Genomic DNA, 72,089 nt, shown 5'->3' with positions numbered 1-72,089 from the left:
GCAAAAACCTGTGGGAAGAGTCTTTGTGGCAGGAACTATTCTCAGCTGCTAAGGATAGAAACTCAAAACGTCTTTGGTCCCTGATGGCAAAAAATTGACAAAATGAGACAGTAGACCTGATTGCCACATTCTCCCTGAAAATTGGATGGTTATTTTACTGAGTTGTATAGCCATGAGCCTGTTTCCCCTATTGCTAATCATAGAAGATTGTTTTCTTTTTTTTTTCCCTCCAGGCAGTTGTGTACCTTTCTCTCTTAAGGAAACTGAGACAGCCATTAAGGCCCCAAAACCAGAAAAGGCACCTGGGCTGGATGGCATACACTTCGATCTGTTCAAATCGATTATTGGGGTCCCTATGTCAACAGGGTGTCAAATGCTGTTTTGGTAAGTGGTATTTACCCCCAGTCTTGGAAGGAAGCAATCATCGTTCCCAGTCATAAAAAAGGGGATAGGGGAATTAGAGGCCAATTATTCTCCAGGATAAACCCCCAAAAATATTTTGTTTCCAGGTCTTAAGTAGGGTAGAAGAATGGATAGAAGAAGGCCAAGCCCTTAGCCTTTTTCAGGTGGGCTTCAGGCATAGAATAAGTACAGTTGACCAGGTCTTTTGGTTCCTTCTGATCAAATGGAAGACAGTGGACCTAGATGCAGGGAAACTCTTTGTTGCTTTTGTAGATCTCAAGTCCACTTTCGATTTAGTCCCGTGTTGGAAATTGTGGGAGGTTATGGACAGAGCCGGAGTCCGGGGACCCCTATTAAACTTAATTAAAGATTTGTACTCCGAGAATTATGCTAAAACTCATTGGGGGACAAAAGGAGAACTAACGAGAGGGATCCCAATACGTAGAGGGGTGAGGCAAGGCTGTGTGTTGGCTCCCACACTTATCCTATTGTTTATTAAGGTCTGCATCCATTACTTATTGGACTGCGCTAATGACACGCCCAAACTAGGCGGTGTGAAGACCCTGCTGTTTGCCGATGATACTTTGTTATTGTTGCAAACTGCTTTTGGACTTGCTAACCTATTTGAGAGCTTCTTTAAGGACTATGGTTTGGAGTTGAATACGTCCAAAACCAAAAACATAAAATGAGGGAACAGATATTGCTGGATGGGGAAGCTCTAGATAGAGTGCCACCTGCATATGGCAGGGTCCAAACTGGAATGGCATGGTGAGCAAAAAAACTGATGGATTAAACCCAGATCTGTGACTGGGGGTGAATGTTTGATTTGGTCCACATTCCGTCCATTAACTGTTCTTTTTGTAATTCTCGCCCGAAGTGGGAAGGGTATGCCGAGACGTGGGTCCCGTGCTCACTATGCCACCAGATTCAACCTAGCCTGGCTGAAGAGGGGTGATACCCCCAAACCCGTCCCAGGATGCTTGTTTCTGGTCCAGGGAGGACTTGGCCTTGGAGTTCGGGCTGGACTGTTTCCATGGGGAACAGGGTCAGGACTGATTTGCATATGGCTGGGTCCAAACTGAAACGGCCTGGTGAGCAAATAAACTGATGGATTAAACCCAGATCTGTGACTGGGGGTGAATGTTTGATTTGGTCTACATTCCGTCCATCAACTGTTCTTTTTTAAAATGTCTGAGATGCGGCACGCTCGAGGTTGATTTACTTCACATGTTTTGGACCTGTCCACATGTGCGGGAGTTCTGGGAGTTGGTTACTGACTCATTAGCTGAGGTGATAGACAGGGAAGTCCCTGATGATCCTAGACTCTGCGTTTTGGGGGGTGTACTGATGCAGGGCCCAGTACTGGCTAAAAGAGAAATAGCAATGACTTGGAAAGCTACACATGGACTCAGGCAAACACATGGAGACAGGAAGTTTCAAAATGGGCAAGGGCTGAGGAGAAGAGACACTGGAAAGCCAGACGGGGACAGGAGCTACTGAAAGGAGCAGAATCATGGGGGACATTGGTGTGTTATTGGGAACAGCTGGGAGAGGCACCTTAGAGGGATCCGCCTTCACCCTGACATACAGGGAACGACAAACATAATCGGGATTGTGTGCCGGACTCCTCCATACCCCACAGACACATTGAATAGGCGGTTGAGGAGGGGGAGCACACAGACCAATAGAGGAGCACATACCACAGCAATACAAGTTAAGAGCAGGACGACACCTTAAATCGGCTAGGCACACGCGGAAAGGAATCAGAGGGGGATAGACAATTGGTCACCCAAATGGGGTTCAACTTCTGAACTGCAATAAATCATTGTCATAACAAGTTAAGAAAGTGCAGGAGGTCCGCGAAGCGTAGACAACAAACCTATCCAAGACGTTGTTGATCTGCTACATATATAATCTATATATTCTGGCCAAAGACTGAGGTAATAGATAATAAACATGAGAAAACAATGTTTGAGATAACTGCAAAGTTGGCAGGGGAGGAGCTCTAATCGGGGTTATGGTTACATTATGTACAAAGATGATTATGTGTGGATGATAGTACGTGTATGCTGCATACGCTATGGAGGGTGATACGTTGGACATGCATGCTGGAAAAGAAAGTATACGTGTCCTGTCATGGATGGAAGTGTGCGTATACTGTTTGTAGTCCTATCATATTTCAGCATAATGTATCTATATGACTGTGCCTTTCTTACTGTGTCTCCCATCCAGGTCAGCACCCTTCAGAAAAAAATCCTTGTGGAAACCATCGCCAAGGAAGTGCAGTCCCTGGGGGTACATAGCTGGGAGAGCACCTACTGCAGGGAGAGGTGGGAGGACCTGGGACTCTGGGCCCAGAAGATCAGGAATCATAATCAATAATGTAACCACCATCACGACCACATGCAGCACACCCACCTTCCTTGCAGACACCATCCCAATATACGTTCAGGTGACCTATTTGTTCTTTTCCACCCACTCTTCCCCCTCCTCCCAAAACACATAAACGTTCCCACTCAGACCCTCAACATTCCTCTACCTAACACATCTATACCTTGCAGACACCTGCATCCATATCCAGCACACCTACACATCCTACAATTACTACCTCTACCTCCACTCCCAGCCCTGCATCCCATCCCATCCCCAGTGTTCCTAAGAAGCTTTTCCTTGATCTGTTCCCTGCTCCTGTCCCACCCCGTGTTGCCCCTCGGCATCATGGTTCCCTACCCACACCTAATCCCTCCATCTCCAAGTCCTCCCATGACTCCCCTTTTGTTTCCCATGCCCCTCCCCCTACCAAAAAGCCTCTCCCTGTAACTGTGGCAAAATCCAACCAGCTTCCTCCTTAGTCCAAATCAAAATTTGCCCGTGCACCCCATCTCAAAACAAGGGCAAAAGACCCCCCTACCAAAGCAAAGGCCAACAACCCCCCTTCCAAAACAACGGGCAAGGACCCCCCTCACAACCAAAGCCAAAGGACCCCCTTCCAAACCTAAACCTCTGCCACCACCCCCTTCCACTGACCCCTGAGGTGTCTGCCTGCCCCATTGATATCCCTAGCCTATGGAGGCCATGAGGCTATCAGGAGTCAAGTTGGGCCCATTTCCTAGCCCTGTGTGCCTGTGGCACCTTGGACAGTTTGGACTGGCCTATGGCTCCAATTTGTATGTAGTTCGACCTGTGTCCTTTAACTATTACAGCTGCCCAACAGACTAAATTGGTGTCAAATTGAAACATTTGTTGAGCCTTTCTCAGTACATGGTTAATGTACAAATGTATTTAGATGCTGTTTACTTACCATATCTATGCATTGTGTCTGAATGCCTATATTGGCTGGATCCAATTACTTGGGCAGTGTAAGTATTGTTATGGATATGTAGTTGGGATGCTTCTGTATGCTTGGTTATGATATTTGTGTGGTTGAGTATTATGATGTATGTGTGGAAGTATGAGTGTGTTGTGTGTCCAGGATGTGCATATGTTCTCTTTGCATAGATGTCTGAATGTTCAGAATTGATTGTGTTGAATGTTTCCTATTCCATGCAGGTTGTGTTGACATTTTGTTTTGCGTGCTGGCCCTATCTGTTACAGATTTAGGGTGCATGTGTTACTTTTGTGGCCTATTGAGTGGGATTGCTGTGGGTGGGTGTTTGTGAGGTTCCTTTATGATGTTTTTTGCCTGGGTGTGTGTGCGACGTGTGTGTTGGGTGCAGTGTGTGTGTGTATGTTGGTTTTGCGTGTATGTTGTCTGTGCGTGTATGTCTGTAAATATGTGTGTGTATCAGTATGGGTGTTGTATCGCATGTGTGGCCATTTGAGTTCATGCCATGTGTGTGTGTGGCGTATACATGGGTGACTCTCCCCTTCCCTCCAGTGTGTGGTAGGTGGGTGTACTTATCAATGTCATCTTCATCAGCGTTGTTGGTCCTAGAGGAGGATGTCCAAGAAAAGCACTGGGAAGACTTATAGTGCACATTCTGTGGCGTCCACTGGCTCGTCTGTATCCCTGAAGGTGAGTCTCCTTCTTTCAGTTCATTTCCACCAGCTTTTTGTGATGTTCGTAGCACCCCGAAAATCATGGCGGACTGCTGACTCGTTTTAGGGTGGGTGCTACTGTGCCTTCCGCCGGCCTGCTGATGGCTACCGCCATCGGCGGCGTCATATCGCACTGACAGTACTGGCATAGAATTAGCTGTGCTGTGGTGGTATAGCTGCCAGAGTCATTATTTGACGGTCTGCCCCTCCAACCTGGCGATGGTACGACCGCCGTTGTGGCAGCCCCGTGGCCGCCAAAGTCATCATGAGAGCTTATTTCTTCATAAGGATCTCTGGTTCTCTGGGTGTGTGATGCATTTACCCCATTCTGGATCCCAGCACATTTGACAGCAGTATTTGTGATCAGAATCACCTGTTAGCAGACTTTCCAGGGTAGACAGGACTTTCTCACATGTTTTTTAATCAAGACCCTGCCCCCAGGACCGAGGTCCTGGCACTGCTCCTGGTTCAGATTTCCAGTAGCAGCTTCAACCTGTTGAGAGACAGAATGCACCACATCAGCCAATCCCTTACAGTAATCGAGTATCATGTTATCTGTAACAGTCACAATTGCATTTGCTGGAATTATAGGCATTCTCATTGTTTTCCATTTTAGGATCTGATGGGGTAACAAACCTGTTTTCCTGTCGGGTGTGCTTCACAGATTCATCAATACTAAAGGTAAAGGATCATGCCATTTCAGAGAAGTGGAAGCATACCTTTGCCAATCTTGATTTGATAGTGCCATTTAATCGTTCCACTATTCCAGAAGCCTCTGGACGATAACTTCAGTGGAGCTTTGTGTTTCACTTATAATGCTGCACATAATATTTTTACTTTCTCACTGCTGAAGTGAGCACCTTGATCAGATGCCAGAGAGACAGGCATTCAACAGCTAAGAAAAAGGTCCCTCTATTGTGAGAATATCATTTCTAATGGTTGGTTAACCCTTAAGCCACTTTTAGAAAATACAGAAAATTAACAAAACATATTTTAACCTGTTGGAAAAAGGAATTTCAATAACATTCCTTTCCATATGGTTAAAAAGGCCTTCTGGATCTCCGTACATGACTCAGTGTAACCTGTGTGCATTTGACTGCATTATTGTGTTGATATGTCACACATCGATGGAACAATTCTTCTGCTTGTGCTCTGAATTTGGGATTAAACCAGAACGTCTTAAAGGTATGCATCAAAGCGTCTCTTCCTAAATGAGTCTGGCCATGGGAATGTCTGTTCATTGACAGTAACAGACTATCTGGCAATAATGTTCTTCCATCCACTGAAACCCAAACTTAATTTTCATCCATTCCACATCCTACTCTAATGAAGCTCTGCTTTTCTGATTCTGGAGCATTTTCTTGTGTACCTCTCTATTCATCCCAATTATCAGTCATTCTCAACTTCATGGAAAAAAAACATTTACACTTTATTTTTCAGTTGTGAATGCATTGTCGAATGTGCAGGACACAATTGCACAATAGTGGGCCACTTCAACAACATACCCTCTGCAGACTGTGCCATAACTATTGGCACTCCTGTGTGCTGCACACTTGACAGCACCAGTTTCAGTTGGGAGTTGCAAAGCCTCCAAAAGACTTTTCCCTGTGCTTACCATTTTGAATGGATGATCCAGATGAGGTCATGAAACCCTCTGGGACCATAATTGCTCAAAGTCATGAAGAACATCAAATCCATACTGGATATCCGTGCATATAGTCACTCTCATTTGTGCTGTCAAAATGCAAACTCTGGTAAGGGCAATTAATTCTGCAACTTTGGAGGAAACTCCATGAAGCCATGAAGCTTCAATCACTTCTTCAATTGTCAAGACTGCGTGGGCTGCTCTGAAGAAACCCTCATATGTACTTATGCATGAGCCATCCACAAATAGAGAATAATCCGGACCAATTAAAGGAGTCTGGTCTGGGTTTAGTCCATAAGTCCATAACATCCAGGCAATCGTGTTTGAAATTCGTCTTCCTCTGCAATGGGCAACAGTGTGCTAGGATTCAATACCTGACATCCTTTCAGCATAATGACTCCCTTCAGCATTTGCTACTCAGAACAAGTTAATGTAGTGCTACGTTTTAGTCCTAGTAAGCAATACCTCTACAGAGTGAGGGACCATTATTGTTAAAGGTTATTCCATCACAATGTTCAAATTTTTCATGACTCGCATGTACTGCACCTACTAATTTAAGACAGCCATGAAAAGCATCTGCTACAGGAACAAGAGTCACAGAGAAGTAGCCCACAGGGCTTTTGGTGTCACTATGAATCTGAGTTCGAACTGAGAGAGCATAGTCTTACCTCTCAACACAACAATGTGTGAAATCTTTGGTGTAATACTGCATTCCTAGTGCCGGGGCTTGACAGAAATTAGCTCTAGAAATGTTTTTCTGCATTTGTTGTCCATTAGAATCACGTATGGTACATGCTTGTTTGTCAGTTTCAACAAAGGTTTTGTCACCAGGGAAAAGTTAGTCCTTCACTGTCTACAGTAGTTATCCATCCTAAAAAACATCCTAACCTCTTTGTGTTTTAGGCAGACTAATTTTCAAGATTGAGTCTCTCTTTTGATAGTTTTCTAGTTCCTTTGTCAATTAAATGTCCCAAATACTGGACCTGGCAATGTTTCAATTTATTCAGTGACACTTTTATCCATTCTCTGCCACATGATTCAGCAATGCAATGGTGTAAACTTTGCAAGATTCTTTTGTTCTTGATGCAACCAAAAGATCCTCATTGTATTAGATCAAAACTGGACCTCAGGGTAGATTCATTGATTCCAAATTATTTTTCAAAATGTAGTTAAAAATTGAGGGGCTATACCCTTTTGGGACACAAATCCATGATAATACTTTCTCTTGGAACACAGATACTGACTATCTTCGTGCAATGGAATTGAGAAGAAAGCTTGGCCAAGATCAATCACCAAAAACCATTAAGCTGTACATGGAATCTGATAAAATGTGGTGGCTGGAATCAGTACTACAGGGCAACATGGGATTATAATGTGATTCATCTTTCTTAAATCTTGCTCTATTCAAAATTTGCCATTAGGTTTCTGCAACTCCATAACTGGTGAGTTTCCTAGACTCCCAATTATTTCTCTCAAGGTGCCTTTTCTAACATATCATTGAATAAGGGTGTTATTCCTTCTATCACTTCTGGTATTATGTGATAAGGCAGTATTCTGGTTAAAACTGCATCTGGTCTTATATTTAATTTTACAGGTTCGGCTCCTTTTAATAAACCAATATTGTTTCCAGTGAAATCCCATACTTTTGGGTTCACTTTTTCAATCAGATCTGCAAGCAGTTGTTGTTGTTAACAATAGGTAGATCTCTACGTTTCTTGTTGAGCAGTTTTGAAATCTGCATCTTCATCATGGGTCTGAAATCCAACTCTGTACGGACTGCAATTGATTGGGTAATTTAACTTGCATAAAAAATCTCTTCTTGGGGTGATTGTCAGGACTTAAATCGCACACCACAAACTGATGATTGTCTTCAAAAGAATCAATTTTTACAGTATCTTCTTTTGAAATCAGGTTTGTCACCTGTTAATTTGTGACTCCTACAACTTGGATCTCTTTTCTAGAGAGATGTAGCTATGGTACTTCCACTTTTTTCATAGTAGAACTGTTAGCTCCTGTGTCAATAAGAAATGACTCTTGGTGGCCATTTACCTCACCATCTGCAAATGGTCCACTCTGGTCTACATCTAAGACTGCATCAAGCACATAAACTGCCTCCTCTCTCTGGCATCATCATTGTGGTGTGCCCGAATGGGACATTTGGAGACCACCAAATGTTAGGAACTGTTGAATGGTATTCTAATTTTGGAACTGCATTACAGTTTGATTCATATTAGGCAAGTGAGTTTGATTCAATCTAGCACTGTTTACATTTGGTTGAACCATTGGTGCTTGTGGCACAGGTAGATGAGCTTGATTTTGCATCAGCATCTCGACTGTCTGAAAGCTCCCTGCTTGCACTCCATTCATCTTTTGTACTGGACCATAGTTGCCAACAAACAACGTGTTTGAAAACCTAAGTTGTGCAAACGTTTATTTTTAAAGCAGGAGTACAGAAAAAGAAAAATGTGAAATACAGTTCATAGTTACATAAGAAAAATAAACATACAACATAAACAGTTGACCAAACCTTTAGTTAATTTTATCAGTAGCAAAACTATATCTAGGGCTCAAGTTACATCAATGACAATGCAACAAGGATGTCAAATTTAAATCACTACTCCTCCCAAATGTTGTTGAATTTCCCAACAGCTCCCACTCGCAAAATGTACAGTTCTTCTCTTACTTTCACTTGCTGCATCTTACACACCCAGCTCTCAAAAGTAGGAACCTTTTCTATTTTTGAAGAATTAAGGCTTTTGTCACCAGAGATGCTAGAAAGAAGAGCTGCGTTTGATGCAAGGATGTGTTTAGTGAATTGCATATCCCAAAAAGTGCACCCAAGAGGTCGGGTGAAATTATGCCCTGGAGATTGACGCCAATCTAGTGAAAAATCATATTTCAGACGTTTAGCAAAGCAGGGTGTGGTATTCTAATCCTCTGCATTCCAGGGTGATGTCAACCCTGACGTGGCTGTGGAATGCAGAGGACGGAGAGCAGAGAGCAGCAAGAGCAGTAGTTGGTGGCGGTGCTCCTCTTCTTTCCTCTGTGGTATGGCTGAGCTTTATTTCATTGTTACTTAGTAACAATAAATAAGTCATCTGTGTTTCCTGTGCCTCGGACTCTCTTTCCTTCACTGGCGACAAGGATGGGATTAGAGTAGAAGCTCAACATAACCGTGGAAGGAGCGCTTTTCAAAAGTTTGGATTCAGCCAGATGACTGCATTTTTCAAAACCTGCTTGTTGATGGTATGTTTGATTCAGCGCTCTGGGAGGCTTAATTTTCCCTTCACGCTTCACTGAATATATTGATTCAGGCCTCATTATCTCTTCACGGTTGACTGGCTGGCTGTTTGTTTACATTCAACCCAGTCTCGTGGAGTGTCTCCATGGTAACCAAACCACTCGACTCTCTCACAGCTGACTCCTGATGAATATTTTTTACGATTGAATGTCATTCAGATTTAACCCTGGTAAGGAGACCACCCTTTGCTGGACTTTCTCCCTGTCAATTATAGGTGAATATTTTTTTTTTCTCTTTTTCCTTTTTCTTCTCTAAAATTCGACATTATGAGAGAACGAAAATAAACAGTGGGAAACTGTACTGTGAAATAAATGCTGAGAGACTTCAATGAGAAATATTCTCATATGTTGATGAAACTTCCATGCCACTGCCCAATTTTCTACGTTGCCAGAGTACTGTTTTTTTTTTTTTTGTCCCACTGGATTGTACAAAGAACTCTACTTGCTCTTTCTTCTTGATGTCCTATGGTGCTTCAATACTCATCTCATTTTTTCTATACAAAGGATTCTACCTGAGTGCGCAAGTCCTAACTTGCTTCGTCATGGATCGTCACCATCTCTGTTTTTAAGGACTTCACTGATGTGCACAGTTTAAGTTTTTTTTTTCCAAAGTGCACAACATTCTAGCATGTGACTGCTGCACTTGAACTATTAACTTCAACTGGCGTCTGTTATGTACATTGTGAACCTTTGTTATCTGTTTAGTTGTTAGTACCTCCTGCAACTCGTACATATTTTCCTCATTATGCAGAACGTACCAGCACCTCCATTTTTTCCTCTCATCTCCTGGGGAGCCACCCATTAAATGGGCTAAGTGGAAAAAAGTTTTTGAACGGTATGCAAAAGTTTGTGGAACCTCCTTGAGTGCTGAAAGGAGAACGCCCCTGTTGCTTCACTGTCTAGGCTCAGAGGGGCAAGAGGTGTTTGACCATTTGCCTGACATTCCTGGCAGTGAGGCAATAGATCTTAATGAATATGAAACTTGTATAAGCAAGTTGGATATCCATTATCTTCCCAAGGTCAGCACAATTTTAGAGCGTTACTACTTTGGGAAGCGTTTGTAAAGAGAAGGTGAATGCATTGAAAATTATGTTACTGATCTTCGTCGTCTTGCTTCTTCCTGTAAGTTTGGAGCTTTTACAGACGATAGAATAAGGGATCAATTTATGTTGGGGTGTCACATTCAAAAAATACGGGAGGAGCTATGGATCAGAGATGATCCTCCTCTTGAAGAAGTGCTGTTTATTGCTAAAAAAAATTGAACTTCACTTGAAATGTGTGGATGCAATCAAGAGTGATGTTTCCAATCAGGTGTCTGTGGTTACGAAAAACACTGGTACCTCTTTGGGTGTTAAACAGAGGTATAACAAAGGACCTACTAAAGATAAGAGATGCCTCAGGTGTGACGGGTTGGGCCACTTTGCAAATGATAAGAGTTGTCCTGCTATTAATGTGACATGTACTTTTTGGAAGAAATGGGGTCACTTCTTCTCAGTTTGCAAGCTAAGAAAGTCTAAGCAATCGGTATTTGAAATTAACACCCAAGATGGTGGAGAAGTGTCCCCTATGGATTTTGACTGTGGACAAATTATCTTGCAAATAGAAACAGGCAAATACGTTGGTCCCCGGGATTTCATTCAGGTTGAGAGCAAAAGAACCAAGGTTTTATTGATTCTGGTGCCAAAATCACAATTATTTCTAATTATTTTTTCCACCTTCACCTACAAGACACAGTTGTGTTAATAAAGCCTGATATTAAACCACGCGCCTATGGAGGTGAGCTTATACCATTACATGGTTACTTCATAGGCTTAATTGAATATAAGGATCGCCACATCTCCAGTAAGATTTATGTGTCAAAGAAGGGCGATAGCATTATTAGTTGATGGCACCAAAGGGATTTGGAAATTATGTTAGATCCCACTCTGGATAATCCCATTGTGTTGAAAGAATGAACCCCTGTCAACGCAGTCACACAGCAAACAGATTTGGACTTACAACAAGCCCTACCTTCTGAATTCCCCAAGGTTTTCAAATGTGAACTGGGTTGCTTAAAGTGTTATAAACACAAAATTAAAAAATTTCCAGGTTCTCTACCGGTTTGTAGCAAGGTAAGGAGTATTCCAGTGAACTTACGAGAGGAGGTTCAGACAGAACTACACAAACTCAGAGATCTGGGTATCATTGAGGAAGTGGAAAGTAATGATTGGTTGGCCCCTGTGTATACTGCTAGAAAACTCAATGGATCTCTTAGATTATGCATTGACCTTAGACAGCTCAATAAGTGCTTAGTGGTTGAAAAGTACCCTCTACCCAATATTTCTCAACTGCTCATGATGTTGGGGGATGCCAAGGCATTCAGCACCATTGACATGGCATCTGCCTATTATCAGATTCAACTTGATGAAGAGTCTATGGATCTCACTGCCTGCATCACCCCTTTTGGCACATTCAGATACACTCGCCTCCCTTTTGGCCTAATTTCAGCTGCCTCGGTTTTTCAAAGTGTCATTGAAAAAGTGTTGGCAACCCTAGAAGGGGTTTGTGTTTACCAAGATGACATTTTGGTACATGGCAGTAACAAGAATTAACACGATGCAAGAGTTTGGCAGGTTTTGAGGAGGTTTTGTGACCACGATTTAACTGTTAAATTTGAGAAGTGCAAATGTGGCATGGAAACCATTGACTACCTTGGCCACACAATAACGGGTGAAGGGGTCATACCCAAAGCAGATTTGGTTGACACTATTCAAAACATGGTTTCCCCCACCTCCAAAGAATAACTTATGCGTATTCTGGGGATGGTGGAATACTATCATAAATTTGTTAAGAACTTCGCTGAGGTCACTTATAATATGAGGGTTTGTTGCGAAAGGGGACAAACTTTCTATGGAGTGAGGAGTGTGAGAAGGAATTTAAAGTGATCAAGAACAAGTTAGCCTTGGCCCCTAAATTTAAGAATTCTGTTCCAAAGAAGAAATCCATAATTACTAGGGATGCCAGCTCAAAGGGCCTGGGTGCGGCCTTACAGCAAGATAGGTGTGGTCAAGACAACACCATTATGTTTCTGTCTAGAAGTTTTAAACGTGCTGAATCTAGATATTCAGTGATTGAAAGAGAAGCCATCGCAGTACTTTGGGCTGTTAAGAAACTCAAAACATTTCTATGGGGCACAAAATTCATAATTAAGACTGATCACAAACCTTTGTGTGAGGTTTTCAATAAGAGAGGCATTGATTCCATATCTTCTAGGATATCCAGATGGGTGATTGACTTACAAGAGTATAACTTTGAAGTGAGGTACATTCCTGGTGTGGAAAATGTGATTGCTGATACCTTGCCCAGGTTAGTGGATGAGAGCAAGAGCAATGACACTATTGAAAACCAGTTTGATATGTGTGAACTTGACCAGTTTGATGTGTGTGAACTTAGTACTGAAACTATTTCATAGGATAGATGGCTCAAAGAGGTCCAAGGTGATGCCACTATACAAAGGTCATTGATCTAATAAGTCACGGATGGTCGCACAAGGGTCAGGGAGGAGATCTGTACAAGGATTATTGGATAGTTAAAGATCAACTGACCTCTAGGGAGGGTCTTCTCCTTCGTGGTACGAGGCTGATTTCCCTGGTTAAGCTAAGATTAGACTTACTCAATATGGCAAATGAGGGTCATTTGGGTATCTCTAAGACAAAGGAGAGACTACGGGCTAGCTATTGGTGGCCAGGTATGGATGCCCAAATTGAACACCTGGTAAGAGAATGTATGCAGTGTGCCATGCCATGTCAACCAATGGTGATAAGAGATCGCCCGGACAAACCATGGAAAGATATTGCTTTGGACGTTTTAGGGCCCATACATAATGGCGGGCAAGAAATCTACGTCATTGTTGTAGTTGACATGTTTTCACGTTGGCCAGAAATCTGTTTCTCTAGAGGAATTGAAACTGGACAAGTTGTAAAGTTTTTGAAAGATCTGTTCATGAGGGAGGGCATTCCTGTGACATTACTTACTAATAATGGTGTGCAGCTAATCTCTAAAGAAATGGAGTCGTTTCTTGCTGAGTGTGACATACAACACAAGAAGTGCCCCCTATATCATCCAGAATCCAATGGAATGATTGAGATGTTCAATAGAGTGCTGAAGGAGACAATTTCCTTGGTGAAGTGTAGTGGTAGGGGTTGGCAAGATGAGGTTATCAAAAGAGTAGGCATATACAGATTCATACCCCATACTACTACAGGTTTTTCACAGTTTGAGTTGTTTAGGGGCAGATGCCCCAATAGTATACTTGAGCCATCGTGGGTTAACGTGTTCTTGGGAAATGAAAATTTAACTGTTGATGATAATATCAGAAAGGCAAGAGAAAATGTCAAAGTGAATAATCGCAAGATTTATTTTGATCATAAACATTGTGGTAAAGTGGCCAAGGTAAATGTGGGGGTTTGGGTCATGATTAAGCGTCCAGGTTTTCAGTCTGGTGGCAACAAGTCATCAAAACCAATGAAAGTCATTAAAATCTTCAACAATGCCATCGGAACGGACGACCACCGTGTATGGAATCTTAACCGTGTTGTTCTATGTAGAGGAAAGGAGATGCGTGATGCAGAAGATACAGATGAGAATGACAACTCAAGTTTGGGAAAAGAAAACGGCTCCACTGATGACTTCTTAAGGAGATCTGATCGGAAAATGCGAAGACCTGCTTATCTAAAGGACTACTGTTTTATTATTTACTTTGTACCCTCATTTGTCATCATCCTTATGTATATAACTTGTGTAGTATATAAAGGGGGGATGTGGTATTCTAATCCTCTGCATTCCAGGGTGATTTCAACCCTTACGTGGCTGTGGAATGCAGAGGATGGAGAGCAGAGAGCAGCGAGAGCAGTAGTTGGTGGCGGCGCTCCTCTTCTTTCCTCTGTGGTATGGCTGAGCTCTATTTCATTGTTACTTAGTAACAATAAATAAGTAATCTGTGTTTCCTGTGCCTCGGACTTTCTTTCCTTCACAGGGAAAGTAAAAAATACATGGAGCCAGTCTCCTTTCCTGAGCTCACATCTAAAACATAAATTGGATATGGAAGGAAGCAGTTTTTGAAGCTGAGATGGGGTATAATAGTGCATCTAATTGGTCAAGTAGACCATTCTTTTATAAATGGCTCCTCTGATGGCTGTACAGGACCATTGATTATACTGAATCCAGGAAGAAGAGTCAATCCTACACCAAAATGAAAGTTCAATCTTTTCTAAGATGTCCGGAACAAATTCCATACAAAGTTGTTGTATTAAAATTTGGTACCTCTTGCCTACTTCTGTTAGTGTGATACCATAGTAGGCATGGCTAAAAGAAGAAGCTAGTGAATCCCTCTGAGGCTGAGTTTTTAAGATAAAACATTTAAACTGAAGATATATAAAAATAATATGTCTGGAATTTCCAGATTATTCAATTGTGTCTGACTCCAAGACTTCAAGGTTCCGGCTATAAACAAATCATTAAAAGAGAATATCCTAATTTTCACCTGGTTGTGAATAATGTCTTTTTCTACCTGAAGATATAGCAGATGACAATCCTTTAGCAAAATATTTTGATGAAACCAGGTGAAACAAAATTCTTCTTTTAATTGGGTATGCCTACAAAGCACAACGAAAGGGAATTCATATCTGGCACGCTTCAGGAGCTTGCTAATTTTAAGGAACGGGGAGAGCCTCATTCCAATTTAGATAAGCATTTGTTCAAGATGAAAAATATTACTCTGAGTCTAAGGGGTTGCTGCCCTGATCCACCAATCTAGAAAGGCTCTGCCTGGTAATACTTTCAAATTGGGGGAGCAATAAGCCACTATCCTCTACATTTAGGCACAGGGCTTTCAACCTGGTTCGAGGCTTCTTACCAAGCCAGTTAAAATGCCCCAGAATCTGCACTAGCTCGGTGAAGAATCTCTGTGGCACCTCAATCATTAAGTTACAAAACATGAATAGAAAAAGCGGAGGAATCATCATCTTAACCAATGTTGTACGTCCAATATTAGTACGAAAATATGACTACAATTGCTGCAATAATTTCTGGGCTCTGGTCTACCTCTAGCAATCTGCTTTCTCTCTCAGGCATGATCACTGCGACCTGCCTGAATTTGACATTGTCAGACCACCAAACATAGGGAGCTGTTGAATGGTATTCTGATTTTGTACCTGCATTACATTTTGATTAATTTTAGGCAACTTAGTTTAATACAATTTAGCATTGTTTACATTTGGTTGAACCAGTGGTGCTTGTGGCACAGGTAACATCTGATCTTGAATTTGCATTGGCATCTGTACTTGTCTCATTGCTGCATTTGGCATTTGCATTGGATTCATTCCCTGCTTTTGATTATTGACAATTCTATATGAACTCAATCTAAAGTTGGGTATCCAATTTCCCACCTTATTGCACACAAGGTGTCATCTTCTTCAGCATTGCAACATAAACACCTATATTAGGATTAATTGGTGCACCTCTTCCTCTACCCTGAGTTATCCTCTTTGTACACCCTGCATTGATGTCTGAAAGCTACCTGCTTGCATTTCATTCATCTCTTGTACTGCACCATCATTTCCAATAAACATTGGATTTGAAAACCTAAGTTGTGCAAACTTAGTCTCTGCCAGCATAAACTACTCCTTACGCTTTCTCAGTTTCATTTATTCGCATCACTGCAATACTGTGTGCATTTCAAAATCTCATCCAAAGAATTGGTCTGCCAGGAAATCACACAAGTTTCAGGTATCAAATACAAACTGTGTAATGAAAAAAACAATATCTATTGGATCAAGAAATTTTTGCCCTTTATGTTGCTGAAACACCTTTCTCAACCTTTCATAATACTCTTGCACTGTCTCCTTCAATTCCTGCAGCATTCGATTCAACTTCAAATAATTCAGACCCATAGGTGAAATTCTGCCTTTCAGGAATGCAATTGCCTCATTATATTTATTCATTAGCACAGGCAATGGTATATTAGTAACAAGATCTCTCATTCACTCTACATTTGGCCATTGAACAGCAATTGAACATTCTGCCCACCAGTCACTTGGAACCACACTATCAAAGAATGTATTGAAATCTTCCCATAATACCTTTGAAATTTTAACAAGTCTCTCCACTTGTGCATACCACTGCACTGGGTTTTCTCTCAATTTAGAAATATAATTTGTAAATGCTGCAAGATCTCCACTACTCCACGGGACATGTACATACCCTCTAACTGGTATTTCCCCTAAATGGTAAGCTGCTGTTATCACTTTGTCTTCTAACTGAGCTGCTTGTTTCTTTTTGTCTTCAGCCTCTTTAGCCTGTTTTTCTTTCTTTTCATATTTTTATAACCACTTGATTTAAAATCTGTCCTACTTACTCTGTGCACACATTTTATTGTTCTACATGATTTATTCACATTCCTGAAGGACACATGTTTTTGATTGACACATCATTTAATTGCATTCTAATATTTCTTTGTAGTGGTATGCGTTTTGATATGTCAACTTCATATTCATTTGCCATTCAGTTAATCTGTCATGAACTGTTGTACCATTCCTTGTAATTTATTTAGATAGGTAGACCAATTATCTTTCTTGGTACTGTGATCTAGATCTAAACATGCTTTAATTATTTCTTCCAACTTGTAGCACTTTTAAAGATTTCTCCTTTACAGGAACTGGATTAGCTTATGCCCTTGAACTAGTACTTGGTCTTTCTGCATCTTTGACTTTAACACAATTCCTGGCAGCCTCTTCAAAACAAGGAGTTAATATACCCCCTTTCCAATTACATTCACCTGGTACTGTTTGAGTTGTGAAAACAAATCACCTTCACCCTCCTAATGCTTGAACAGCCTGGGGCTGTGTCCATACCACAATTTGTGAATTCTGTTACATCAGGATAAATACACTTACTGGAGTACTCCCAGTTGTTTACTACACTACTGCAGTCTGAATAATCTGTGCAAGTACTGCTTACAGTGTAACCAATCCAGTAACCTGTCCCACTGTAACCACATAAACTGGAGCATTTGCTGGATGTATCATTTGAAATGTATTTGCTTGTGCTGTAGCAACGGTAATTACTGGCTGTGATGTAGACTGTCTAATAGGCTGTGCAACAATCAGTTGAGTTATTACTAGCTGTGGTAAATTGGGCTGAGTCAATATAGATTGTACATTTACCAATTTTATTGCTTGCATCTGATTAGTGATTTGTGTAACACCAGTATCAATTGGAGAGTTTACTATGGTCTCATTATTTACCAACTGAACTCCATTATTTGTTACAGGGCCCACATATGGTGGCAGACAAGTAGCCAATAATTCTTCTAATAAATCATCACCCGAATCAGAATCTGAATTGTTTTTAGCTACAGCCTTTGTCTTAGTATCTCCTTTATGTTTTTACTTTACAGGTCTTTCTGAATCTTTACCTTTTTAATTGCACTTTTTTGTAAGTACAGGATATAGGGGGTCATTCCAACATTGGCGGTAAAAGCCGCTTACCGCCGTGCAGAAGACCGCCAGCACACCGCCACGGCCGCGGAATACCGCCACTGCTGTTATGACCCACAGCTCGGAATCCGCCAAAATCTAGACACCCACACAAGTCCGCCATACCAAAGGTCAGTGATAAACTGGCGATAACAAAACCTCCACCGTCACGCCAACAGGAATACACCCACACTATCATGACCCACGAATCCATGCAGCAGTATTTCAACTGCGGTATTACATTGGCGGTACACACTGCCGCGCTCAAAATACACATTCACTTACAAAACACAACCACATTGGACAATTCGAAATACACACACCTTATACACATACGCACACCACTCCCACACACTCAATACAATATAAAACACACACCCATATCACCCACAAACCCTTACTACAACAATTGCGACAGAAGACACCACCAGAAAGAGCAATAGCATCCACAGGCACTCAACACTATCACTCACACAACATCCACGCACCTCACACAGCACACCTCTAAATATCACCCCACACATCACAACACACACCACCCCACACTTCACCCACACCACCCCATGGCACCGCAAAGACACCCCAGGTTTTCTGAGGAGGAGCTCAGGGTCATGGTGGAGGAAATCATCTGGGTAGAGCCACAGCTATTCGGATCACAGGTGCAGCATACCACCATAGCTACGAAGATGGAGCTATGGCGAAGAATCATGGACAGGGTCTACGCAGTGGGACAGCACCCAAGAACTAGGGATGACATCAGGAAGAGGTGGAACGACCTACGGGGGAAGGTGCGTTCCGTGGTCTAAAGACACCAGATTGCGGTTCAGAGGACTGGCGCCCGACCCCCACCTCCTCCCCGAGAACTCACTACATGGGAGGAGCAGGTCTTGGCTATACTGCATCCTGAGGGCCTCGCAGGAGTAGCTGAAGGAATGGACTCTGGTAAGTCAAACCTTCAACTACTTCATCCCCCACCCACCTGCATGCTATCACACACCCCAACCCTGCCCTCATCCCCATCACTCCAGCTGCAGGTGCATTGTCCCAGAGCATAGAAGTCACCTTTCACTGTAGGCAAATCCTCCACCTGAGGGTAAACGATGTAGCTGCACATGTGTTTCAGGAGGGCAGACAACACTCTGGACAATACGTTGGAGAACATAGGCTGGGACATCCCTGATGCTATGGCCACTGTCGTTTGAGAAGACCCCCTTGCCAGGAAATGGAGTACTGACAGCACCTGCACTAGAGGGGGGATTCCTGTGGGATGGCGGATAGCTGACATCAGGTCTGGCTCCAACTGGGCACACAGTTCCGGGATTGTGGTACGATCAAGTCTGTAGGTGATAATTACATGTCGCTCCTCCATTGTTGATAGGTCCACCAGCGGTCTGTACACCGGAGGATGCCGACATCATCTCACCTGCCCCAGCGGACATCCTCTATGGAGGAGAACAGCGAGCAGTGAGTCAACCAACACTGAGGTACGTAAACACAACTTAATCGGAAAGTGTTTTAAAATCAACATATGGCTGTATTAGTGTTTAAACAAGGCCTAGATATGTGTGATGCAGTCAAAAATAATGCCATGTGGCCCCCTGAAATGGCGGCTGCTGACCTGTAATGTGGGACAAGGGGATAAGAGGTAACTGCGCTGGCGTTGTACACAGTCGCGGTAGGCGGTCGAAGACCGCAACGCAATCCTGCATTGGTTAACATTGGACCCTATGGATCCCAGGAGCCAATGACGATGTACGCCAGCGGTGACGGTACGCACTGCTGCGGACGTCACCGCCATTTTCTGTCTGTTCAATCAGTTGATACCTGATCTTCGACAGGAGAGGACCTATACTGCAAGTGCTGCTGTGACCTCAATCTGGAACAGACAATGGCTAGTGTGTCTGAGGAAAGGGCCCCTGCCTTCAGCATTGAGGAGTTGGACAAACTAGTGGATGGGGTCCTCCCCCAGTACACGCTACTGTACGGTCCTCCAGACAAACAGGTGAGTACACTGGGAGCATGCTGTTTGGGCAATGCCTGTTTGGAGTGGTGTGGATGAAAGATAGGGGTGGGGAAGAGGCGTGCATGAAACGACAGTGAGTGCATGTGTGTCATGGCAAGGGTAGGGATGCGGGCCAATGACTGTGACAGTGCAGACGGTTATACCTTCTCCTTTTCCCCTGTACTATTCCTGTAGGTCAGCGCCCACCAGAAGAAGGATATTTGGCGTGCCATCTCCAAGGAAGTCCAGACCCTTGGGGTCTACCACAGAAGGAGCACCCACTGCCGGAAAAGATGGGAGGACATTCACCGCTGGAGCAAGAAGACAGCGGAGGCCCAGCTGGGGATGGCCTCCGAACTTGGGAGGAGTGCCCGTCGCACCATGACCCCCCTGATGTTCCGGATCCTGGCGCCGGCATACCCGGAGTTGGATGGGCACTTGAGGGCATCACATTCCTATGATTCAGCACACATTGTAGGTGTCTGGGAGGGGGAGGTGGGCTGTGGGTTCCCCTAGGCCAGTGCGAGTTTAGTAGGCAAAGTCCCTTCTTAAGGCAGGCCTTGTGGTACCCCACCCCATCTGTGTACAGAGCCAACTACACCTAGTCAGGCTCCTGTGACTTCCATGTGTGCAGCAATCGGGCATAGCCTTGTAACCCATGTCCCTGTGATTGATTAGGGAACTCCAAGTGCAAGGCGTAGTGCAGGGGGCTTCTGTGTCTGTAGTGTCCGCCAACTGTAGCGGTATTAGATGCACTCAACATGTCTTTCTTCTGTTCCCCCCCCCCCCTTTTTTGTGGTCTCCCTGTGCTTGTGTGCATTAGCATCATCAGGCAGAGAAGCAGTGGCATCGGAGCAGGAGGGAGCTGCATCCCACATGGCCCTGGAGGGTGGCACAACGGAGTCAGAATTCACCAGTGGGACGGAAGGCAAGGGGAGCTCCATGGCAGGGACAGGAGCGGAGACCAGCGACACAGACTCCTCCTCTGATGGGAACTCCCCTGCGGTGGCGGGCCCCTCTGTGCCCCCGCATCTACAGGTACAGCCGCCAAGCCCCTACCAGCACCGCCCTCCCAGCAGCCCCTCAGCGTTTGCCCCTTGGCTGCTCACCCAGGAGGGTGGGCATCTCCTTCGCCCCAGGCACCTCAGGCCCTGTCCCAGTCAGCCCTGCTGCCCTCAGTGAGGAGGCCATTGACCTCCTCAGGTCCCTCACTGTTGGGCAGTTTACCATTTTGAATGCCATCCGGGGTGTAGAGAGGCAGTTGCAACAGACCAATGCATACCTGGAAGGCATTCATTCTGGTCAGGCAGCCCATCAGCGAGCTTTTCAGGCTCTGGCCTCCGCACTGATGGCAGCCATTGTCCCTGTCTCTAGCCTCCCCCCTCCAACTTCTTCCACCCAGACCCGAACCCCTGTACCTCAGCCTATCGCAAGCACACCATCAGACCAGCATCAGCGGGAACAGTGGTGCCAGTAGTAACCGGTTTCTGGAGTGCGCCAGGCAGCAGGGCAGCCAGTGCGCCAAGGAGCCAGAGCACGGACAGTCCCCCACCTCAAAAGCACAAAAAGTTGGCCAGTGCCCAGTGTGAAAGAGGAAAGAAATCTTCCACCAAAGCCTCTCCCAGGGGTACAGTTGGGAGTGTGGAGACAGCTGCGCCACCATCCAAGGTAGGGAATGGGCACAGTAAAACAGGCAAGTCTGGGAAAACCTGCACGGCGGACGAGACCGCCACAAGCACCGCTGCCAAGGACACTGCCGCCACAAGCACCGCTGCCAAGGACACTGCCACCACAAGCACCGCTGAACAGGACACCGCCGCCACCAGCACCGCTGAACAGGACACCGCTGCAACAAGCACCGCTGAACAGGACACCGCCGCAACAAGCACCGCTGAACAGGACACCGCCGCAACAAGCACCGCAGGCCAGTGAGCGCCAAAGATTCCGACGCTACTGAGGTTGCCATGAGCAGGTTGAAGCACTCTGGGAACAAAGCCCCCTCCAGAACCAGTGGAGATTCACATCTACCACCTCAGTCCTTGGCAGGATGACGCACTCTGGGCACTAAACCCCCTCCAGAACCAGTGGAGATTCACATCCACTACCTCAGTCCTTGGCAGAATGAAGCACTCTGGGCACAAATCCCCCTCCAGAACCAGTGGAGAAAGGCATCCACTACCTCAGTCCTTGGCAGGATAAAGCACTCTGGGCACAAAGCCCCCTCCAGAACCAGTGGAGATTCACATCCACTACCTCAGTCCTTGTCAGGATGAAGCTCTCTGGGCACAAAGCCCCCTCCAGAACCAGTGGAGAAAGGCATCCACTACCTCAGTCCTTGGCAGGATGAAGCACTCTGGGCACAAAGCCCCCTCCAGAACCAGTGGAGAAAGGCATCCACTACCTCAGTCCTTGGCAGGATGAAGCACTCTGGGCACAAAGCCCCCTCCAGAACCAGTGGAAATTCACATCCACTACCTCAGTCCTTGGCAGGATGACGCACTCTGGGCACAAAACCCCCTCCAGAACCAGTGGAGATTCACATCCACTACCTCAGTCCTTGGCAGGATGAAGCACTCTGGGCACAAATCCCCCTCCAGAACCAGTGGAGAAAGGCATCCACTACCTCAGTCCTTGGCAGGATAAAGCACTCTGGGCACAAAGCCCCCTCCAGAACCAGTGGAGATTCACATCCACTACCTCAGTCCTTGTCAGGATGAAGCTCTCTGGGCACAAAGCCCCCTCCAGAACCAGTGGAGAAAGGCATCCACTACCTCAGTCCTTTGCAGGATGAAGCACTCTGGGCACAAAGCCCCCTCCAGAACCAGTGGAGATTCACATCCACTACCTCATTCCTTGGCAGGATGAAACACTCTGGGCACAAAGCCCCCTCCAGAACCAGTTGAGAAAGGCATCCACTACCTCAGTCCTTGGCAGGATGAAGCACTCTGGGCACAAAGCCCCCTCCAGAACCAGTGGAGATTCACATCCACTACCTCAGTCCTTGGCAGGATGAAGCACTCTGGGCACAAAGCCCCCTCCAGAACCATTGGAGAAAGGCATCCACTACCTCAGTCCTTGGCAGGAGGAAGCACTCTGGGCACAAAGCCCCCTCCAGAACCAGTAGAGATTCGCATCCACTACCTCAGTCCTTGGCAGGATGAAGCACTCTGGGCACAAAGCCCCCTCCACAACCAGTGGAGAAAGGCATCCACTACCTCAGTCCTTGGCAGGATGAAGCACTCTGGGCACAAAGCCCCTTCCAGAACCAGTGGAGAAAGGCATCCACTTGAGAGACTGTGGCTTTGCACTCCCCAGGATGCAGCAGTGGGCAAACCACCCACTTGACAGACTTGAGAGACTGTGGCTTTTCACTCCCCAGGATGCAGCAGTGGGCAAACCACCCACTTGAGAGACTTGAGAGACTGTGGCTTTGCACTCCCCAGGATGAAGCAGTGGGCAAACCACACACTTGAGAGACTTGAGAGACTGTGGCTTTGCACTCCCCAGGATGCAGCAGTGGGCAAACCACCCACTTGAGGGACTTGAGAGACTGTGGCTTTGCACTCACCAGGATGCAGCAGTGGGCAAACCACCCGCTTGAGAGACTTGAGAGACTGTGGCTTTGCACTCCACAGGATGCAGCAGTGGGCAAACCACCCACTTGAGAGACTTGAGAGACTGTGGCTTTGCACTCCCCAGGAGACATCAATGGGCATGGAGCCCTCTCATGGATCTGGCGTTGTGCACTCATCCGGCTGAGGTGCCCCCCCTTCCCTTCCCCCTGAGGTGCCTCTTGTATTTCTATCTGATGCCCCAGCAATGTTCTCTCCATTTTGATCGGGTATTGAGTGTGGGCCTCGACCATGCATTTTGGACCCAGTGGTCCACAGACAATGATGGTGGAATACCTTGGACTTGTATTCTTGGTGTATATATTTGTTTCTAGTGTGAATATATGTATATGAATGTATATATTTTTGATTACTGTTTTTGAATAGATTACAAACGTTCGACTCATTTCCTTTTGTCCTTGCATTCTTCCAGGGGAAGTTGGGGGTTGTTAATGTAATGTATCAACATGTACTTGTGTGTGTGTTGTAGTGGGTGAGGGTGGGGGTGGGAGTGTTGCGTGTTGTGTGTGTGTGTCACTCTTTTTTCCCTCCCCCGTCTCCTGTGTTGTAGGTGCAGTACTCACCATGGTCTTTGCCGCCATCTTTGTTGTTCCTGGTAGAGAAGCAGGAAGATAAAGGCTGGCAGTATCTGGAGCTCGGGTTCCATGGCGTCCTGATTCCTCGTGGGGTGTGTAGAGGTGAGCTTTTTCCTTTCCAAGTCCTGTTTCCGCCGTGTTTTTGTTCGGGGTGAATCCGCCCCGGAAAAGGTGGCAGATTGGGCTGTTGTAATACAGTGGGCGGAACCTTGACTTCCGCCTGTCTGTTGGCGATTACCGCTGCGTTGTTTGTTTGTACCGCCGTGCCGGTCGGAGTGTTAAAGTGGCTGTCTATGTTGGCGATTTCCGCCACAGTCGTGATTCCATTTTTTGTACCACTGGCCTGTTGGCGGTTTTATCGCCGCTCTAACATCGACCGCCAGGGTTGTAATGACCACCATAATCTTGTACCTTCCGCTATGCCCTTTGTTATGGTCTTTATCCCATATGGAATATGAATAATATCTGATTGCACTTTTTGTTTAAATTTGAAATCATTCTCTCTCTTTCTTTTGTGCTATGTTTTTCCATGCACTAAGTACCTCAAATTGTATAGGTCTAGGAGATGGCATCATTTCTTGGAATACTTCCTGTAATTTTTCTATTATCTCTAAAGTAATTTGTCCACATCTAGGAAAACTCAAGGACCCTTATTTTTCAGGGATCTTGCACCACTGACGAAGATAAACCCATTTGTTCAACCCTTTTTCAACCATCATTTGATGAACAGGCTTATCCTGAGGAGGTCCTTCTTAACCTTCTCTAGCTAGGACTAATATATGACCCCTTATTTGACTCCATATTACTTTGAAAAACATCATTATTTCAAATCCAAATTACAAAAACTCCCAAATTTCAAATCACAATATTGTTATGTCTTGCATCTGTTCCTTATACATCGGGGCACAGAATCCCTTTGTCAAATCACAATGCAGTTTAAAAGAATCAACCTCTCTGGCTGAATTTCAACAAATCACAGTGCAATGTCACACTAACTGACCAATACCAGCAAGGCACAATATGACGTCACAACTTGCTACTTGCAGTGATTCATCCTCCTTTCCAATTTTCTCTTCACAACGATAAACCAGGACAATTCCAGTACCTGATATGGCACAAAAGACATTGATTTTTGTCAAAATTACAGAACATTGCTTAAAGTAAATCCAGAAATCGATCCCTAATCTAATATTATAAATCAACAAAAATAATATTTCTTAGCAGTCTGGTAATGTTAGTTATCAGTACTGATGAAGAATACTGCAACAGAAATAGTCTAGACAGAAACCAATTGAATGTATCAAGAGCTTAATTCATCTGAATCTGAGAGAGAGAGAGAAAAAATGAATGGCCCCATTGCGAGTCTGGCGGTCAGTAGACCACCAGACTCATGGATGGCGGTCAGACCGACACCAGTGCAGTGGTCCGAGTGCCATATTTTGACCATGGTGGTCGTGCCGCAGTAGGACTGCCAGCACTGCAGGATCAAAGATCCCAGTGCCCTGGCAGTTGTGGCAGTCCTAATCTGCCAGGGCAGCGCTGCCCTGGGTATTACGACTTTGTTCTCTGCCTGCTATTTCATGATGGTAGCACAACCATGAAAAGGGTGCAGGGGCAACTCAGGGGAGACCCTGCACTGCCACTGCACTTGGCATGAGTAGCACAGGGGTCCCCCTGGCCAGCACCCTGCTTTGCAGACAGTGAAGATTGCAAGGGTGCTGGTGTACCCTGCCTCCTACAGCATTGCCACTGGCTCTGTTATGAGCAGGTGACAATGCTGCTGGGTCCTGTTTTATGCATCAGATTGAATATTTACAAACTTGCAACAATTATCTCAAACATTAGCTCATAGCCAATCAGCTGTTCAGTATGCTTGTCTGCATGTGTTATGTTCTGCTTGAGATAGCAGATGAACAATAGCTTCATACCCAGGTTTTACAATTTGGCTTCTTCTCAAGTCTGCTAAGGATACATCATACAATTTTGTCACTCCTTAGTATCTCAAGAAAATAAGACACTTGTATGAATTGGTAATGCATTCCAAGTTCAACCCTTTCCTTCCTATGCGTTTCCACATCACACTATAGCTTTATTTAAAAGAAGAAAGTTTTGTTAATTTAGCAAAGTTCAACAAATCAATAGCAAACTAGTTTGATAGAAAAGAAGTAAACAATGTAGCTTTCATTGTTTTCGCAGGAAATACACATCATGCACAGGCTATGCTAAGATTATGATAGAAACATTTCTCTTCACTTGAAGCATGCTGGAATATGTTAATGTAAGCTTTTTAAGCAAGGTAGGCCATACACAGGTCTTGCAAAGTTTAGAAAAAAAAAATTCTTTTACAATGCAGCTTCTGGTTATGCCTTGTTTTCACTCATTTTAGGTTATTTGTCAATTGAATCTGACTTTAATAATTCAATCTATCAGTTCCTTGTGGTACTCAAAGGAGTTGCCTTCTTCTTACTTATATAAATTGAAGTTCAGAGTAAGGATATGCAAGCTAACTTATTTCTTCTCCCCAAAATGATGAGAAATGTCAGGTAAATTAATAAATAGCACACTTTGGATATCATTAGTAAAAACTAAACACAATGGAACACGTCACATGGGTAAATCATCTAGGATACCAGCAATGGGATGGGTTTTTGAAGATATCTCTCACAATACATTTTTTGCTCCCACAAGATATTTTCTTCTCATGAAAATCCTCTGCACCAAGCAAATGCAACAATGTATGCAATAATTCATAGAACATGCTTTTGTGCTGTTTGTTCCACAATCATTATTTGATATTCGTCCACAGTCTGAACACATCATGTGTACCAGATGAGATGTATTTGACATAGACTTGCTATGGTGGGAAACACTAGAGGTACAGCAATCAATACTTAACAAAGGAGAAGTCTAAATTTACACAATCTACTTTGGACTTCCATTTCAGGTTATATAGCTGCTAACATAGTTTTTCCTGTTTACATTACTAGTTGCCTACGAATACTTGGTCTTGCTGTGAACTTACTACATGCAAGGGTAAAACCGAGCTTTTAAAGCTACTTCTGAAACATAATAATACCCCACATAGAAACGTTTACCTATACCAGTGCACAATCATGGGGAAATATTGTAGCCTGAATTATAAGGATTGACCTTAATCAATAGGTTTGTTTGTTATTCCATGTCTGTTAATATTTAGGTCCTGATTTAAACCTTGGTGATCTAGTCACAGCTTTGTTTTTCCATTGGATAACCCGTCCGCCAACTAGGCGGTCGGCCCACTTTACTTAGAGGCTGGTGGGCCAATAAAGGAAACTTCATTGGCGAACCGTCATCACTGCCAGAGTTTAACAACCCAATCAACAATGCCATAGGCAAAAGCGTCTGGTGGTGGGACCACAGCCAGTTTTACCAATGAGCGAATCACGATGTGCCTTCCCGCTGAAGTATCTGTGGCAGCTAAACCTCTACACCTGAGTTTGTGGATTCAAAGGCATGTAAGGTCGAAACGTACCCTTTTTCTACTTTTCCCTTCCCTTGCACCATCAACCCAAATGTACAAGTCCTTCCTTTGCTGTTGCTACTTGACCACAAGGCAAATCAACCCCGTCATCATCAGAACTTAAAGTAAGCGACTTGTTTTTAACTGTTCCTATTGGAATTGTCTGTTTACTTTATCTCTGTATGCGCATTTTTTGTTAAATGCTCAAAAGCAATATTATAATAACATACAACACATATGTTTTTAATATGGTGCTTTAAGAAATTTAAAGAAACATACCTGTATATTTTATTTACGTTGACCGGTGTGGTCCAAGCTACCTTCATGCTAATTGACACCTGCACAAAAAGTCATAATAATCCCAAATGCAAAATGCGCCCAAACAGATGTGTTTATTCATTTTCCCTAAACACTCTTATCAGATACATATGCATCAAATATTATTTGAACAGCTAATAAAATATAGCAATTACATTACACAATGTAACAATTGGGTTTACGAGAATTGTTCATTCAATGTCACTTCTAAACTCAAAACATTTCAGATATCTATTTCCCCTTGTCTAGTGCATTTTATATTTTGTATGTGTAATGTACATATATTAGTTATTAACACTTATCATTCTTAAATAAACAAATCTGTATTAGCGAGTTAAAATTGTTTAAACATTTTTGATTTGTGATATGTGTCCATTATCATGATGAATGCTTGCATCAAAATTACCATTTCCATTACAAATGTCCATAACTAATGTATGCACTATTCAAATATGTACAAAATAAAACCTGTTTTGCCCACTGTCATAATAAGATCAAGTTCATGTTACTCCCATTTCCATAAATAACTCTGTCATCAATCAGCTACTTTTAGTAAGAAAATAATGTCAGGACAAAGATTGCGAAAATCTATATATTTTTTTAAAATGTGATCTGTCTCTCAAAAACCTATAGAATATATCAAATATAAATGCCCAAAAACACAGGATGCCCTACATCAATGTTAGGGTTTTTGCCTAAGAACTTGCCTCCTACTTACACTGCCAAGGGACAACCTCCTCAGGAAGGGGCATCTAATGGGCACAGAGCAGGCAACTCAAGGATCCTTCTTGGGAGATGGGTGGGTTTGGGTTTCACTGGGGTCAGGGACAGGTAAAGAGTGAAATCAGGTAGGGGAGAAGGGTTAGAAAGGGTTGGAGAGGACTGGGTTTGAGAGGTAGAGGGAGTTGGTGTGGGTGATGTGTGTGCATCTGTCTGTTTTGCAGGATCATGTGGGACTGGTATATGTGGTGTATGTTTGGGTGTGTGTTTCTTGGAAGGTGTTCAGTGTACAGATGAGTGCGTGCATTGGTGTTTGGTTGGTGTTGGGTGTATGCTTCTGTATGAGTGTGTCTGTTTAGATGAATGTGCTGTTATTTTGGTTGGTGTAGTTGTACTGAGTGTGTCTGTATGTTTTGCAGATGCATATGTGTCAAGTGTATGTTTAGGTGTGTGTTTATTGAAAGGTATTTGGTGTTTGGGTGAGTGTATGTGCGTTTAGGTGTGGTGGGTGTTGTTTTGCATTTATGTGTGCATTTGTATGAGTCTGTTTGGATGAGTATGCTGCTGAGCTGCATATTGTGGTTGTAGTGCATGTGGGTGTTTTGGTGGTTGTTGGTGTGCTGGTCATTGTGGTGAATGTGGGTGTCCTAGGAGTTATGTGTGTGGTACTGGTTGTGGTGATGGTGCTTGTGTCAGTGGTGGTGGGCATTGTGGTTGTGGTAGTGGTGTCTGTAGTTGTGGTGGTGGATGTGGTACCTGTGGGTATAAGTAGTGTGTGTACGTTGGATGGGTGTATGTTTATTTTTCTTTGTTTGTTTGCATTTATGTGTGGGTTGTGTCTATTGAGTGGGTACACGGAAAGAAGTGAGTGTGCTTGGGATTGGGGTAATGAGTTGGGATTTCAAATAAGGAAGTGACCGGAATGATGCACAAGGTTGGGCAAGTTGGGGTGCTGAAGACAGTTGAGAGGCTATTTTCACAATGGATCTCTCCATGCCAGACATTGAACTATCAATGGCATCCAGAAATGTAACCATTTGTTGCATTTGGCAACTAAGGCCCTGGATGCCATTCACTTTCGCTGTCTGGCATACAGAGATTCTGCGTTACAGGCCAATAGTCTCTTCACTGAGAACAGTTGGGGGACAGGAGAAGGAGGGGGTGCCTGTGGCAAAGGAGACACCAGATATTTTAAGGGGATGGGTTAGGCCAACTAGGTTGGAACAAGAAGGAGGGTGGTGATGGGAATATAGGTGAAGGACAAGGCAGCATATGGTAAAGACCCTATAGGGCCTGACACCATTAGGGGCTGGTCGCTTGATAGGCCTTCAAAGAAGATGACAAACTGGTGACCTTCATTCCAGTCCTCTCACCCTCTATTCCACTATGTGAATTGGTGTCTGAGGTCTCACCACCAAACATGCAGTGGCCAGCTGCTTCCCAGCCCTTGTGGCCAATGTCCCCTTCGCCTGCTGCTGAAGTTGTTGAACAGGCAGATACAAAATTTTTAGTAGATCTGTGCAATGAAAAATGATTGTAAGGAGTTTTAAACAAAACATATCCTACTTTTCATATTTCATCTGCTTCAAAGCTTTCAAACTTGGGCATACTTTATCATTACCCCATGCATGTAGGGAACATTTAAAGATCCATTTGTGCACAGTCTTGTAACGTACCACCATTACTCTCATTTTATTTTTGATAATTTCTCCTGGAATTGTTTAACATCTTTGAATAGTTCAGATTGGTTGTTCTGAATAGTGAGCTCAAGTCACGAAAATAAATCTGAAGCAAGAAATCTTTGTACCATGTACATTGTTTCTCTGCAAAAGAACCTTTCAATAACTATTTTCTTCAATTTTATTTTATCATATGGACATATAAAAAGACATGAAAATGCTGTTTTGGGTATGTGTCATTCTGTCACCAATGTGGACAGATTCCTGTCTGTTTCATTTAATAATGTTTGCCTACCAAATTCATGTTTGTAAAAATAGAGTGACTTACATTCACAATTATGGAAAAGAAATCATGTGAATCTGCAACTGACTTAAATTTTGAAGTAAAAACATATCTGTATATGTTTTTTCTAAAAAAGTGGCCATTGTGCCCATGTTCATACTCATTTTGGATCACATGCTCACTATTGTTTGTTTTTTATAGCAACCCACCAATGTGAAATTTGGAACCTACACTGCATCATAAGTGCATTATATGCTTTGCCACCAGTGACAGGGCCAGCATAGCCTCCTTACTATTGTGATGGATCATCTTACCTGACACAATCATGAACTGTGGCCTGTTTGGTAAAACTGTTCCTGATAACTGAGACGAAATCCAGGAGCATCTTTTTTCATAGGCAAAAAAGTGTCTGCTCAAAACCGTCTTTTGGTAGTAATCAGAAATCTAGTGGTAACATTTTCCACAAAACACATCATCATATACCTTGTATAAAACTTACACCTTACAGAACTCTTCCTGTGCGGTGGACGAGTGTCAACCTTTATGTTGATGTCATAGTTTGCTGCTGGAACCCCAAAAAGTTGTCTAACAGTGAGTACTCAAAATAAAACATACCCCTTTGATGATGGTACTGGGCTCTCAACTGCCATTCAAGCTCGGAATAGGCCACAGCAAGAATAGGGACTATTGGGGGGGCAGGGTGTGATGCACATGCCGCCCACATTGGGAAGGTTAGCACAACTGGACTTCCGATGACTTCTTTGTCCAGTGTCATAGGTCCTCCCACCTCTTTCTGCAATGAATGTTGCACTGCTTGTAGATCCCCAGGGTTTGCACCTTCTTTGCCTTGGACTTCCATGTGTCTTTCTCTGATGGACTTTGACCTGTATGGATATGAAAAAAGAAAGAAAAAAAATGTTTTGTGAAGTTTTATTTATTTGTATTGATGTAACACAATTTTGATGCCTCCAGCACAGGCATTTCTAGTAAGCTAGTACAGCATATTTTCTAAAAAATATTGTTTTACTTGAAACTGCAAATTTGTAGTGACCTGTTTCAGGTACTTATTTTACAAATCCAGGCCACTAACATAATCTAGTCCAGTGGTCTGACACACGTTCTGTAGTGAGAGCTACTTCTGATCAGTGCAAATCATTGTAAACCAATGAAGGCTAAACAACTTGTGCATTGTTATCTCATATCCCCACGCCTAGGTGCATTGGCCTAATGCCTAATGTCCATGGAGATAGATACTGTAGTTAGAAACATATACTTTGACTAAGGGCACAATGAAAATGCTGTCAGATGTGTCAATAAGGGCACAGTCTTTGGTGATTTATGAATCTGTGTGTAGGAATGGGATATATTTGAATGGGTGACTGAGAGCTTGTGTTGTATGTACTTACAGCACAGGACATACCTCTCACTGGAAGTAAGGGGCATGTAGTTTGTAAATCTGTGAGTAAACTGAAATAAAGAGCTACCTCAATCTTCAAGGTAATTTTTCATTAAAATGTCAGGACATTTAAAAGCATTCAGAAACATAATCGTGTTAACAGCTCCAAAATTGAGTTGAATTTAATCTGGTCACTATACTTCATTCTGGAACTAAAAGCAACATTCTATCCTGTGTTTCAATAAACAACAAGTTAGTGAGAATTACACTTTCTTTTTTAACATGTACCTGTTCCTTTGGTGAGAAACTCACCTGCGCTTCCTGGCATCATAGTACCTAGAGTCCTGAAACAGCAGCAAAGGTAGAGGAGGTGTTGTTGGCTGCAGTGTTAGGAGGCAAGTGAGATTTATTAAATGCTGTGTATATGTACATGATGTATGTGATCGTCAACAGGATCAGACAAATCCATTGGCTGCTAAACATTGCTGTCACACACATTGGCCTATGGCTGTGCCTTTTGCATGGTTTAAACCCACTATGCAGTCGACTTCCACCAACAGCCATAGGTTTACAAATGTCCTGATAGCAAGGTCAGGCGGTCACTATTTTAGATTCAGAAACAGTGTATTTTTTAACATTAAGGGCGTCACCACTCCTCAAGATGGTGGCTAGTTTGTCCACATATACAAAATGCAAACCTATTAAAAAAAAAAAGTATTATATAGTGTATTACTTTGTTTAAATCCAATAGTTTATAGTTCAATTTACGGATTTTACAAGAAAAAAATAATGGGTAAATCTTACATTTAAATATGCATTATTTATATATTTCTTTTAATTATCAGACATGTAAAAAAAAGTTATATTATTTTCCAACATCACTAAAAAAAAATCTGTACAGACACATTAGAAAAACATATAGAATTTTACGAAGACATTAGATTTGTGTTGAATATATAAGAAATGTGTAAACATTCAAAGTGATGTATTTCTTTTTTCTTAAATGATGACATATGAACCCAGGGAGAGGTAGAAGATGACAGCCTCAAGTCTTTAGACCATTTCCAGACATTGCCACCATGGAAGAATGGGGTATTATCAAAAAATCCACATTTAAGCTATAAACTGTTCTTGATTTATGTCATCAGCTGGAGCCAGATCTTCTGCCTCACAATAGGAATCCCACATTAATTACACCAATTTTCAAAATGATGGCAGTACTCCATTTTGTGCTACAGGATCATTCCAACACACTGTGGCAGTATCTAGTGGAATGTCACAACCAACGTTCGGTGGTGGGCTACAAGAATGTCTTTCTTCAATGATGAAACACATGAACAGCTTCACCCAATTTCCACAAAATGGAGATTTTATCAATGTGAAGGGAGATTTTGATGTTTACCACATGTGGATGAAGCAATTGATGACACAAATATTACCTTAGTACCACGACACAAAAGAGAACAGGTCTACCTGATCAGAAGAACTTCCATTCAATCAATGTGCTAGTTGTCTGCTTACCTGATTTGTACTACACAATCATTTGTGTACAGGATATAAAAGTGATTCCCTTATACTACAGAACAGCATTATACCCCTGCAAATGTCACAACTTGGACCTGAGAGGGCCTAGCTTGTTGGTAAGTATAATCTGTCAATATAATTATTAGTTTAATTTATAGTTTAAGGTTCTGAAATTGAATTAGATATTTTGGCTCATTTTATTTCTTTCAATTAATATAGGAGACTCAGGTTATCCTAAATGACCATGGTTGTCAGCATCACTGAGGAATCCAACAACAGCAGGGGAAGTCTGCATCAATGAGGCCTATGGAAGAATATCGAGACCAGTGGAGTTGGCTTTTGAGCTCCTAAAGGTTAGATTTAGATAGCTGAAGAAGACTGCTGGGGCTTTCTCTACTTGCCCGATAAGGTGTTCAAGACCACCACTGACTGTTGCATGTTGCACAACATGGCCCTGCGACAGAACTTCCTGTACATTGCAAAGGATGGAGCCCGTGATGAGCTACAGGATGAGGATGATGAAATGCAAAATGAAGATAATAGTGGTGAAGAGGAAGGAATTGAAGATGTTTCAAGATGTTGTAGACACCTTTTTTCAAGTGAGTTTAAGTATATCTTTACATAATGTTAATCAGATGTAAAAAAAACTTTAAATATAATTACTATATAGGGTTGTGCTGGACAATAAGCGATTTCCATGCCAAAGATGTTTGTTGATCAAATTTTGACACATTGACTACTGTATTCATTTACATTGTTCATTGTTTATTGTTCTTGTGAAATGTGCCCTCATAATTCATCATTTGAAAGGTGCCTATTTTGTCTTATAATGTAAATATTTTTTGATCTTCTTCTGTTTTAGGCCCCGTCATCATGTCATCCTCATTTGAAAATGTCAAAGTTGTGACATTTGCGGTTATTTGCTGTTGTTGCAAAGGCCAAAGGGAACATGGGTTGATCCTGTGAAAGACGCATACAGTTTGGATGTACATATCCTGTGTAGGGACAACTTGCAAATGTATTGATGTTTTTCGGATTGCATTATACTTACTTTCTGTTTAATGTTGCTACCTGCCCAATATGTGTTGCTTACAATGCTCGAATCACATGTGTAAGTTGACCCAGTGATTATTCATCTCCCCTCATATTGGTAAAATCCTTATTTTGTGTTAAGTGTATTAAGCTGTTGATGTGTCTCATAATTGAAAAAAATTACTTTTGTAACCACTTAAAGGTGTTTGTGACATTCCACCAGATACTGCCATAGTGTATTGGAACGATCATGTTGTCACAATATGTAGTGCTGCAATGAGTCTGACTATTGGTGTCATTGATGTGGGATTCCTATTGTGAGGCAGGAGATCTGGCACTACCTGATGACATGAATTAAGAACAGTTTGTTAATGGAATCTGATCTTTTGTTTATATATTGGTTTTCTATGGTGTCAAGATCCGGAACTGTAAATATTAAAATGGCACAGAGTATTTTGGTTCTGCTTGGGTTGTAAATAGATATATTTTTAAATTTTACAAACAGATCTTTATTACAAATGAATAAAAATATGACTTTTAGATTTGCTGTGTTTGTTTTTTTACATTTTTTTAAATATGAGGAAGATTAACTATATATATTTCTTTAGGAACTTTTTTTCTTATTTGTATTTAAAAAGTAATGACAGAATGAAAAATAATTTAAAGTAGTACAAGAATACAACACCAGCATTTGAATTTGTTGGCTTAGAATTTATTTTACAGAGACAAAAAAACTGAAACAGGATAATAATCATTTTTTAAAAGTAGATCAATAGATCAGAAAGTCAGTCATGGTGACTGAAACTATTATTGCAGAGCCAAAATTGTTCAGAGTCCAAGGCACACAATACAACTAGCAGAGAAAATGTAAAAAGTTCCAGAAAAAAGTCCACAGAGTGAATGGTAGGCACATTTTGGAGAACATTAGATTCTGCATCTTTCACTGGTGGTGGGGGAGTTCTTGCCATTTTCTCATCCTGGTCTTGATGAACATCCTCTCCTGGAGGTTTGGGGGAGTACACAGTTGAAGGGGCTGAGGTGGTAGCAAGTGTGTCTTCTTGTGGAAGGGCCTCCCTTCCTGTTGCTGAGGCAGGTATAGTGGGCTCAGATGTTGTTGGGTCACAGAAAGAAGTAGATACTGCTGGGAAAGCCCGGTACATATGGTGGTAAATGTCAAACAGCACCACAGTCAGGGCCCTTAAATGAGCTTAGATTCTACATCTCTACATTGTGTTCCCTGGGCATCTGATCTCTGTAATGACCTGGGACATCATGTCTTGTCTTGTGGCTGATGTAGGAATCCAAAGACTTGCTCAATGGTGGTCTGTGTGATAGTGAACCCAGAGTCCTCACTTTACTGCCCCACAGATTTCCTACCATGAACCCTACCCCCACTACTCTGTGCCCTTGAGCCAGTGTGCCCCATCCCACTGCATCCTGGTTGAACTAGAGTTGGTGGTGGTAGTGTTAGCTCAACAGCAGCCAGGACTGGGGGATATAGGATTAGGGGGATATTCCTTTGGACACAGGAAGTGGGGGTATCCATAGGCTGATGTGTGGTAACAGCTTGGATAGGAGTTGTATGTGTGGTCTGAGTGAGACTCACTGAAGCTGTCTGCCCAGAGAGACCAGATGGACCAGGCAGCTCCTCATCATCCAGACTTGCAAGATTGAAGTCCTCAGTGAAGGCTTAATGCTGGTCTAAAGTGGGGTATCCTCGGTGGCAGATGGCTGACCACGTACCCTGTGTGGGTTACATGAAAACCAAAATGTAAAATTCTGGAGTATATATCATATGTGTTTTGAACGACATATGAAGCAACCTAAAAGTAAGAAGATAATTAATAGTATGACGTGACCTTTCAGTGGCTTTTTTGTGATTACACAAACAGTAAAAATTACTAACATGAAAACTTCAAAAAAGGAGGTGAAGACATGCCTTCAAAAGAGAAGAATTACTTGGGAACTGTACATACAATTTTCCACACATTTAAACCAACACATTAGAGAGGATACATGAAAAGTAAAGCATTCCAAGGCCTAGCAGGCTAAAACATAGACCTTTGTACAACTTAGTAGGAATTATATCTTTAGTCATATACACATTTCAAAGTACATTAATTATGATTGCAACTCATATTCAGCAAACACCATAGCATAGAGAAAATTATTTAGGTCAACATACTATGATTTGTGAAACAAATGACATCAATTCAATGGAATGTCAAGAAAGTGACAACATACTGAATAAAGGGGTGTGCGCGAGCCACCTAGAAGGGGTGTACGCGAGCCGCCTAGACCACCGGGGAGCCTGCGGTCCAATCAGCGCTCCCCGCAAGTGGCCCGGAAGGACTCGCCAGAGCACGAGCCCTGCGGCTGGGAGCCGCCGCGAGAGAAGGAGCAGGAGTCTTGCTCCATCGGAGCACAGGAGGAGCCCGGGACTGGGGAAGGTGAGAACGGCCCCCGCCTCAGGTCCCAGGTCCATGGAGGGTCCAGTCCGGATCGGCACCCCGCAGAATGTGCTGCTCGGGTGCGGAAGGCACCAGTAACAGCGCCTCCTTCCTTTGGAACGTTGCACCCTCATCTTGCACTATTCATCGCTATGCATTCTGATCCCGGACCATTACAAGCATTGTTTTTCATCACATTCATGGTCCTGTATTCCAGCGCTACTGCAGGTACAGTCATTTAGGTTTCAAAAATCACCTTAGAGGCTTTCTGGGAGCAGCCTCCCCCTCACAACTGTGTTAGCAGAAGGAAACAAACATGTTTACTTCCCCTCGGTCCCGTTCAGTGACGTATGAGCATCAGGAGGGTTCGCAGAAAAGTTAATGACGAAAGCGAGCAACTTAACGGAGGTAAACACTATCATACAATGTTTTCAAAATGTGGGGGATCGAGAGACGCATGGAGAGGAACCACATCTGGGGTCTTGGAGGATGGCCGGTGTGAGCGGATCAGGGCAGCAGCAGAGTCCCAGCACTGAGGCTTGAATCTGATACACTTTCTAATGGACTGGAGGTTGATATTTTCCATAATGCTGATTCCAGCTCAGGCGATCCATGCTGGAAGTGGACTGCAGACTGCGCACAGTGAATTGTGTGCAACAAGTAACTAGTGGTCTAGCTCGGAGAGCTGAGCAGGAGGAGAACAGCTGCTTGCAAGCGTGACCAGTGCGCAGGAGAGGGCATGCTGGTAAGATTGACTGTTTTCCGATCTGAGAGCAGAGTGCACAGCGCAGGGGGGCAAACAGAAGGATACAAAAGGATGTCTTTCTGCCACTTATGAGAGTGATGGGCGGCTGCCGCGTGTAAAGACACAGAGAAGCTTTGGGAAATCGTGGAAGTTGGCCTAGGAACGGAAGCGGAAGCTGAGTGGTAACAAGCAGGGCTTGAAGCACGGTGACGGAGGAGGGAAGAGAAGTTCTGCTGCACGGACATTGTGCAGATTTGGGCTGAACTCACTTGGGAGGGAGAGAAGAAACCATTGCTCTGTTTTGCTGGTATTTTGGGACGGTGGGAAAGGGGGAAGTTTGAACATACCTTCTAATTATATTTTTTGTTAAAGTATGTACAGGTAAAGGCTAAAAATAGCGGCTTTAGATAATTCTCCTTTCTTTGTATCGACCAGGACATTAAAATACAGGTGGTGCCAGGAGAAAACCTGTCACGTGGCAACCCTAGACATTGCTGCGAAAGTGGGAATTCTTTAAGGAGTGTACTAGAGTGTATGGTCACATTTCAGCAACAGCAGTGAAGTCTCAGGTGTATTTTTTGCTTTATTAGTTCAAGAGTGCATGTGGGGGCGAATGGGTTCAGGGAACATGGTGGCCGTCTAAAGGAGCCGGTCGCAGAGGGCTCCGTTCCATGAATGATGCGGTGAAATAATTATGCCTTACTGGGGAAACGTGAAGGTTTGATGGGTCGGCAGTGGGGGTCCGCTTTGCGTTTTTTTGGGTTTTACGGCGGTGCAAGGAAGGCAAAGGAGCTGGGGGGAGCACTGGACGCTTCGGAGCACGGGGTGGTGCCGTTTTGAGAGCCTCTCTGGAGCTCTTTCAGGTCAGGGAGGTGGCAGCACGTGTTCCCTACCGGGGGAACCAGGGCAAGGCCAGCACAGGGCCGGATCCATCAGGAACGAAGAGCGGGATTTTGAGGATTCCACAGTACATCAAGGACTTGGTGATTTCAGGTATTGATGGGGAAAAACACGATTTAAAGGGTTTGAAGGTTCTGTGCACCAGGGATGCGCTTCTTTTGGTATAAGCACTGTAGAAATTCATTCAGACCATGTGGTGCACAGGGTAAAGGGGCTTGTGGGGACCAGAAAGGAAGGGGGGAAGGGGCATCTAAAAATAGTTTTGGACAAGTAGCTATTCCCTGCGCAGCTCTAAAGAAAGTAAGAAAAGAGTGGAAGTTGAAAGTCTGGTCCCCCTTCAGGTACTCTCTACAGCGAGAAGTAAGGCGGAATACGATAATAGTTCAGTTACAAAGAGACTGGATGTGAAGAGTGTTGGAGGTTTGAACTATAGAAAAGTCCGGGTTACCCCATCAGTAAGGACTTATTTTCGAGTATTGCCAGAATCACCTAGAATGTCAACCGGCGGGGCGAGTATGCAAGAGCTGGATAAATCGGACAAGATAGAGTCTGCTGCTAGTTCAGAGGGCATTAGCCTAGACCTCAGGGTGTATGGGAGCAGAGTTTTACAGTATTCCATTTCTGTGAGATCTGTAGAGAGGCAAGAGGAGGTTAATGCAGTACAAGATTTTCAATCTGTTGGAGAAGATCAGGGGCACTCAATTGCAGATATGTTGAAAGCATTATCTGTGGAAATGACGGGGTGGCTTTGAGACTTCTAATGCCAACCAGGCATTGCCAAGAAGGGGAAGCAGGGGTAATGGCTAAAATGGAATCCCTAGAAAATAATCAGAGGATGAATAATCTGCGGTTTCTCATGGCCCGATTGATAAAGCAGGAGGTGAAGGTGGAAGAATCAGAGGAGGACATAGCTAAAGATATTCATAGGGCGCACGAGGTCCCGGCAAAATGCCTTCCAACAGGGATAGACCAAGGAAAATGTTAGTTTATTTTCAAACACACTCACTGAAGAAACATATTCTGGCTCCGGCGTTAAAAAATAAATCATTGTCAGTAAACGGATCCCCATTTGAAATTATGTCAGACCTAGCGTATGTGACTTTAAATAAACAGTGGGAGCGGGGTAAAAAAATAGACAGGTTGAAAAAAATGGGTTCAACAGCTCAGTTAAAATTCCCTGCTTCATTAAGGGTTATGGTGAATAACAAAATGTATAATTTTAGGGACTGGAAGGAGGTGAACGAGTTGATCAGGAAAATGAGAGAGGGAGCGGGAATGAGAAAGGTCTGACCTAAGCTTCTCTTGTTTTTTCCGGTAAGGATTTTTTTTTTCTTTTTGCGATGTCCCAAGTTAGGTACGGTGACCCTCCTCTGACTTTGGTCAGGTTAATGATTAGGTGGGTTCCCTGGGGAGGAGTGGGGATGGGCAAGGGCATGGGGAATGGTGTTGGGGAGTGATGGGTGGGAGGGTGGAAGAAGGTAGATGGTTTTGATGTCGGAAAATGGCAGTAAAGAATTTGAGACTCCTGTCTTGGAATGTAAATGGTCTTAGGGGAAAGAGTAGGCAGAAAAGGTTGGTGCAATAGTTGAAGGATGCTCCGTTTGATGTTTTGATCTTAAAAGAGACCCATCTTTCTAGGAAGGAATGTTTTGAAGTTTTTAAGTCATGCGGGTGGGTTTAGCAGATAGCTAGCTCAAATTGTTTGAGTGGTAGTAAAGGGGTGGCTGTTCTAATTAAGAATCCTGCCAATATTACTATTCTGGAAGGTCCCTTAGATAACTCAGGGCGGTGGGTGTTGGGGAAGCTCGTTGCTTTCGAATATGTCTTTACCTTGGTAGGATACTATGGTCCTAATAGGGATGATGCAGGTCCATTAAGGGAACTTTCAAATCTTCTTTTGCAATATTTAGATCAAATAATATGGACAGGTGATGTTAATGTTGTATTGAACTACGAATTAGAAAGATCAGCGGGTAGTAGGTCCAAAATAAACGAGAAAATGCAGGGTCAGATTCGGGCAATGATGTTCCAATGGGGGTTATATGATGTTTGGAGGAATAAGAGGGGGTCAGAGAGAGGTTATTCTTATAATAATAAGTATCGGCATCAGTCCAGAATTGATTACTTCCTTTTGAAGACTATTTTGAGGGATTTTGTTGAGTCAGTAGTACATATTGGGGCCCATTTATCAGATCACTCAGCGATCAGCTTAGATCTTAGGTTGCCAACGAAAAGGAGGGAAAAGAGGTGGACTTTAGACAGAACTCTGCTTTTGGAAGATGAGGTGTTTACGGAATTGCGGGCGGATTCAGAGGAATTTTTTAGGATAAATTTGGGTTCAGCTCCCTTAGCGATAGTTTGGGATACATTTAAGGCCTTTTTGAGGTGATGTCTGTAGGAGGCTGGACTGGCTTGTAGTGAGTACCAAGGGGTACTTGCACCTTGCACCAGGCCCAGTTATCCCTTATTAGTGTATAGGGTGTCTAGCAGCTTAGGCTGATAGATAATGGTAGCTTAGCAGAGCAGCTTAGGCTGAACTAGGAGACGTGTGAAGCTACTACAGTACCACTTAGTGTCATATGCACAATATCATAAGAAAACACAATACACAGTTATACTAAAAATAAAGGTACTTTATTTTTATGACAATATGCCAAAGTATCTTAGAGTGTACCCTCAGTGAGAGGATAGGAAATATACACAAGATATATATACACAATAGCAAAAATATGCAGTATAGTCTTAGAAAACAGTGCAAACAATGTATAGTTACAATAGGATTCAATGGGGAAACATAGGGATAGGGGCAACACAAACCATATACTCCAAAAGTGGAATGCGAACCACGAATGGACCCCAAACCTATGTGACCTTGTAGAGGGTCGCTGGGACTATTAGAAAATAGTGAGAGTTAGAAAAATAACCCTCCCCAAGACCCTGAAAAGTGAGTGCAAAGTGCACTAAAGTTCCCCTAAGGACAAAGTAGTTGTGTTAGAGGACTAATGCAGGAAAGACACAAACCAGCAATGCAACAACTGTGGATTTCCAATCTAGGGTACCTGTGGAACAAGGGGACCAAGTCCAAAAGTCACAAGCAAGTCGGAGATGGGCAGATGCCCAGGAAATGCCAGCTGCGGGTGCAAAGAAGCTTCGACTGGACAGAAGAAGCTGAGGTTTCTGCAGGAACGAAAAGGGCTAGAGACTTCCCCTTTGGTGGACGGATCCCACTCGCCTTGGAGAGTCGTGCAGAAGTGTTTTCCCGCCGGAAGGACGCCAACAAGCCTTGCTAGTCGCAAATCGTGCGTTTGGCGTTTTTGGACACTGCTGGGGCCCAGGAGGAACCAGGAGGTCGCAAATTGGACCTGAAGAGAGAGGGGACGTCGAGCAAGACAAAGAGCCCTCACTGAAGCAGGTAGCACCCAGAGAAGTGCCACAAACAGGCACTACAATGATGCGAGAAATGGTGCTCACCGAAGTTGCACAAAGGAGTCCCACGTCGCCGGAGACCAACTTAGAAAGTCGTGCAATGCAGGTTAGAGTGCCGTGGACCCAGGCTTGGCTGTACACAAAGGATTTCTGCCGGAAGTGCCCAGGGGCCGGAGTAGCTGCAAAGTCGCGGTTCCCAGCAATGCAGCCCAGCGAGGTGAGGCAAGGACTTACCTCCACCAAACTTGGGCTGAAGAGTCACTGGACTGTGGGGGTCACTTGGACAGAGTCACTGGATTCGAGGGACCTCGCTCGTCGTGCTGAGAAGAGACCCAAGGGACCGGTAATGCAGCTTTTTGGTGCCTGCGGTTGCAGGGGGAAGATTCCGTCGACCCACAGGAGATTTCTTCGGAGCTTCTGGTGCAGAGAGGAGGCAGGCTACCCCCACAGCATGCACAAGCAGGAAAACAGTCGAGAAGGCGGCAGGATCAGCGTTACAGAGTTGCAGTAGTCGTCTTTGCTACTATGTTGCAGGTTTGCAGGCTTCCAGCGCAGTCAGCAGTCGTTTCCTTATCAGAAGGTGAAGAGAGAGATGCAGAGGAACTCGGATGAACTCTTGCATTCGTTATCTAAAGTTTCCCCAGAGACAGAGACTCTAAATAGCCAGAAAAGAGGGTTTGGCTACCTAGGAGAGAGGATAGGCTACTAACACCTGAAGGAGCCTATCAGCAGGAGTCTCTGACGTCACCTGGTGGCACTGGCCACTCAGAGCAGTCCAGTGTGCCAGCAGCACCTCTGTTTCCAAGATGGCAGAGGTCTGGAGCACACTGGAGGAGCTCTGGACACCTCCCAGGGGAGGTGCAGGTCAGGGGAGTGGTCACTCCCCTTTCCTTTGTCCAGTTTCGCGCCAGAGCAGGGGCTAAGGGGTCCCTGAACCGGTGTAGACTGGCTTATGCAGAATTGGGCACATCTGTGCCCAAGAAAGCATTTCCAGAGGCTGGGGGAGGCTTCTCCTCCCCTGCCTTCACTCCATTTTCCAAAGGGAGAGGGTGTCACACCCTCTCTCAGAGGAAGTTCTTTGTTCTGCCATCCTGGGCCAGGCCTGGCTGGACCCCAGGAGGGCAGCTGCCTGTCTGAGGGGTTGGCAGCAGCAGCAGCTGCAGTGAAACCCCAGGAAGGGCAGTTTGGCAGTACCAGGGTCTGTGCTACAGACCACTGGGATCATGGGATTGTGCCAGCTATGCCAGGATGGCATAGAGGGGGCAATTCCATGATCATAGACATGTTACATGGCCATATTCGGAGTTACCATTGTGAAGCTACACATAGGTAGTGACCTATATGTAGTGCACGCGTGTAATGGTGTCCCCGCACTCACAAAGTTCAGGGAATTGGCTCTGAACAATGTGGGGGCACCTTGGCTAGTGCCAGGGTGCCCTCACACTAAGTAACTTTGCACCTAACCTTTACCAGGTAAAGGTTAGACATATAGGTGACTTATAAGTTACTTAAGTGCAGTGTAAAATGGCTGTGAAATAACGTGGACGTTATTTCACTCAGGCTGCAGTGGCAGGCCTGTGTAAGATTTGTCAGAGCTCCCTATGGGTGGCACAAGAAATGCTGCAGCCCATAGGGATCTCCTGGAACCCCAATACCCTGGGTACCTCAGTACCATATACTAGGGAATTATAAGGGTGTTCCAGTAAGTCAATGTAAATTGGTAAAATTGGTCACTAGCCTGTTAGTGACAATTTGAAAGTAATGAGAGAGCATAACCTCTGAGGTTCTGGTTAGCAGAGCCTCAGTGAGACAGTTAGGCACCACACAGGGAACATATACATGCACACCTATGAGCACTGGGGCCCTGTGTGACAGGGTCCCAGTGACACATACATATAGGCCACAAACCTATGAGCACTGGGGTCCTGACCAGCAGGATCCCAGTGACCCATAACAAACATACTGAAAACATAGTGTTTTCACCATGAGCACTGAGGCCTGGCTATCAGGATCCCAGTGAGACAGCGAAAACAGTGACAAACACCCTGACATACACTCACAAACAGGCCAAAAGTGGGGGTAACAAGGCTAGAAAGAGGCTACCTTCTCACAATGTCTGATTACGATAGCTGCACACAGGAGGAAATTATATAATGAAGAAATAAGCAGGTTGGAGAGTCAAATACAACAATTTAAGCAGGGAATGTTAAGTAAGGAGCAGGGTGAAGAATTTGACAATTTATATAAGCAATGTCAGACAGCTAGTTTGGAGTTGGCAGCTCTTTTGGACCGCAGGATTAGATTGAGATGTGAAGCTAATAGGGTGATACATTTTGAGTACAGTGAGAACAGCAGTAAATTGTTGGCTTGGAAGTGAAAATCAGATAGGGTTAAGAATCAGGTGACAGAAATTTGAGATGAAGGCACGGGTGAGATTAGAAAAGGTGGCAAGCAGGTGGAATAAGGTTTTTTCAATTTTTTTAAGGACTTATATACAGAAGATTTGAAGCCGCCTTTGAAGATATTGAAGGGGTGGCTTGGGGAATTAGATTTACCTACTCTGAATGAAGAGGAGAGAAGTGTGGTTAATGATCCGTTTCAGCAGAGCGAGGTAGAACGGGTCATTTTAGCTGGCAAATTGCAGAAGGCATCAGGACCAGATGGGTTACCCATGGAGGCTTATCGAGTTCTGGGTAGTAGTACTTCTAAAGTTCATAAGCAATTATGTGATAATATTATGGGGGGATGAGAATCTTCCTCCTTCTTGGAGGAGGCGATTATTACGTTAATTTTAAAACCCGGCAAAGACCCCAGGAAGTGTGATTTATACCGCCCAATATCACTGTTAAATTGTGATTATAAAATCTATGCTAAACTCCTGGCTGATAGACTAGGGGTGGTTATGGGGAAACCCATACACACAGACCAGAAAGGGTTTCTGAAGGGTAGGCATATGCATGAATTGCCACAGGGATTGGTAGGGTCGATTGATTTAGCCACTTCAATGCATATGCCTTTGGCGGTGGTAATGGTGGATGCAACAAAAGCATTCGACAGGGTTAATTGGAGTTATTTGATTACGGTATATGAATCATATAAAATTGGAGGCCAATTTATTAGAACATTGCAAAAAATCTATCATGACCCAAGTGCAAGAATTTTGGTTAATGGTATGCTCACTCCTCCGGTAAAAATAGAAAGAGGGACAAGACAGGGGTGCCCATTATCCCCATTATTATTTGACCTTTATATTGAACCATTAGCTTGTAGAATTAGGAGAGATAAGAGAATACTTCCTTTCCGGTGTGGAGATCTGGTCAGGAAGGTTTCTTTATATGTGGATGATTTTATGGTTTATACAGCAAATTTATGTCAGGTCAAACCAGTTCTACAAGAGTTAATGGAGGATTTTGAGGGAATTTCTGGTTATGCTGTTAATAATCAAAAGGCCGAAATTATGGTATTAAATATAGAACTAAACGATGCAGTGAATGTAAAGAAAGAAGTTAAATATTTGGGGATCACTGTAACACATGATATATGTAAAATGGCGGAAACAAATCTTGCTCGGTTTATGAGGGAGGTGGACCTTTTACTGAGAAAATGGCCTAATCTTCCACGAACTATAATAGGTCAGATTAATGTTGTAAAAATGGTGATTGTTCCCAAATTAACTTTTATTTTCAATGCATTGCCATTAATATTTAAGAAGGCTGCTTTGAAGAAATTGCAGGGGAAAATTAGCTTTATTTGGGCATTTAAAGGTGTCCGCATATCATGGAAAAAGCTTAGGAGGAAGAAAGAAAAAGGTGGTCTGGCGGCTCCTGATATGCAGTATTACGCATGGGCTTATCTGTTAAAAAATGTAAGACAGAGTTTTAATGCATTAGATCATTCAGAGCTAGGGCAGGTGTTAATTGCTATGATGGAAGGTCAAGAGGTCCAGAGAAGTTTTTTGTATAAGTTTGGGGATCCGAAGATCTTTAAAAAAAAATGATTTAAGATATTACATGATTGGGCAGTGTTGTGGTATGAGGTGAGGAAGATCACGAGGTTGTCATATTATAATGAGTATGCTCCGATTTGGGATTCTCCTGACTCCCCGGAGTGGACTAAAGATGCCCTGGCTATTCCTCTGAAAGAGGCAGGTTTTGTGCAATGGAGACATCTCTGTTATAATGGTGAACTTAGGGAGTTTGATAACCTTAATATGGAGGTAGGATGTAGGCTGTCTAAGTTTAAATGCCATCAGATGAAGACTTGGGTTGGGAATGTGACAGAGGAAGTGGGAAGTACTAACAGACTTGTGGACCAGATGCAGCTAGGTACTCCGATGAAGAAAGAAGTGGCTAGATGGTATTGGCTGATGATGGACATTGTGGTTGGTGAATTTAACCTCCCGGAAGAAATCTGGAGGGAGTGCTTGCCGAAGCCACAGCTTAAAGACCTTTGGCAAGTATCCACTACACTTCTGTATAATACTGATAAACCTGCTGCATTAAGGAGAAATCATCCATTTTCTATTCACAGAGCCTTTTGGACTCCCAAAAAATTGTCCAGGCTGAGACAGGATAACGTGGTGAGGTGTAAGAAGTGTGGTTCTGCATCAGCTGATGATCTAGATATGTTTATTGATTGCCCTCTACTCCGTAAGTTTTGGCAAGAGGTGGGTGATGCAATTAAGGAGATTCTTCCCACAAGCCAGAAGGTAAGACCTCTGATAGTGATGCTTGGCTGTTCATATGAGGCGCAGAAGATGGGTAGAGATGGAGCTAAACTGTTGTTTTATATAATGCATGTGGGAAGAAGGGAGATCTGTAGGAAATGGATCAGCCCTGTTCCCCCTACTTTTGTCGAATGGAAAAACTCTCTAATTTACCATATTTAGTTAGACTGTCATAAGGTTTGTAAGAGGATCAGATTTTGGAATCCGCTGAAGCAATGGTTGGGAAGGGGTGGGGTATGAATAGGTCGGATGCGATCCTATGATTATACTCTTTCCTCTGCTTTCTGCACTGGAGATTGGGTGGAAAGTTTGTCCCAGACAGGGGCGACGTGGTCGGAGACGGGTGGTGAGCAGTTGTGTAGGAATCTTCGCTTCTCCCCCACCCCCCCGGTCATGTGAGGGAAATTTGAAAGGTAAATGAGGATTAACAAAAAACAACATACTGAATAAAATACTGACATTTTAATACCAGCATAAAATGGAGATTTACAAATGCATAACACTTTAACATACATGCATATATGGAAGAAAAGAGACAATGGCAAAAAATGTTGTCCAGATTCAAAAACAAGGTATCAAGGTAGCTGTAGCCATTTCAATGTAACATTAACAACACTTGCAACATTGTAAATTTGACATTCCCAATACAATGTATGCAGTGAAGATCGACACACATTTCCTAAATAATTACATATGTGAATTAAATTAATATGTGAGAAAACACGTACAAGCATCATACCTTCATGGTATAGTAGGTACTGAACTTGTTCTCTGAACCACAACAAAATGCATTCAAATAAAGAGCAAATAGCAAGAAATGAGCAAGAAAGTACAACACACATATCGACCACACAAATTAGTCAGTAGTAAAATGAAAGATAATACCACAATTCTACTAACGGAATGATAACAATAGATGTGAAAAATTTAAAACTGGGTTTATATGCTTTACAAAGGTGCAAAATACATTATTAACAGCTGACTTAAGAATATATTTGACATGTATGTTTAATGAGACATTCAAAAGTGTAACTCATCAGTCTCCTGTCCACCAGAGATTCTTGTCCAGCCCCCAGGATTTAGGATCTGCAAAGTCTTAGCATCTCAGGAAAAAAGAAGATGTAAGGGGGGCTGGGAGAACCACCACCAGTCTTCTGGGACTCCAGCCGATGCTTTAATTTCAAGGACTACACTCTCCTCCACAAGTTGTCACACCCCTTCCTAATTTCCTCCTGTGTGCGCAGGTTGTTTGTTACAGCATTCACTCTGTCAACTATTCTGGTCCACATTTGCCTTTTCTGAACTATGGTTGTATATTGTACCCGGGCTCCAAACAATTGTGGGTCTATTCTAATGATTTCATCCATTATGATTCACGACTCTCCTTTTGTTAAATGGGATTTTCTCCTTCCTGCCATTATTAGTAAATAAAATTGACTATAATAGAAGACCCACAAGTTATGGAAAAATAATTAAACGACTGAAAAATTAAAAGAGGGAGAAAAAAAGTACATAACCTGACTTCTGTATGGCAGATTGAGCTGAAAAATGGTGTTGTGCAGTGGAATGACAAAGGAGCATGGTCAGAAACAGAATGTTTTTATTGGGTGCTATGCAGGTATACTCAGTTATCCAAAAGAAATCAAGTGTGTGCTGGTAGCATCCAACTAATAGCCAGAGACATAGTACAATGTTGAGCGGGTCCAGTCACAGGCTCCAGCTGTCAAGAATCTACAGCTAGAACAATGCCAGCATAACGGTAAAATCTAAATATGCTTGGTGTCCTCCTGCCACCCTGATGGCAACAGACGAATGTTAGCCAGCAGAGGAGTCTGCTGTGTCGGCAGCGGGAAACTGCTTACATGACAGATTACACTCTGTCGATGCGGACATTGGTTCGGCAGCTGTACATTTAAATACGGCAGTCAGAATTCCATCAGCTTGACAGAGCACTTGAAACTGCAGCCACGAAAGGATGAGAGAAATCGTGTCAAAATCTAAATCAAGCCCTAAGTCTCTAACATGTCTGTTTGTAGTCCATGTAAAATACTTGTAGGCGCTTTCATCCAATGTTTCTGAGAAAATCTAGAAGCACTTTATTCATACCTAAGCTTCACTTGCTCACCATAATGTATCACGTATGCATTGTTGAACTTAAGAAACTCCATTAGGTTGTAAAGTAGCACACTTCTGTTGGTCTTCGAAAGTCCGGCACTAAGGCCCTCATTACGAGTTTGGCAGGAGGCCTTAGCTGCCCACCAAACTCGTCCTGCCACCTGCCAGCCAATGCGGGCAGAAATCTGCCAGCCCTATTACAGGTTCACAGCAGGGTCGGGATTCTGGTGCTGCTTTTTTAATTGAAAAATTTAGATATCTTCAAGGTTGTTGTAGCACTTTGTTGAGTAGATTCTTTGTCCCATCTCACTTGGTTTCTATACAAAGCAGGAACCTGTTTCAGCACTCACTCATGTGCATATTTGTCCCTGAGTTCTCTAGGTACTAAGAAGGAAAATGCTTTCATTATTGTCTCCTCACCTCAAGGTCCTTCATTTACAAATCATTTGTATTGGCATCAGATAAATGAGGCCAGAATATATATTTTATTTTGCACTGCATATCACCCTCAATTTATATATTTACATCATGAACCAGGTCTGGAAGGTCTACATGTCCATCTGGTGTCTCAACCAATATGCATGCTTTAGTTGGAGTTACCACCAGATGCTCCTTGAGAATCTGGTGAACTATACCGTGCTGTACAGAAGCACTACAATCCACGTTCTGAAGTATCTGTAGTTTGTAGGATATGTTATTTTGCTAGACCTGTACTTTTCTTTACTTGAAATGAGTCTTGAGAATGAAACTTTCTCTTCCTTTTTTATACTAATTTCAATCTTATCTGCTGGTTTACTTTTTTGGTGTCCTGTCCTTTCTGCCATTTTAGATATTCCAAGAGTCCTGTAAAGGATGCTGGCAATGGCTATTATAATCCTAACACTAATCTGACTATTTTGCTTTATAACGGTCTCTTAAAATATATCCACCACAACTGGATTCCTCCCTTAAGGGACATCAAGTTATTTTTTAGTTTTACTTTCTGCTTCTTTTTAGTCTCCTATGCTGCTTTTTCTCAGCTCATTCTCTTTTTTTAATTTGCATTTTTATTGCTGATAAAGTTAAGGTACCATGCTTCAGAGAGGCATAAACTTTAGATTTTGTTTTTAATAAACGTGGACAGGAAATTGATGCCAACCATTGCCTACTGCCAGAACAGAAACTTCTCCACAAACATTACTCACAACTATAGAGCAGATGGCTTTAAAACCACCCAATAATTTTGCCCATAAATCTGTAGCAGGTGCACTTCCATGCTCTCTGTATCTTCTTTAATACCTTGGGTAGCACCACTAATGGTGGTGTGCCATGCATAGTAGTCTACATACTTGCAAATATTACTCTCCAAGTGGTACACTCTACTGTAGGAAGTACCATCCTATGTGGAAAACACATAACCAAGATTATGTACCTATTGAGTGCTGTCATGTGAGGACAGACCACTTATAACTGATTAGTTTTACAAGCAATCCAAAATGGAATATTATTTTGTTTTATAGGCATTTTGGACTAATTGTCCGCACCATGGAATGAACTTGCTGTACTGGGCCAGGAGTAAATGCTCCTTTAGCAGTTGACTGTTGGACATACTCCCAAAGTTCCCTCTAAATTGCTAATATGAGGTTTAGTAAGTGACTTATTTCTGCAACCGGAAGATTTTACCTGTCAGGATATGGTAGATTCCTAGCCAATATTGGCCAGGTCCCCATTATCACTTTAGGGACCCACTCTACTGTTACATTTTATGGATCATCCAGAACACAGCCCAGGAAATAGGTTTTCTAACACCCTTAGTTTGTCAATTTGCAAACTCTAAAAAGAACACCAATTGGACTGCAACCACCATGAATACCACTGAGCAGTACTTGAGTGAGATGCATTTCAGGTAATGATCAATTCTATGAAATATCATGTAGATGATTGTTGGAATCCAAACCATTGTTCACAATAAAAAGGCACTTATACACGCACAAGGAAACAATGGATATATTTTTGTAATTATTTTTAAAAATCCTAACGTAGTGCCCACAATATGAGTAGTAATGCTAATAAAAACAAACAGAATAGTAGCTGCAACATGAATAAGATATGTGAGCATATTGAATGTTTAATTTTATATAAAATCCCACCCTCATTTCATTGGCTTACTAAGCTAAACTTAGAGCCCAAATAAGCTTCATTTGAGTTTCAGTGATTGTTCACACCCAAATACTTGTAATGAGCAATGCAAATATTGAAATATTGAAAATATTGCTCAATATAAAAGTGTGGTCTGCTATTCTCTTCTGTATTGGAAAGCATGCATGTTAACAGAGGTATGTACCCTGTACATGTAGGGACCACAGTTCTAGTCAGGGTAAGTCACAACATACCCTAAATTAGGGCTTATGTCAAGTGTTTGTGCAATGCTTAGAAAATATCATAGTGGAAAACACCACAAAAAGATTCCCTACCATCTTAGAAGAATAGATTATGGTTTTATAAATACGAAAATACCAAAACAACAACAATCTGTCAAGAAGTAGTCAAGATATGAATTTTTGAAGATTCAATGAAAGTATAGGACTTAGAAGCAAATAGCACTCAAAGAGTTAGTCACAGTTGACCGGGGCAGAGTCAAGAGTTTAGGCTACCCGCAATGAAGCATAGGCCAGAAACAGGAGCTACACAGGGCCCACTGAACAAAAGTACCTTAACACTTGTCACAGCACAAAATGCTTTGGTGAACCTCACACAGCTGAGGTTTTGGGCCAAATTATGCAACTGTGGTGATGCACCAGGTCCATAAGCAAAGCACTGGTTCCGAAGTGAGGCGGTTCCCAATGCAATATGCTGGATTTCTCCACACTGTAGAGGCAATGCGTTTATCTTCTCCATGAAGTGGAGGCAAAGCCTCAGTTCCAGGAGTGGAAGCCACAAGAGCAATTCAGCTATTCTGACAGTGATGTGCTGGTCTGCTTTCTGCAACAGTGTTGATGCGTTGATTCTGTTCTCACAGCAAAGGATGCCTTAGTTCTACTGTAGAAAGTCCCTAGGCCCACTTCCAAGGGTCCACAACTTTGCAGGACAGACGCACAAGCAGATGAGTCCAATGGTTAAAACAGGGGAGTTCTAAGTCTTATGTGTCCCTGAGACTTAGGCAACTGGAGGCAAGCTAGCAAGCCCTTGAAGACACTCTGCGGTCAAGTGATTCATGTCCAGTCCTTTTCACCCAGGCAGGGGAACAGCAGGCAGCAGGGCAGCTCTGCAAGCTCAGCAAGGCAAGAACATAGCATGGCAGAGTTCAGCAAAGCAGCAGACCAGCAGAGCAGCAGTGCTTTCAGCACAGCAGTTATTTTTCCTAGCAAAGTAGTCACACGTCAAGATGTGTACTGAATTTGTGGTGTCAGGGGTCTAGTACATATACCCACTTGTGCCTTTGAAGTGGGGGAGAGCATGAGATACCTGCTCATCCTGCCCTAGCTGCAGACTCATTAAACGGGGTATGCAGCTCTTTGTGTGGGGACAGACGCAGCACTTTCAGGTGCAAGTGTCAGCTCCTCCCTTCCATCCAGCCGAGGAAGACCCATAAGCCTGGTGATGGGCCTTCAGGAAGTGAATAGTCCATCAGGTGCCCTAAACTCCCATTGTATTTGGCTGTCTTGATGGAATGCACAAAGCCTAGGTGTCCTCTACCCCAGACATGTATTGGAGACAGATAGAAGACATTGAATGGATTATATAAGGACAATGCAGATTGTTTCTAAAGTGGCATTTTTAGGCTTGCAACTTTGTTTATTTTACCATAAGTTGTGATTCTAAATTGTGATTCCAGGGACACCAAACTCGAAATATCTATCTTGCCCCAATTGGAAGTTACAGTAATAAACTGTAATAAGGTAATTCACATGCTAACCTATGGGAATGATAGGCTTTGCAATAGTTACTGGCTAGGGCAGATTTTAATAAGTAGTTTTGGGGCATAGAACAGAATGGCACTACTGCGGAGATGGCAAAGTTCCATACTCTTGCAGAGATGTCGATCAAAGGATATATTAGTCAGCTCTAGTTTTCGGTTTGGAGGCACCCTAGCTGCCTTATTTGTATAGTTATCCCAGATTTTCACCATTTTTGGACACTATTTTTCTAGTTGTATAACTCTGTGGAATTTACCCTTGATAACTAGCAACAAAATTCAAATGTTCTCCTTTAAACATAGTGACATTGACATATTCCTGGGTGGAACAGTTACTTTAACTGAATATTCCTAATATATGGTGTAAAAAGTGCACCCAGGACCTGGAACTTTAATGCCACTTGTGGCCTAGAGCATCTATTGTGCTATCCACTACTGTAGCAGTGCAAACCTGGTTACAGTCCTACCCTGCATAGCCTGACCCCTGCAGTGTAAACCTACAGTGAGAAATGTCAAAATAATAATGTTTGCCAGGGAAAGAGCTCCATTTTGAATATAGGTAAGCCACCTCCATGTGGGCTTTTACCCCACAAGGCACAGTGAATAGTATTAAAATTGGGACAGGTATAAAATGAATATGACCATGTCTCTACAGTGATAAGGCAAACAAAGCTATTTTTGTGGTGGCAGATTTTGCTGTCCTATGTAGGAAATCAGTGTAGAGTAAAATACTTATATTGTTAACTCCGAAAGGGAACCAGCTAAAGATAGTTAAACGTATATTGATATTAAAAAAGCCAAATCAAGTGTGAGGATTTTTAATAAAGAGTAAAGAAAAGGAACTTTTAGAATGTTATCTTTTATCTGCCCAGTCATTCAGAAGGCAAATTAGCATTAGACATTTCCAAGTCATAGCCTATGCAAAGCCTTAAATGAGTTTGGAATGAGGTGGGAAATTACTCCCAGGAGCTATACAATATGTTGAAATGAATAAGCAGGATTTACTCCTCTGAGATCTGCAGAATCTTCAAGTGTGTGACTGTGGGAATCCATGTTGACATCAAAGTGCCATTTCCTGCCCAACAGATCTGTTTGAGATACATGCAACCCTTCGAAACACTTGAAAAGAAGTACAAAGTATGGCAGGACAATTTTTGTGTAACCTCTGTCTTGAAGCTGTACAATACTGTCTTTGTCCTACCAGGTGTCATTCTCTTAGTTTGTTGTGCATCAAACTGGATTTGATATTACATTTGGGACAACACTGGCGATTACTGTAGTCAGCCCCCTATATATCCACACCCCTGGGAGCCCACATTTGTCATCTTGAAAATGCCCTGACCCATGGCATTTTAGGCCTGATCACAGTAAGACAAACAGGACCTATTGAAAACGAGGTTAAAATAGTGCCAGGGTATTTGTATCCAATTGTTTAGAGCAAGTCCATGGATCACACCCATCCACTAGCTACTGACAGGCATAAATGCGGCACCCTATTAGAAAATGTCTGAATTAGCCTAAGTCTAGGAGAAGGCTGGACCTGTCTTTTGCCATGTGCGGTGTACTGAAGGAATGGATCTCCTCCTACCTGTAACCAGGACAATACTGTCAATGCCTTTTGGCAGTTAGCAGCAAGAGACATTTTCCTATATATCTCAGCTGACCAGTGGCAAAAGGAACTTGGACTAGACTTTTCTGGTGGTTCTGCATGGCACACTGAGAGTGTATTGGTGCCCCTGAGGTCCAGGAGTGCACAAAAGAGTGTTCCAGTGGTTACCTGGGCACCAGGAAAAAGTTTGGAAATATTTGAAAACTTTTGCTCTGGAGCCAAGGGGCCTGCCGCATAAAATACAGGAACAGCAGTTCCATGGCACTGGACTGAAATGAGATTCTCTCTCCTGAAAGGCTCCAGCATCTCTGTTTTGACACTTGGAAGATTTTCAAGAAAAAAAATCTCAAAAGCTCCAGGGTCTTAGTGGAACACACTTGTGGAAGGTATCCGACGAACAGTTCAATGGCAGTGGCTACAATTTCAGATAAACCCCAGATGGAGACATTTTTTCATTAAAAGGATGACAAAACCTCTTTTTTGGATTAGGACTTTGAAACTTTTTCAAACTTTGGGACTTCCACACTTCGAGCAAGACCAATCTACTTTGGGTATCTGATCGGGCTCTATTGCGGTCAACCTCAAATTACACCTAGGTCCTGGCTTACCACAACTATTGACTTCAATTGGAGTATTTTGCATTTTGTGCTATATCCTCCTAATTCTTAAAAAAATCACATCTCTGATTCCCCTTATTTATTTTTTTCATTTTCCTGTGTTACTCTTTATAATTTTTTTCTATTTCTATTTTGTTTGTGATTTGTATTGCTTTGGGGTTTGACTTTATTACTGTTTGATACTGTTTGGTACTGCATAAATACTTGTTCCCATTGTTCTGAATTAAGTTTGGGTGTTCTATGCAAAAGCTACCAGATGGTGTAGTTTATGTTAATTTAGTGACTTTGAAGGTTCACGCTAAGAAGACATGTGATTATTCTTTGAGGTATGCAATTGCCTACGCCTACTAACAATCCAATTTCTTACAGACATTTTCAGACTGAGAAAAACTAACAATAATTATTAAAAGCCAAATTGCAAATTTCCTCCTGGGAATGACTTTGTGCCATTTTTTAACTTATGACCATGGCCAGTTTGAAAATCTTCAGCACATTGTATACAACATTTTATGTGCATTGAAGAAACTTTAAACATGATGATGCTTGAAAACTTTCTGAATATCCAACAAATCAGGCTACTGCTCTCAAGCTGATTTCACTGAAAACAAATCAAGAACAATCTGTGTTAAACACTGTAGATGAGACTACCTAACAAATATTTAAAGGTGACAACATGTTAAATAGTTTTTCTCTACTTGTTGCCAACCATCGTTATTGTTTACTCCATGTATTACTCTTTATACTAGGTGTCTTAAGAATGTGACACTTTTAGTGGGTATTGTTGTTTCTGGAACTTTTTGTTCTTGAAGCAAGTAAGACTTCTCTTGTGAATGCTTTTGGATCATTGTATGCTGGAGCAAGCACGAACCAGAAGTGGAGGAGAAAGCTGCGAAATTCAGCAATTACTCAAGGTCAGAAGGGGCTGTTGTGGCTAATGCAATAATGTGGACCCATACAGCTTGTGAGGCTCTATTTGTTCTGCAAAGCCTGAAACATCCTTGCTAGAATTTGAATCTGTGACCTGCAAATGTCATACTGATGTCTCCTGTGAGTACACTAACACAAAAAAGAGTCAGTGTACATAGCTCTTAAAGTTCCATAAAGGCAACTCAGTCAGAGCCTACAGACCAACTCACATTATTGCCTGAATGGTTACTACCAATTCCAAGGCCTACCATAGGCTCTATTGAAATGACGAGATTACAGAAGTACCCTATAATTACTCACTCTTCAGGATTGAACACATTGACTTCCATCAGAATCCCAGCATTGAATGACAAAATATCTGGAGCAAAACTTTTAACAAAAAAAATCACCAAAAAGATTTTAATGACACAAATATAAACAACAAACTATATAAAAATCATCATAAAATTGGCAAGTACATTTAATTTTAATTCTATATATTAACTATAAAACTTATATTAACTTTACATTTTTTACATTCGATAAAAACGAAGTTAACAATATAACGTATGAAAAATCAAAATATATGTGCATTAAAGTAATTGCAAAAATAATAAACCAATTTTTTTAAATACACATGTTATTCATACACAAATAATGAAAACCTAATCAATGCATTATAAAATTGCTTGCTATCCTTTTAAAAAGTGCAATGTACTTTATATGTTAAAATATAAAGTGATAAAAAATATTAGTATAAAAAAAAAATATAAAATAGTTTACATCAAACTCATTTTTTCAAACTAAACCAAACAATATATATTAAAACAATTACAAAAATCAGATTAAAAAATAGACTTGAAGAGTCAAAATCATACTGCTCACTACAATATGACCACCTGCATGGAAAATATTGGACTTTAGATGATCAAATGTACTATTCCCAATACAATGTAGGAAACAGCAGGGAAAGCTATGGACTTTGGAGGGCTTAAATTTATATTCCCATTCCTACGTAAGCAACAGTGGGGAAGTGTTGGATTCTGCATGGGTCGGATTTATGGTTGACACTCCAAACGGTGCAGCAGTAGGGATAGTTACAGACTTTGGAGGGGTCACATTTACTATTTCCACTCAAGCATAAGCAACATCAGGGTAAATGCCAGACTCTGGAGGAATTACATTTGTGATTCCAACTCCAATGTAAACAACAATAGGGAAAGTGTTGGATTTTGTAGGGGTCAGATTTGCTATTCCCATTTCAACGGTGGGGAACATGTTTGACATTTGTATGGGCCAAATTTACTGTTCCCTCTCAAACAAAGGCAACATAGGGGAAAGTGCTGCACTATTACTACTCCAATGTAAGAAACAGCATGAAAAGTGTTGGACATTGGAGGGATCAGATGTACTAATCCCACTCTAAGCTGAGCAACTATAGGGGGAACATTGGACTTTGTAGGGGTCAGATCTACTTTTCCCACCCCAAGGTAAGCATTAGTAGGGAAGGTGTTGGACTCTGGAGAGGTTATATATACCCTTTGTACTCCAGCCAAAGTGAGAGTAAAGAACATGCTGGAATTTGAAATGGTTAGATTTAGTATGCCAACTCCAACCTCAGCAACTGAAGGGAAAGTGTTGACATTTGAGGTAGTTAGATTTATTATTCACACTCTAATGGAGTGAAGAAAGTGTTGGATTTTGGAGGGAGGGGTCAGAACTATTATTCTCACTCCAGTGTAAGTAACAGAAGTGAAAATATTAAACTGTAGAAAGCAAAGATTCAATGTTCCCTATCCATCCCAAAATAGCACAATAAATCATGTATATAAAAAAATAAACAAATAAACATAAAACAGACTTTCATAAACATATTGACAAGATATTTTTAATATGATAAAAGACATATAAAATATTAAAAACATAAAATTAACATTTAAAATTATACATAAATGGAATGATTATGACTTTGGTGGGTGTGATACTCCGTCATATTTGTGACGGCTAACCTGTCCGCAATTTTACAAGTTCCATAGGATATAATAGAATTTGTAATAAGGCAGATGGGATATCCATCACATTTGTAAATGATTATCCCATCTGCCAAGGTTTAATCAAGTCCATAATATTAAAAATGTACATCAATTAAACAAGGGAAAAAATAGAAATAAAATGCTTCCCATTCTAATGCACTAAAAATCCAACCACCACAGAAACAAACAAATTAGTAACAGGAAAAATACAGTTATTCAAAATCTAACACTGTAAAATTAATTATTAGCAAAAAATATAAACATTTTTAATAATTTATACACGCTTTTAAAAAACAACACAATAATTAATATAATTATCTAATAACAAATTGACAAATAAATTAATAGTACCATAATGTTTAAAATGATCTATTAACTAACACAAAACAATTCATAAGGATCTAATTAATAAATCTTATAAAACATCAATAAAAAATAAAAAAATACATATTTAAAAAAAACATTCCCGCTCTATTCTACTGTAGAATCTAGTAGGAAAAATTTTGCTTGCCTTAAAAAGATAGGTTATAAAAGTAGAACAAGCAGCTGTCACAAAGTTAGACTGGCATAAAAGAATTAACTTCACACTGAAGCAATTTAAGCTGTGGGAGAAGATGCGATCTCGGAGATAGACTACTCGTTTTTACCAATTATGACGCTAAATGTATAACAGGGCAATATTCCTGTGGCTGATACAAAACTTGAAAGGAATTGCTGAAGAAGTGGCAGAACTGGGCTGACTCAAATAGACCACCACTTAAAGAAACCTAACCCAAGGCTCCTTCTTTTGGAAGAGATATGCTTGCATGCAACCCTGATACCCGTTCATTATAAAGCAGTATTGTGTACTTGGTATGTTCTTAGGCAGTTTTTGGGTCTCATTTACAAGGAACTGGCGCATCAGCTCAGATGCACCATTTTCCTTGTGTCACCCTTGTGCCCCCCCTAATGACACCATGGTGGCTCTGTATTTATCATACAACACACCATGGTGCTAGTTAGCACAACTGCGTCAACATTTTTGATGGAGTTGTGCTTTGCTGGACTAGTGTAAAAAATGTTGATGCTAGTCTAGCAAAGCACAGGGAGGCCTATTGAAAAGAACCTAGGGTACGTTTAACACCTGCCCTGGGCAGGAGTTAAACAATTATGCTAGAATGGTGCAGTGAAATCTTGTGCCATTTTTTGGGCCTCCCTTGTGTACATTGTACCTGGTGCAAGTATAATGTGGCGCAAGGGTTTACAAACTGGTGCAATGCTGACATTGCACCAGTTTGTAAATGAGGCACGAGGGCTGACAAAATGGCTGTGCAAGGGTTTTGTAAATTAGCCCCTTTGTTCTAGAAGTGGGTACAAAAGTGATAACATGAGTACCTTGACAAGCAGAACACAGGGATATTGCTATATACAATGTAGTCTTTATGAAACGGCACAAGCATTCTCAAATTTTCTCAAACATTTAAGGATCCATTTGCTCACAATTTTGTAATTTACCAGTGTTAGGTATACACCCTTGTCCAAGTAGGAACCATGATCTTAGTCAGGGTAAGTGACACACAATCCAAATTATCCTGTGCCCACCCTCTGGATAGCTTGGCACTGAGCAGTCAGGTTCATCTTAGAAGGCAATGTTTAAAGTATTTGTGCAATAAATCATACAGTAACACAGTGAAAACACCACAAAACTACACCGCATGGGTTTAGAAAAGTAGATAACATTTATCTGAATAAAATAGGGTCAAAACTACAGAGATTCAATAAGCACAAGTTGAAATATCACGTTTGCAAGATTTGAAATAGTCTTTATCTTTTTAAACAGTTCTCTCTTTGTTACGCACTGTACCTGGTATGCGTAAAAAATAACGACACACGGACACTGCAGAGGAGGAGATGCGTGGAAAAATAAGGTGGCGCACTGAATGGTTTGACGTGGCACAGACCATGCATTGTTTCTTTCCACACTGCACGGGGGTTTGCATTGTTTTTCGGCACGCAGTCTTGGTTCCTCACTGCGATGCAGGGTATTTTGACACCCAGGGACGATGCGGGGAACAATCCTTGACACGCTGGAATAAAGCACCGATGCTCTGTCGATCAGGTAGGCAATGCATTGAATTTTCTGGCGCTAGGCAGGCGCTGCATTGAATTTCCACTCGGGAAGTCAGGCTTGGTCGTTCCGGTCGGCTCCTCAGTCACAATGCAGGCTTCATGTCAATGCGTCAGTGCACAAGGAATTTCCTGAAGAGATGAAGTATTTTTGGTCCTGAGACTTCAGAAAACAGGAAGCAAGCTCAATTCAAACCCTTGGAGAGCATTTTTGGGGAAGGCAGAGTCCTTCTTAGCAAAGTCAGAGGCCAGCAGGGCAACAGTAGGGCAGCAGTCCTTCTCAGCAAGGCAGTTCAGATGAGTCCTATGGGCAGCCAGTCAGTTCCTCTAGACAGGTTGCAGGTGTAGGTCCAGAAGTGTCTGATTTAGTGGGGTCAGAGACCTAATTTATCTACTCCAAAATGCCTTTGAAGTGGGGGAGACTTCAAAGAGTGGTTTTGAAGAACACAAGTTCCCCTTTCAGTCCAGTCTTGTGTGCCAGAGTCCTAGTGGGGGTTGATGAGTCTATTGGATGAGGGCAGGCCACTGACCTTTGAAATGTAAGTATCAAGCCCTCCACCCTTACAACCCAGGAAGACCCATTCAATATGCAGATGAATGCAGATGAGACTAAGGGGGTCATTCTGACCCTGGCGGTCCATGACCGCCAGGGCCGGGGACCGCGGAAGCACCGCCAACAGGCTGGCGGTGCTTCCTGGGCGATTCTGACCGCGGCGGTAAAGCCGCGGTCAGAAAAGGGGAACCAGCGGTTTCCCGACGGTTTTCCCCTGGCCCAGGGAATCCTCCATGGCGGCGCTGCTTGCAGCGACGCCATGGGGATTCCGACCCCCTTCCTGCCACCCTGTTTCTGGCGGTTCTTACCGCCAGGAACAGGATGGCGGGAACGGGTGTCGTGGGGCCCCCTAACAGGGCCCCACAAAGATTTTCACTGTCTGCTTAGCAGACAGTGAAAATCGCGACGGGTGCCACTGTACCCGTCGCACCCCTGCAACTCCGCCGGCTCCATTCGGAGCCGGCATCCTTGTTGCAGGGGCTTTCCAGCTGGGCCGGCGGGCGGGCTTTTGGCGGTCGCCCGCCGGCCCAGCGGGAAAGCCTGAATGGCCGCCGCGGTCTCCTGACCGCGGAGCGGTCATTCGGCGGTAACCGCATGGCGGGCGACGACCGCCACCCGCCGCGGTCAGAATGACCGCCTAAGTGTCCTGTGCTTCTGGTTGTCAGGGTGGAATGCACAAGGGGACTGTCAACCAGCACAGACCAGAATTGGAGACAGGCTGTAAGGCATGGATGGCTTTAAGTGCAGAGAAATGTTCTCTTTCTAAAAGTGGCATTTCTAAAACAGTAATATAAAATTAAACCTCACCAATAACCATGATTTTCTATTACCATTCTGGCCACACTAAATATGACCTGGTTACCCATTTCAGATCAGAACCTACAACTCAAAAATTATATGAGGGCAGACCTAATGCTATTCTATGAAAGGAGCAGGCCTCACAGTAGTGGAAAATGAGTTTAGGAGTTTTTCACTACTAAGACATATAAAACAGATATGTACATGTCCTACCTTTTACCTACATAGCACCCTGCCCTATGGGCTACCTAGGGCCTCCCTTGCGGCTGACATATGTAGAAAAAGGGGATGTTAAGGCTTGGAATGTACTTTTAAATGCCAAGTCGAAGTGGTAGTGAAACTGCACACACAGGCCTTGCAATGGCAGGCCTGAGACATGGTTAAGTGGCTACTTATGTGGGTGACACAATCAGTGCTGCAGGCCCACTAGTAGCATTTAATTTACAGGCCATGGGCACATATAGTGCACTTTTCCTGGGGACTTACAAGTAAATTAACTATGCCAATTGGGTATGAGGCAATATTATCATGTTTTAGGGAGAGAGCACACGCACCTTAGCATTGGTTATCAGTGGTAAACTGCCCAGAGTCCTAAATGCAGCAAAAATGAGGTCAGAAAAGAAAGAGGAGGAAGGCAAAAGGATTGGGGTGACACTTCAAAGAGACCATTTCCAACAACAATCATTACTCTCATTTCATTTTTGATCATTTCTCAAATAAAGATTTCTCCTGAAATTGGATAACATCTCTGAATGGTTCAGATTGGTTGTTCTGAATAGTGAACTAATGTCACAAACATAAATATGTAGCAAGTAACCTTTGTACCTTGTACACTGCCCATCTGCAAAAGTACCTTTCAGTAACAATTTTTCTTCAATATTAATGTATCCTCTGGACATATCAAAGGTCATGAAAATGTTGTTTTTGGGTATGTGTTACTCTCTCACCAATGTGTACACACTCCTGCCTGTTTCATCACATGCTCAATATTGTTTGTTTATTATAGGAACCCATTAAATTTGGAACCTACACTGTATTAAAAGTGCATTGTATGCATTGCCAGCAGTAATATGGCCAATATAGCCTCCTCACTATTGTGATGGAGCATCTCACATGACACAGTCATGAATTGTGGCCTGTTTGGTACAACTGTCCTTGATAACAAAGACAAAATCCAGGTACATCTTCTGAGCATGTGTCTACTCAAAACAGTCCTTTGGTAGTAATCAGAAATCTAGTGGCAACATTTTCCACAAAACACCTTGTGCAAAACTTACACCTTCCAGAACTCTTCTTGTGTGTTGGACGTGTGTCAATCTTTATGTTAGTGCCAGAGTTTGTTGCTGGAACCAAAATACGTTGTCTAACAATAAGTACTAAAAAAAAATAACTTAACCCATTGATGCTGCTATTGGACCCTCAACTGTTTATCAAGCTCGGGATAGGCCACCACAAGTATGGTCAGGGTGTGATACACGTGCCTCCTATATTGGGAGGGCTGGCCGGGCTGGACTTCTGATGAGTTCTTGGTCTAGTTTCGTAGGTCCTCCTACCTCTTTCTGCAGTGAATGCTGCACTGTTTGTAGACCCCCAGGGTCTGAACTTTCTTTGCCATGGACTTCCAAATGAGCTCTCTCTGGTGGTCTTTGACCTGTAGGGATATGAAAAAAAGAAAGGAAAACATGTTTCGGGAGCCATTCTTTATTTATATTGTTGTAACACAATTTTGACACATCCTGCCCAAGTATTTCTAGTCAGTCAATACATCATATTTTCAAAAAAATATTTTTGACTTGAAATCACAAATTTGTAGTGACCTGTTGAGTAGCCTCATTACTTTCCAGGTCCTTATTTTACAAATCCAGGCCACTAACATCACCTAGTCCAGTGGTTTGAAACATGTCCTGTAGTGAGGGCAACGTCTTATCAATGCAAATCATTGTGAATCTGTTGGGCCTTCAAACCCGGATGTGCCCCATTAAAAAATTCTGAGTTGATCATTTGCCTTTGCACAGACCGATGCTGTTTTACAGAGGCCAATGCTTGTGTGCAGAGACCAATGCTTGTTGGAACCAATGCTTGTCAGAGACCAATGCTTGTTTGTGAACACTTGTTGTATAATCCGCTCGCATCCCTATGACTCAGGCTGGGTGTGGCTCCCTATGACTCAGATTGGGGCCCTCATTACGAGTGTGGAGGTCTTAAGACCGCCACACTTGTAGTGGCAGTCAAACCCCTGCCATAGTGGCAGTCCGACTGCCACATTACGACAGTGGTGGAGCCACCACAGTCAGACCGTCAGCACCACCAGGTTGCAGCCAGTCAACAGCCTTGCAGTCTCGGCAATCATAATCCGCCAGGGCAACCCTGCTCTGCCCTCCAGATTAGGAGTTCCCTTTCTGCCAACTTCTAATTGGCAGTCAGACCACCATGCAAAGCCTATCAGAAAGGAGTCTTTGCGGGTCCCATGGGCTCCCGTGCACTGCCCATGCACTTGGCATGGGCAGTGCACTGGCCCCCATTGTCATCCCGTCGCATTTTTTGACAGATGCTGTCTCACCTGATGTACCACAACATTGCTGCCAGCTCAATTCCGAGCTGACATCAATGTTGTCTTGAGTTTCCCACTGGGCCAGCGGGTGGAAACGCTGCTTCAGCCTGCCGGCCTAGCGCGAAACTCCTAATAGTGCCCGCAGAGGGACGGCTGCATAGACGGTCATCCCAACGCAGGACCTTGGTGGACAGACTCCACTACCCTCCAAATTCGTAATGAGCACCTGGGTGCGGCTGGATGCAGCAGGTATTTAAACCGCACCCGGCCTGAGTGAATTGCTTGCTGTAAAGGCCACTGGCTGCAAAGAAGACATTTCTGCTCCTCCGCTTTTGATTTTCACATTCTGTTCTGTCCAGCATCTTTGAGGCTGCTCCTGGAAGTAGAGACCAAGGGACACTTTTTGGGTTTAAGGTCATTTGGATGTTTGCTGCTTGCCATGGTATAACACTTAGGCCCTCATTACGACCCTGGCGGTGAATGATGAAGTGGTGGTAACAATGCCAACAGGCTGGTGTTTATTAGTGCCAAATTATGACCATGACTGTGATAACTCAGAAAGACAGCCAATGTACACACCAACCACCAGGGTGGAAACAACACTCACCACAGCGGTAGCCGGCAACAGCCAGGCGGGAGACAAAGTACCACCCACCATATAAAGACACTGCAAACCGCCACCTTTTCCGGGGCAGTACCAACGCCATCAAAAGCCTGCCAGAAACACATCACTGAAGAGAAAAGACTCACCATCAGAGACACAGGGAAGAAGAACGCTACCATGGAACATGAAGTGCAAGTTTTTCCGATGATCTTCTACGTTATGCTCCACCTGGAGCACCAACGCCGACGAAGATGATGACGGTGAATACAGCTGCCTAGCACACAAGGGAGGGAGGGAGGAAAACGACAGTGACACACACACACATGACACACATTTGACACACCATGCACACAACCAGCTGCACACGTAAAACAATTTGCCCCTGATACACGGCAGAATAATGCAAGGACAACAGGAATGGACAAAAGTGATTGTATTCATCGTCAATGAAACAGATATGTAGACATGCACACAAAGGAACACTGCCCAGTCCAATGTTCAAAGGGCCCACATGGCCACAGGGCACAGTCTAAGGCTCAACTCAAATCCTGACTTTATTAGGATAGAACGCAGCAGGGGCATCAGTTTGTAAGTGGACAGGCACCTCACGGGGAGGGGGGGCACATCAGCTGGATACGGGAATAAGCCTACTGGATCTGGAGGGGGTTCCATGCCCATTGCTCTGTCCTGGGGAGTGCAAGGCCACATGCTCTCAGGTGGGTGACTTTCCCACTGCTTCTGGATGGGGCAACATGCCCATTGCTCTGTCCTGGGGAGTGCAAGGCCACAGGCTCTGGAGTGGGTAACTTTCCCACTGGTTAATGAGGGGGGAAAATGCCCATTGCTCTGTCCTGGGGCATGCAAGGCCACAGTCTCTGGAGTGGGTGACTTCCCCACTCGTTCTGGATGGGGCAACATGCCCATTGCTCTGTCCTGGGGAGTGCAAGGCTATAGTCTCTGGTGTAGGTGATTTCCCCACTGGTTCTGGAGGGGGCCCATACATGGCGTCCGCTGGTGGTGATGGCTGAAGTGTGGTGGCGGCTGGGGGTGCCTCCTGGGCAGCCTCTGCAGTTGGTGTTGGCTGCAGTGTGTTTGTGGATGGAGGTGCCTCCTGGGCAACCTCTGTAGTTAGTGATGGCTGCAGTGTGGTGGTGGATGGAGGTGCCTCCTGGGCAACCTCTGAAGTTGGTGATGGCTTCAGTGTGGTGGTGGGTGGAGGTGCTTCCTGGGCAGCCTCTGAAGGTGGTGATGGCTGCAGTGTGGTGGGATATGGGGGTGCCTCCATGGCAGCCTATGGAGGTGGTGATGGCTGCACTCAGCTGGTGGTGGTGGCCCCGTGACCGCTGGTGGTGGTAGAGGTGTCACCCTGACAGCCTCCACTGGAGTAGACGTCTTCATCTCCTTCATTACATGGGGCATGGATTCCTTACTATTCCTGGCAGGGGTGGATGGCTTCTTTCCATTCTTGGATGAAGGTGCAGGCTACTTCTTGGATGGAAGTGCAGACTCCTTCCCCTTCTTGCCTGGAGGTTTGGTATCCTTACCACCAAGAGTAGGTGGTGCCACCACTGTCTCCGTAGACTGTTGGCTGAGGTGCTGGGCTGGGTCTTTGGTACCCTGCTCATACGGGCAGGATGGGGGGAGGGAAGAGGTTACGTTGGGCAAGGAAAAGCTTTTTAGGGATGGTGGGGAGGGAGGAGGGAGGAGTGAATGAGTGGAGGTGGAGGGAGCGGTTGTAGGAGGTGTATCTCTGCTAGATTTGGGTGCAGGTGCATGGGCAGTATGCTGATGTGAGGTGGATGGCTGATGGGTGTGTGAGTGCTTGCGTTTTTGTCCTTTAGGAGGGGGGGACAGACAGGGTGAGAGAGGAGAGGACAGTGGGGACGCGTGCATTGCTGTTGTGGAGGTGTCTGCTAGTGAGGTGTGTGTGCTGCTTGGTGTGGTGATGCTGGTGGTGGCTGTTGATGAAGTGCATGGAGGTGTGAGTGTGGACATGACTGGGAGGGAGGTGGGGAGGAGGAGGGGGAGACAGTGGAGACAGTGGATGTTGTTGTGTCTGCAACTGTATGGTGTTTGCGTGAATGCTTGTGTGATGAAGTGTGGTGCTTGTGTTTGCCTGTGACACTCTTGGGTGCTGTCTTGTGTGCATGCTTGTCTGTATGTGTGCCTGGGATGGGTTGGGGTTGAGGAGAATGGGACTGGAAAGTGTGAGTTGGAGGGGGAACGGTAGAAACAGGGACAATGGCTGCCAACAGAATCGATCTCTGTTGGGCCCCCATTCCACTGTGAATGCATTCCAGTGATGCATTACATTGCTGCATCTGGGATGCCTGCCCCTGGATGGCATTCACAATGGTTTATTGCCCTACAGAGATATATATCTGGAGGTCAATAGCCTCCTCACTTAGGGCAACATGGCTCACTGGGGCAGGGCCTGAGGTGCCTGGGGCGAAGGAGATGCCCAAATTCCTGGGTGAGTGGGCATGGGCAACTCACTGAGGGGCTACTGGGAGTTACTGGTACTGGGTGGCGGCTGTACCTGCAGCTGGGGTGGTCACAGAGGTGTTCGCCACCACCAGGGAGCTCCCATCGGAGGAGGTATCTGAGTATGTGTTGTCACCTCTAGTCTCCGCTGTGGTGCTCCCCTTGCCCTCCATCCAACTGGTTCCCTTGGCGTCAGTGGACTCTGCCTCCTGGGTCCTGTGTGATGCAGCTCCCTCTGTCGCCGGTGCCCCTGCTCCTCTGCCAAATGATGATAATGCACACAAGGACAGGATGACAACACAAGAAAGGGGGGAGAGAGAAAAAGGACACACTGGGTCAATGTCTTCACCAACACCACTATTGGCATACACATCTCCATCACACACAGGGAAGAGGCTTAAGCAATAAGCATTGCACTACCAGTGCTATGGCTGCTTACTAAGGCAAGAAGAGGACCACACACCGTCAACTGCAGCACTCCTGAGACCCACGATGCCATCCCTAAAATGGACTGCTAACAAGCTAGGTTACCTGTATTTGCCATACACCCATTACCCTTCAGATGACCCATGCTGCAATGTCTGGCTTAGCCTTAGGGGCACCCACTAACACATATCTACCACCAGGATACCACCCCACCTGCCAAAATATGTAATGATACCCAATGTACTCACCCCCTTGTGGCTGATGTGATTCCCTCAAGCGCCCATCCAGCTCAGGGTAGGCCACCGCCAGTATGCGGGCCATCAGGGGGGTCAGGGTCCAACAGGCACCCCTTCTTCATTGGGAGGCCATCCCCTGCTGGGCATCTGTGGTCTTCCATGCCCAGTGTCTCAGGTCCTCCCACCGTTTCCGACAGTGGGTGCTCCGCCTGCCTTAGACCTCCCAGGGCCGGCACGCCATATTCCCTTCTTTTGATGGGCACTGCCCTGCACAGGCAGTACAGACAGGAGAACACCATTAAACAAACAGTCTAGCCTGTCACACAAATGGCCCATCATACCCATTTCCATCACCATTGGCACACACATCGCCTGCGCACAGCATGTATACTGCCACAAGACATTACCCAGATGACATGATGCTTGCACACACATCTCTGTGTATCCTTCCCACGTGCATCTTGCCCAAAGTGTACTCAGCTATTGGTTTGGAAACCCATACACCTGTCCGTCATGGGGTAGGACCCCATCCCCCAGTCGCCCCAAATCCTCCAAAGTGAAGGCAGGGGCCCCTTCCCTGGTAACACGGGCCATGGTAGGTTCCAGTCACAGGTCACAGCAGCATACGCAGTGTAGGTATTCTCTTGTTGAAGGTCAGGAAACAAGTGAGGAATCAGAAAATGGCGGTCACTTCCGCAGCAGTGTACACCGTCACCGCCGGAGCATATCCCCATTGTACGCCATAGAGCTCCAGATTATTCAATGAGGAATTGCATGACGGTGCAAGACCGCTTTCACCCAATGTCAGCAGAATTACCTCACTTCCACCTGTTCCTATATACAGGACAGGCAGCCACCATTTCATAGGGGGGAAACAGTAATATCGACAATAACTGCGTCACAGAAGAGATTGGTACATACCTCACCATTAACACTGTCCCATTACATAAGTGCACCATGGAGATTGCAGTTGTGGTTTCATTGTTCTAAATGTGACAGCCTACTCACTCTTGTGTCCATTAGATACCTACTGCTGTGGATAAATAGGAGGTGGACCCATACCCCTGTCTACAGACCCCTGGTTGACTAAGCTACACTGGAGGACAGGCACATTATACTCACCTATAGACTGGACAGGGCCACAATCACAAAGTGAGGGGCCCAATTGGATCCAGACCTGATCTCATCTATCCGTCATCCAACTGGGATCCCCCCTCTTGTGCAAGTGCAATAAGTGCTACATTTCTTGGCAACTGGTTTCTTCCAAGTAACAGTGGGCTAGGCAGCAGGAATGTCAAAGCCAATGTTCTCAATCGTGCTGGCAAGAGTGTTATGTGCCCTGGTAAAACACCTGTACAGCTACTTTGCTTTTCCCCCAGGTGGAAGGTTTGGCCACTGTGAAGGCCAGATTCTATGCAATGGGACATATCCCCAATATGATTAGGGCAATTGATGGTAAACATATTGAGTTTGACCCCCCCGCCAGAATGAACATGTTTTAAGGAATCGTAAGAGTTTCCATTCCATGAATATGTAAATGATGAGCCTGGCGGACCAGTACATCTCCCACGTCAATGCTAAGTATCCTGGGTCAATGCATGATGCCTTTGTTCTGAGGAGTAGCAGCATCCCAAATGTGTTGGCCCAACTATAGAGACACAGGGTGTGGCTAATAGGTGAGCCTTGGTCCCCACCCACTGTATGTTAGTGTATGCCTCTGGTGTTAACCCCATAGGATTGTGTGTGGCTAAATGTGCTCCCTCAATACTTGCAGGTGACTCTGGCTACCCAAACCTATTGTGGCTGCTAACCATGTGAGGAATGCCAGGACAGGGGTAGAGGAACGTTATAATGAGCACATGGGCGAACCAGATGGATCATCGAAAGGACCTTTGGCCTCCTGAAGGCCAGGTTCTGGTGCCTCCATATGACAGACGGATCCCTGTGCTACTCACCCGAGAAGGTCTGCCAGATAGTAGTGGCATGCTGCATGTTGCACAACCTGGCCCTTAAATGCGATGTACATTTTCTACAGGAGGAGTAGACTGGAGATGCCCCTGTGGCAGCAGTAGGCCCTGAGGACAGTGAGGATGAAGAGGCTGATGATGAGGATGAGGACAACAGAAGATCAGTTATCTGTCAGTACCTCCAATAACACGCAGTGCAACTGAACATTTCTATGACTATTGGTGTATTCTGTGTGGCTGTAGCATGATGGCATTAACACATTTTTATCTCAACTTACTGTCACCTATGGTTTGTCATTTTACAGATGTTGGTGATATAACAACTGTGTACTGATGTGCTAGCTACAGTCAGCTACAGGTCATTATTTCTATGATCTCACAGTGTACAGTTCATTTGCAGTGGATATGACTGTGTCCATTAATACACATTTTCAACACATAAAATACTAGTAGTCATATTGTGTTCAAGGGTGTTTATTGTACTGCTAACAAATTGAGGGTAAAGTACAATGGAATGGGGTGATGATGGAGGAAAGTCCAGGATATTGTTCCAGTCTGGTTGTAGCACAGGTCTAGTGTCCAAGGGGCCATAGGAAGGGGAGCAATGGCAGTTCAAAGTGGACAAGGTGACTGAGTGGGACACAAGGGAGACAATCAGGAGAGTCTCCTTTCCTGGTGGGGGTCTTGGCAAGTGTCTCTGGCTTCCTACTGGGTCACAGGGAACATCTGCGGGGTGGTTCACCTTCTGCAGGGGGAAGGATGCTGGTGGCCTGTGGGGCCTGTGGTGGGGCCTCCTGTCCACTAGTGGCAGCGGACGTGGAGGGCTGGTCAATGGACTGGCTAGTGGTAGGGGCCCGCTGGTGTGCTGTTGCCTCCCTCATGAGGTTGGCCATGTCTGCCAGCACCCCTTCTATGGAGATCAGGGTGGTGTTAATGGCCTGCAAATCCTCCCTGATCCCCTGATGCTGCCCCTCCTACAGCCTCCTGTTCTCCTGCACATTGTCAAGGATCTGGCCCATCATGTCCTGGGAATGTTGGTAGGCTCCCAGGATCTTGGAGAATGCCTCCAGGAGAGTCGGTTCCCTGGTCCTGTCCTCACCCTGGCACACAGCAGTCCTCCCAGTGTCCCTGTTGGCTTGTGCCTCTGTCCCCTGAACGGTGTGCCCACTGCCACTGACCCCACCGGGTGGGTGCTGTGGTGTTCGATTACTTAAGGGGGAGTCTCTATGGCGGACTGTGAGTGGGCTCGGGTGACCGGATGTCCAGTGGTCCTGATGGGCCAGGTAGGTCATCCAGATCCAGAAGTCCAGAGTTACTGTCATCACTGGGGGCATCTTCAGTTGGGGGACTGGATAGTCATGGCACCTCCTCTCCGCTAACCTTGGCTGGGGTACCTGTGGGTATGTAAGTGATGTATCATGCTTCATGTGTATGACATATTGTACATCCCTTGCTTCCCTTTCTATCGTTGGTCCTGCCACCTTTTGCTTGTGCATGGTGATGTATTGTGGAATTGTTCGTTTCTCTATGCTGTGCATGTTTTTGTGATGGGTGTCCATGCAGGGCTGGGAGGGCTGTCCATGCATTGCTATAGCATGCAGGGCTTGGCATTGGAGTTAGTCATATGTGTAGGTGCAATATGTGGGATGGGGTGGAGTGATGGGAGTGAGGGTGAGGGTGTGAGATGGCATGCAGGTATGGGGGTAATAAGTAGTAAATGTTGACTTACCAGTGTCCAGTCCTCCAGCTGCACCTACGAGTCCCTCAAGATGCAGTTTTGCCAAGACTTGCTCCTCCCATCCTGTCAGCTGTGTGAGGAGGAGGTGGGGGTCCATCGCCAGTCCTCTATATGGCGAGCTGGTGCCTTGCTGGCACTGAACGTACCTTCCCCTGTCGGTCGTTCCACCTCTTCCTGATGTCGTCACTTGTTCTTGGGTGCTGTCCCACAGCATTCACACTGTCCACAATTTTCTGCCATAGCTCTATCTTCCTTGAAATGGATATCTACTGTAACTGTGCTCCAAACACCTGTGGTTCTACTCTGACAAGTTCCTCCACCATGACCCTTAACACTCATCTGTGAAACAGGGTGCCTTTGTGGGGACATGGGTGTTGTATGGTGTGTGTTAGTGAGAGTGTGTTGTGTAATGTGGTGGGGTGTGTGATGTGGGGTGAGTGAGAGATGAATGGGTGTAAGTGGTGTGTGTCTAGTTGTCCCAGTGGTCTTGGTGTAAGTCTGGTGGCAATGATTTGTATTCGTAAAGGGTTGTGGGTAATGTGAGTGTGTGTTTTATAGTGGTGTGGGTGTGTGGGTGTGGAATGTGCATGAGTGTCAGGTGTGTATTTTTTGTATTGGCCAATGTGGTGTTGTTTTGTATGTGGGT

The sequence above is a fragment of the Pleurodeles waltl genome, chromosome 5 (assembly GCF_031143425.1).
Source record: "Pleurodeles waltl isolate 20211129_DDA chromosome 5, aPleWal1.hap1.20221129, whole genome shotgun sequence".
NCBI lineage: Eukaryota > Metazoa > Chordata > Amphibia > Caudata > Salamandridae > Pleurodeles > Pleurodeles waltl.
The sequence above is the reverse complement of the archived record's forward strand: the minus strand, read 5'-3'. Positions refer to the sequence as shown.